This window comes from Malania oleifera, chromosome 3, assembly GCF_029873635.1.
Source record: "Malania oleifera isolate guangnan ecotype guangnan chromosome 3, ASM2987363v1, whole genome shotgun sequence".
Classification (NCBI taxonomy): Eukaryota; Viridiplantae; Streptophyta; class Magnoliopsida; order Santalales; family Ximeniaceae; genus Malania; species Malania oleifera.
This window is the reverse complement of record NC_080419.1, coordinates 95,242,972-95,315,060: the sequence shown is the minus strand read 5'-3', so window position 1 is coordinate 95,315,060 and position 72,089 is coordinate 95,242,972. Positions and strand designations below refer to the sequence as shown.

General features: G+C 36.7%; 1 protein-coding gene across 1 annotated transcript; it reads right to left on the bottom strand.

Moving 5' to 3' along the window:
* Positions 1–40,120: 40,120 nt before the first annotated feature.
* On the bottom strand, positions 40,121–63,389 carry LOC131151441 (UPF0481 protein At3g47200-like). The gene is made up of 3 exons (XM_058102686.1): positions 62,985–63,389; positions 62,180–62,825; positions 40,121–40,416 (listed from the first exon to the last, which is right to left on the bottom strand). The coding sequence occupies exons 1-3, from the start codon at positions 63,387–63,389 to the stop codon at positions 40,121–40,123; spliced, it is 1,347 nt and encodes a 448-aa protein (XP_057958669.1).
* Positions 63,390–72,089: the final 8,700 nt, after the last annotated feature.

Here is a 72,089-nt window from a genome sequence, read left to right as displayed (position 1 = left end):
CTTGAAAAAATTATCTGGAGGGTTAAACTCCCAGCAGGGTGGATAAAACTTGTGATGACCCAAAAATATATATATATATATATATATATATATATATATATATGATTAAAGTACAATAATAATAAAATAATAAAAATAGTCATTAAGTTAATATCAATACAAAAGTGTTTTTCTGTAGGATCCTTGATTCCATGTTTGATGCCTAAGAAAGACCTTGTCTTAGCGAGTGCTCAGAGACCATTGCGGCTCAGTCGCTCCCTGGAGGTCGGCCTGGTCAAAATGGAATTTCATAGGATAAACAGGATAGACACTATTTGTACACGTAAATAAGTATATATACATAAAATAGTGTTTTGACAGACATAATTTGTCGAAATATATAATAAGATAATAATAATATAGGTATCATATGTGGGGCCCACAAGACTATGTGGGGTCCACATGAGTCCCGGAGCCACAAGACACTGTTTATATACGTAAATAAGTACATAAAATAATGTTTTAACTGATATAATTTGTAGAAATATATGATAAAATAATAATAATATAGGTATCCTATGCGGGGCCCACAAGACTGTGTGGGGCCCACATGAGTCCCGAAGCCGTATGGAGGTTTTCACAAGTCTCAAAGCTATGTAGGATGCATAAAATCGTATAAGAGTTATTCGAGTTACGTAGGATCCATTCGGGTCTCGAAGTTGTGTGGGGCTCATAAGACCATGTGGGGCCCACATGAGTTTTTAAAATTTAAATTTAATTCTTGTTCAAAAATAAATAATAAAATAAATAAATACTAAAAGTAGTTTAAAATTAATAACAATGATGATAATAATGATAATAATGATTAGAAAAAAAAATAATAAAATAATAGAATAATTAATTAAGTTATTGATTAATTAATTAGGTAAGTAATTAATTAAAAAAAAAATTATTTAGTGAGAATGGTGGCAAGCACTCCCACATGGCCTCCATCCCTATCCCATACTCAACCCATACTTTGCCCATCCCTTGCCCATTCTTTAATTTTTAAAAAATTATAATTTCACCAATCTCCCCATACTTTTATAAATTCCATTTCTTCCCCAAAATTTTCCTATAAATAGGGAGCTCTCAACCTTCATTTTTCACAACAATTTTCTAAGGAAGAGAAGGATTAGTGAGTGAAAGAATTTGTGGTGGAGTGAGAATTTTGAGTAAGTTCTCACTCACCCACTCTTTCCGATCTCATATCTTAAAGATAGTTATTGTGTTCGTAGCACACGGTAAAAGAAGAAGGTAAGTAAATTTTGATTATGTTAGTTTCTTTTTATTTTAAATTCATACCCGAGTTTATTTTGTACGTAAATTTTAATTATGTCAATTAGTTCCAAAAAATTTTCATGAGTTTATTTTCACGCATATTTAATTATACCAGTTCTATCTTTAATATACTTGCATCTATTTTTGGGTTAAGAAATGTTCCAATCTCCTCGGGTAAATTTTCAGCATTTCTTTCTATTCAAAAATAAAATTATATATATTTTTAACACAAAAATTGTGTGGCATGAGTTTATTTCTACGTTACATTTTTTATGTAAATATGAGTAAAGATGAGATTTTCACGATATTATTTTAAATTGCATAAATGATAATAAGATGATTTTCAAACCCCTTATGGCAACGAAAGTTCAAAGTTACAGATGCTTGGTACCGCAGCTTAAAGTTTATACGGATCAGAGTGCACCCACACTGTTTACAGAGTGGTTATTTATGTTAGTGGATTTCTCCTGAGTGCACACCTGGTTCCGGACCAGGACTTAATAAGGAAAATCTCACTTAAAGTTTACGTACGTTGATTTAGTTTGGTCGGCCAGCCAGCTAAGTCCAGTCTTCGGACCGCACAACCCAGTCATGGGGGTAAACATGACTTACGGCAAAAAGGCCTAAGGGTAGTTTTTATAATATATGTTTATACATATTTAATTACGTATACAAGTTACTGATGATTTGAAGGAAAAGTATAAGTTTACGTGAAAAGGATCATTCTGGTGCTTAAATGACGATCTAAGGAAAACGTATAAGGAAAAGTATATGTATGTTTATCATTAAATGTTTTTACAGTTTTAAAGTTAAAAGTTTAATTTAGCAGTTATAATATATGATTATAAAAATTTACTGTTGAAATTGATGACAAAAGTTTTATGCAGGAATTTTTAAATTTATATTTATTCTAAAAGCAGTCTTGAAGTTATATTATTAAATATTGTTTTACGAAATTCTTTAAAAGCTCATTTTAGCCACACACTAATAATAATCTTATTTACCTACTGAGCGTCGTCTCACCCCAATCATATTTTATTTCAGATAATTCTGAAGGACATGTCGGAAATCAGGCTTAGCAAGCATGCGGGTGGGGATTAGAAAAAATAAAGATTTATTAGAAATATAGTATGATTTCAGATATTTACGTTTGTGTAATTTTCTTCTTTTGAAATAAGTGATTGTAACATGAATAATTAGCGCTTTGGTTTGAATAAAATTGAGTTTATTTGCTTCCGCTGTAAATTAGTAGTAAAAAGTTAATATTCCAGGCCCCTCGGGGTCGGGGTGTTACAAAACTTAACTGTGATGGGAGCTGTAGGGGCAATCTGGGTACTTCAGGAGGTGGAAGAATTATTCGGGACTACAATGACATGGTGAAAGTGACCTTTTTAAGCTATTTGGACAATGGTACAAATAATAATGCGGAATTAAAAGCAATTTTGGAAAAATTTCATTTATGCAAACGACTTCATTATTTTAATATGATTATTAAAAGTGACTCGCGAATTGTTGTTGATTGGCTTCCGAAAGGTAGATGTACCTTGTGGTATCTTTGAGATTTTTTGGAGGACCTCGTGGTGGAGTAAGAAGGAGAGAACTTCATGGTGATCAATCAATATAGGGAAGACAATAGTGCAGTTAATTTTTTCATTAGAAGAGAAATGGGAAACAATGTCATCTATGAAGAACAACATCTTTTACCACGTTCTCTTAAAGGTATCCTTCAGATGGATAGATTGGGTCTCACTTCCTTTCATCATTAGTTCAACCTCTTGATTTTTGTTTGGTGGGTTTAGATTTGTTTTATTTAGATTTGTTTCTTATTTAGCATTGTTTGAATTTTCTATTTTGGTTTAGTTGGTTGTTGGTGTTCTTTTTTGGAGGGCTTTAATTTCTTTATTTATAATCTCCCAATATTTGTCTTCTAACCATGGTATTCCTCCCCCAAAAGTAAGGGCATATCCAAGGCCGGCCTAACCATTAGGCGGCTGAGGTGTTCGCATAGGACCCAATTTTTTTTAAATATAATAATATATTTTTGGTGCTCTAAATTTTTTTTAATTAAATGATGTTTACATTATTTATTATGCTCTCTTCCCATACATTAAATTCCCAACTAACAAATAAATGAAATTGTATTTTAAAATGTAAAATAATGTAATTTAATTCTTTTTTTTTTTTCAAGCCTCATTTACTTCCCAACTAAAAACTTTATTATGTTTTTAACTATCTATTACTCTCGTCTCTTTCTCTTAGCTTCTCTAAAAAAATCTTTCCATCTCTTACACTCTCTCACTCTTATCTCTCGGTCTCTTTATGATTTTTGCTCCAGCTCTTGTGTTCATCATCTTTGGGCCTCTAATTCTCTGTAATTTTCATCAACCCTAATTTTGATTTCAATGTTTGTACATTATTTTTTTATTATTTTCACCCTGAATTTTTTTTTTTTTTCTATTTTTTCTTAAATTTTGGAAGCTTTGAGGCTAGAGCATTGTATTCGGCAAGAATCCGATATCTCTAAAGCCCTGCTTGCCGATCGATTTGTAATAATAATAATAATGAGGTTATAATAATAAAATGTTTAAAATGTTTTGGAGTATAATGCACTTACACTCTTACAAACAAGCATTCAAAATTTTTTTGAACTATTTCGATTCACTACTAGTAGTGCATTGAGAGCGATCACACATCCAGAGAAATGAAAAGTAAAAGCAAATCAACATAAACTCAACAATGATACAAGTAGAATATATAGTTGATAACTGAAATGCTGAAAATTTGGACCCTGATCTGATGACAAACCTGCGAAAGTGCTGCAGAACACAAATTCAGGGTGATGCCAAGGTTGCCAGCCGTGAGAGAGAGAGAGAGAGAGAGAGAGAGAGAGAGCAAGCCTACCCTGCAAGTGCTTATATATATATATATATATATATATATATATATTGCCTTTACAGCCCATAAAAGGGTCCCCTGTCGTTCCCTCTGTGGAGTGGAATATTAGGCAAGAACTAGTTTGCACTTTGCACTGATAAAATGGTCCCTTCCTCTCTCTTGGTTTAAAGCTTTTTAGACACTGAGTCTCATTGAATTCATAAGTTGAATTCAACATAAACTCAACAATGATAACAAGTAGAATATATAGTTGATAACTGAAATGCTGAAAATTTGGACACTGATCTGATGACAAACCTGCAGAAGTGCTGCAGAACACAAATTCAGGGTGATGCCAAGGTTGCCAGCGGTGAGAGAGGGAGAGAGAGAGCGAAAGCCTACCCTGCAAGTGCTATTTTATATATATATTGCCTGACAGCCCATAAAAGGGTCCCCTGTCGTTCCCTCTGTGGAGTGGAATATTAGGCAAGAACTAGTTTGCACTTTGCACTTTGCACTGATAAAATGGTCCCTTCCTTTCTCTTGATTTAAAGCTTTTTAGACACCGACTCTCCTTGAAACGGAGAGTCACTAAGTAATCACTAAATCATATATAACCCAATTTGATATTTTAACTTCGAGGGCATTTGATTTGTGATTAGAATTAGAGCAGGATCAAAAGTAGTTGTTTAATTAATTTATACCCCTTTTAAAAAATAAAGAATATATTTTTCTTAAAAACACAACTACTAGTTAATTTTTTCTGAAATTTTTAGTTAAAGTTTGAAAAAAATAAAAAAAAAATGTAAAGAAATTATTTTTAAACTGATATTCACATCAAAAATTAAACTTAATTTTATTCTATATTGCTAAACCCTAGGACATGAACGACTTAATTCCATCTTAATTTCTAGAATTGAAATTCATTTTCACAGGACAACAATTTTCTAAAATTGAAACCCAATTCAAATTCATTTTTAAGGTCAAGTTAAACTCGAAATTGACCCTCAACATGGCAAATGGAACCAAATTTTAAATTCATATATCAATTATAACCCAAATCCATCTCTGTTGTACATATAGATTGGATCGGATAATGAAGATATACAGCGAAAGTAAAAACAACAAGTGAATAAAATACACAACTAGAATCAACAATACGAAGATTTAACGTGGTTCGATAAAGCCTACATCCACAGAAGTAATGACACACAAATTTTTCACTAAGAAATCAACATGTACATAATACACTTCTCAAAATGATCAACTCTCTCTCATATATGCCTAGAATAACATATATAAAAGTTTCTCGGAGGTTTCCCCCCATTTGCCCAACCACCCAACATTCAAAATTCAAAAATTCGGAAAAACTACTCGTAGCCTAGACATCTCTTGTCGACGAACACAAACTTTCATCATCGAGACCAGGAAGAAACTTCGTTGACGAACATAGGGCTTCGTCGATGAATCCAATAATCTGAAATCATCTACTCTCGGTAATTACTCGTCGATTAACTTCAGAACCTTCGTTGATGAGCCTCTGCCATCTCCTCGTTGACGAACACAGGGCTTCATCAATGAGTCTGTGCTGCTGTGCTGTGCTGTCCAAGTATAAGAGTCACAAATAACAATCTCCACCTTGGCGATTATACGCCCCTTTGGAAAGTCCCCAAAATTGAAAAGTCCCTAAAAACATGAACTTGAAAACATTAGGTTTGGGCTTGTCTCCCTTCAATCACTTGCAGATATGAAGCAAGTCCAAGCAATGCTTGAACTTCTCTGAAGTAACTGATTTGGTTAGAATATCTACTGCATTATCAGATGTATGAACTTTCTCTAATACAAGTTCACTCGAAGAAATCAATGCCTGAACCCTGTGAAATCTCACATCAATATACTTGGTTCTAGCATGATATAATTGATTTTTTGCCAAGTAAATATCACTCTGACTATCATAATGTAGCACCACTCCATTTTGCTGTATTCCCAGCTCTCTGACTAAACAAGTAAGCCATAAGGCTTCCTTTGCAGTTTCGGTAGCTGCCATATATTCCACTTTAGTCGTGGATAATGCAACCAAAGACTGTACCATGGATCTCCAACATATCGGTCCTCCTACAAAGGTAAACGCATATCCCGTTGTAGACCTTTTGTCATCCATATCTCCAGCATAATTTGCATCAACAAACCCCATAACGGTAGGATAACTCTATTGCTTGCCGAACATGATGACTTTATCCGGATATACCTTGCCAGTATCTAAATATCCATTTAACGGCTTGTAAACACCCTATTTTTGCCCTAACCAAATAGAACAAGGGGTTCCCTTTTTTTTATTATTATTTTTAGTATTTTTATTAGTTTATTTATTCTTACTATTATTATTATTAATTTTCATTAGTCTTATTATTATTACTATTATTATTATTTTATTTATTATTATTATTATTTTTTTCATTAGTATTATTATTATTACTTTTATTTTTATTTTTACTTCTATTTATATTATTAATTATTATCATTATTATTATTATTATTTATTTTCATTACTATTAATATTATTTTTAACTTTTATTATTATTAGTATTTTTATCTTTATTAGTACTATTATTATTATTATTTATTTCTGTTATTATTATTATTACTATTATTATTATTATTATTATTATTATTATTTTGTTATCATTATTATTTTTAGTATCTTATATTATTATTACTATTATTATTATTCTATTACTATTATTATTATTATTGTTATTATTTATTTTTGTTATTATTTTACTTATTTCTATTACCTTATTATTATTATTATTATTATTATTATTATTATTATTATTATTATTATTATTATTATTTCCTTATTACCATAATAGTAGTTATACTCATAATATTATTTCCAAAAGAAAAAATACCATAAAATAAGAAAAATAAAATCCCAAAAGGAAAGTTTTTTAGGGTTTTGGAATTTTTTTTATATAATGGCAATAAGGGTTCACACAAGGGGGGGGGGGGGGGCAGCGCACAGACAGGCCGGAAACCAAAAAACAAAAAAAAAGACCTAACCTTTCTTCTCTCCCTCTCTCTCGCACACCCAGCCCCGGCCATCCATTCTCTTCGCAGCTCCCCTCACACAACCCAAACCCACAGACTCTCATCTCCCTCATTCCCCCTCTCCACTCCTATGCTCTGCTTCTTCCCATACAGAATAGCCACAGAGGAGACGACAACCTCCATCCACGGCCCCCTGCTGCCACTGTCACAACTCCAAGCCAATCTCCGGCAACCTGCTCCAAGCCAATCTCTAGCCTTCCAACTCCGGCCACCATCCTTCCCACGGCCCCTGCTGCAACCAACTCCAAGTCCATACGCAGACCAGCCGTGGCGTAGCTCTTCTCCGGCACAGATCCGAAGACCTCCTACCAGTTTCAGCACCGCAAGCTTCCCTTGCACCAGCTATCCTCACGACGCCGTCACCACCTGTCAGACGCAGCACAACTGGGAGCTTCAACCACAAACCAACCCGCAGCGCCGTCTACAGCACAGACCCGAGAGGTTCCTCCGAGCAAACACCAGCAGCTCCTTATTCCGGCAGCCGTCCCTCTGCCAGCCCCCACTCAGTGTATATATATTGTTTTATGTAATTATATACATATGTGTATGATTATTATGCATAGATATTTATGCTTTATTATTTTAATCTTATCATGTATATAGTTTATTATTCTAGTTCCTTATTGTTATTATGTATTTATGATATATAGTTTTGTCATTGTTACATATTTGTGGTATATTATATATTATGGTGGGTATATTATCATAGGGTTTTTGATTATTGTTATATATATTTAAGGGGTTCGTATATCGTGTTGTTGTGTAGATATTATTTAGGTTCTTGGTGTATTTAGGATATTTATCATGTTTATTTTTCATACGATATTTAGGGATTTTGTTTATTATTTAGGATTGTAATATTTATGCACATCTAGGATTCTTGATTATTTACATTATTTTCATAATACGACCATTTAGGGTTTTGGGTTATTGTTTTGTTTTAGGATTTTGACTATTTCACGTTATTAGGGTTTTAAGTAGTGTTTTATTTAATTTACTTTATATTGTTATTGCGTATATATTTATGTTCATTATTGTTTATTATTTATTTATTTCTTGTATGCGATTGTATTATTATTTTGTCGTGTTCATAATATTGTTGTGGAATTTTTAATGCTATAATATTTATTTGAATAAGTGATATTTATATTTAGCAACTTAGTATTTTAAGTAACATTATACATTTAATTTAGTAGTTTAGGTGACCGTGTACATTTAGTAATATAGCATTTTAGGTAATATTATATATGATTATTATTATGATATTTTTAGTATGTTAATATACAAGGTATTATTTATTATGGTAAGTTTGGTATTTTAGTTAATAATGTATATTTGGTGTTTTGGTATCATGCTATTATATTATATATTTAGTATATATAGCATTATGGTAATTTGTTATTTATTATAGTATTTGTAGATATTAATTATTATCATTATTATTATTCTGTATAATGGTATGTTTGAGTATTTTAGTTCATAACGTGCATGTAGTATTTTAATATTAACATTTTAGTTTGTGTTATGTACATTGACTAGTATGAATTGTGGTATTCTAATATTTTAGTTTATTGTTTTTTTTTTTTTATCTTTATTATAGGTTTAAATTATTATGTTTATTATCCAAAACCTCCTGGAGTATTATTGTTCATACTTAGAAAAATCTTATAAATTTCAAAAAAAATCCTAGGAGTGTATTTTATAAATCTATTTTCTTGATTTTCAATCCCTATGATTTTATTGCGGGGGTATGAGCCTTTGGGCATCACGTACCCTAAGCTTTGAGGGAATATATATATGTATATATTTATTTATTTATTTTTTACATGTATTTATAAATTCAAAAAAAGGAGTAATTTAAAGAATTATTAGATTAACTTAGGGATAATTTCAAATTAATTAGGTACCGTTCGTAAGAACGGGCGCGTAGGGGGTGCTCGTACCTTCCCCTCGCGTAACCGAACTCCCGGCCCCAACTCTGGTAATGTAGAACGATTCTACCCCTAACGGGGTAGTAATCAGGTGTTCTAACCGCACTAAAGGTTAGTGGCGACTCCGATATTCCATGTTTTTCCTTAAAAATAAAAATTATTTTTAATTTCGCCGCCCGGGGCACACGCGCTCCCGGGACGCCGCGACAGCTTGGCGACTCCGCTGGGGACACTTAGAGAGTTGAGCCATTAATTAATTAGAAATTATCCCAAGTTCAAATTTAATAAATCTTTTAATTACTCCTTATTTTGTGAATATTGTAATTTATAAATAACTTTGATTAATTGTAGATATTTTACTTCCATAATTTGTAAATAACCTTAATTAATTAAAAATATTTTGTTTCCTAATTTTTTTGAATATTCATTGTAGATATTTTGTTTCCAAATATTCTGAAAAAGCATATTAATTGTAAGATATTTTGAATAAGTGTATTAATTATAGATATTTTGTATACTAATCATAAATATTTTGTTTCCTTTTTTCTTTTGTTTCCAAATTTTTTGAATGAACATATTAATTGCATATATTGTGTTTCCTTATCTTTTGAATGAATATATATTGTAGATATATTATTTCCATATTGTTCATAACATGTGAATGAATGTGGGGATAGCGGGATTAGGTTAAAAAATTGAATTCACACACTTTCACGCTCTATACCCGAGCTTTCCTTACTAGGAGTAGATAGGAGTGTAATAGCGTCAGTCCCTTCGTGGCAGAGCTTGATGGGACCCGCGAACCACTCCACTCAGTGCGGGTTTTATCCGGACCCCTATGAGGGAGGATGAAATTCCAAACTGGGAACCTTTTGTCAATAGGGTTAAAGCTTACCCATACATACTTGTCTATAGTCTTCCCTAACTAGGATAAAGCCATGAAGAACCCTGTATATACATACCTACCCTGGGTTGGGACATCCTTATCCCCATACTGTCTATTGTATATATGTTGTGAGATACCTTGTATTATACCATGCATTCTGCATCCATTTTAGACTTACATACTACTTAGTCAGTATTCTAAAAAAGCCCAATAATGAGACCATGGCCCATCCTTTCAAAAAAAAAAAAAAAAAAACGAAGCACTTGGCCCAAACATTTTAAAAATATGGGTCGGCCCAACCCTTTTCAAATAACTCGGGCCCAATTCTTTAAAAACAAATCTTGGGCCTGACCTTTTCCTAAGCAAAAACTCAGCCCATGCCTAAGTTTCAAAAAGGGGCAAACCCAGATTTCAAAAGAGGACTTCAACCTCATTGCCTAAAAAATTGGGCCAACATTTTTTCAAGTAATCCAAACCCAATTCCTTTTCAACTAGGGCCTTAACCCATCATGAAATAGTTCGAAGCCCATATTTTAAAATACTTGAGGCCCAAGTGCACACTAAAGTCCACAAGTCCACATTGAATGAATCCAATGGGTTGACTAGCCTGGGTCAACCCCAACCTCAGAACATAATTTGACCCTTTATAGAATCTGAGGTACATGGACCATCATCAAGGAAATGAATGGGTAGGGGAGAAATTGAATTGAAATCGTGGCCCATCAATGGTCATGTTAATCTTGACTCGTCTCATTAGTGGGATTTTTCTAGAATTCTAGCTAAGTAGTAATTTAGGACATCATATTCATGCATTCATTTCATACATATTCATGCACGATAGGCTGCATGCATGTTTATATCTTTGTTTGTATATATAAGTGCACTAGTTGCATCCAAGCATAAACACCCATTGCATACCCTAATCATGCATCAAAACACTTTCACTCATGCAGTACATAATTGTGCATTCATGGTTCTAAAAAAGGAAATTTTTTGGTTTTCAGTTCCTACTTAAAGAGGTGGTTTGAGTAATATAAAGCAATAATTGAGACCACCACGCATCAGTACAATACCAGGCGAAGAGCGAGAGAAATGAGTGAACAATTGAAAAATAGAGTCCTGGGTCTAGAACAAGGACAAGAAGAGATGAATGACAAGATAAGTAAGGTTCTGGAGTTACTGATGAACAAGGGAAAGGCAGTGCATATTGATCCCGAAGTAGATGTGGACCCCGCTCATCCCCCAGGGTTCACCCCAGATCATGGACAAACATCAATTCCGCCACCTGGCGTCATGGGGGGTCCACCGCCAAATATGCCTCCTTTCATCCCTACTATGCCAGCACAGGGGTTCCTAGTAGTAGGAACTCCTCCATTAGTACCTTCTGATATGGGGATCAGCAAATCTGAGGCTGAGCGTCGCTGTGACGTATTAGAAGAGCGCTTAAAAGCAATGGAAGGTTCTAATACTTTCGATTCAGTTAATCCAAATGACCTTTGCTTGGTGCCTAAAGTCACCCTGCCGCCAAAGTTCAAAATGCCAAACTTTGAAAAGTTTGACGGGACCCGGTGCCCTCGAACACATTTAGTAATGTACTGCCAAGCAATGGCCGCGTACTCAGACGATGAAAAACTAATGATGCATTGCTTTCAAAGCAGTTTGACTGGGTCTGCTATCCGTTGGTACATTCAGCAAGATAAGGCTCGGGTCCGCACTTGGAAGGACTTGGCCAATGCCTTTGTTACTCACTACCGCCATGTGACAGAAATGGCACCTGATTGGATGATGCTACAAGAAATGGAGAAGAAATCCACCGAAACATTCAGAGAATATGCTTACAGGTGGAAAGATATGTCAATCCAAGTGGACCCCCCAGTGAGTGACCGAGAGGCTATCTCCTTGTTCGTAAATTCATTAAAAGACCCCTATCGCACGCACCTTCGGGGAGCAACTCCCCACGATTTTATGGATATTGTGGCTGCGGGAGGAAGAATTGAAGGCGATATCAAGGCAGGCCTAGTCAAGGATAATGGCTCGGAAACTGGTTTAGGCAAAAGGTGGACTAAAAGGAAGAAGGAGGAAGAGGCACAAATGATACAGGGGCAGTTTAATTGGAAGAATCAGTACACCAGAGGTGGGAACCAATGGCCCCAGAGAAACTTTGGTTTTGAGCCCATGGTAAATCAAACGGCGCATACAGGCACAAGGCCCCAGATTGTTCACTCTGGTCCACCGAATCAGCAAGCACAAGATAGGAATGTGACTAGAAACTTCCGAAGGGTGGACCCCATTCCCATGACATATGCCGAATTATTTCCTCAGCTGCGGGAAAGGGGGATGGTATCTGCAATCCCTGGGACGCCCGTTGCGAACCCTTCTCCACAGTGGTATGATCCTGGGGTTCGTTGTGAGTACCATGCTAACTCTCCTGACCATACTATTGACCGCTGTTGGGCTTTCAAGCATAAGGTGCAATCGTTAAGAGACGCAGGATGGTTAGCTTTTGATGACAAGCAACCAGGAGTCTAGGGGAATCCTTTGCCCAAACACGAGGAAGGAAGTAGTTGACATATCAAGGAGCTTCCCAAAATCAATGGTTTCAGTCATTATCCCCGAGGCTAAAATGATGGAGTACCGAACTTTTGACTATCTAATCCTTTTTCAGTTAATGTTCTTTTGTTTTCCATTGTTATTTACTTTTTGTAATCCGTGGACGCCTGTGTCTCGGAATATTTTCTATATTCAATAAAATGAATTATGCATTTCATTATCTCACTTGCATCATAAGTCTAGTTGCCAAATTTTGTTTGCTTATGTTTCATGCCGGAATAGGGAAAGTAATATTGCCAGTGTTCATGAGCTAGAAAGAGATGTTAAAGGATGAAACAACCATTGAATTCAGACGTTATGAAGAAGTTTTTTAACTTTCCAAGGAATTCAACGAAGTGGCTGCGCTGTTATGATAATTTCCTATCAATTAATCACTCATGTTTTGATCAAATGATGGATGGCCCTCTTTGGCCGACCAGTTATCCCTAAAAAGAACCCAAACAATGATTTACCATTTGTTAACCAAATTGAGCCTGAATGTTAAACCAGCTTTTTTTTAAAAGTCAGATCATCAAAAATCCAACTTGGGTTTGGGTCCCTTAGCGTTTGACAAATCATTTGAGACAATAGTCATTACCAAAAGGATGGCAGGCCATTGTTCTGCTACCCAAAAGAAAGTCAAAGAAGAAATCCCTTGCAAACCTTTTTTGAGCCTGAAAGATTCATTTCTTGATTAACCCGTCAAAGGATCACACCCTACACTGGGGCAGTTTTCAAAGATTGGTCCCAATTGAAGTTCAAATGAAAATGAAGACAAGATTCCTTTATAAAGGAAAAAGTGAAAGTTGCAGTAAAAGGAGGAAAATAAGATTAAAAGGGAAAGAAAAAAAAAAAAAAAGAGCAGGAGGAAGAAGAAAGAAAATAAGGGACTTACTATATATGTGATCTTTGACCAAATTACCCTTGATGAAATTGGTGATTTTTGAGCCTTATGTAATTCCTTTTTTCTTTAACCCATATCCTTAGCCTACATTACGATCCAAATGAAAGTCCTGACCAGATTGGTATACATTGTTGTCTCTAATGATTTGTCAGACTCAATACTGAGTCTGAACTACGTAATGACCTGATCCTGAAAAGGTATGTAGGCAGCTTGTTTAAATAACAAGTTCGGTCAACATCTTGTAAAATGCCTCAACTCGAACTGGGGGCATAAAACATTACTTGGAGTGGTATTTTTGAGCCTTAGTTTCCCTTTTATTATGAAATCCTACATCCTTAAGCCTACGTTTCGTCCCGAGTCTTAAAAACCATATTGAGATCAAAGCATGAGTTAATGAAACAGGGGCAGTTGAAGAGAATGACAGTCATCTAAGCTGGGAAATCAACATTACATGACTTTTAAATACTGGCATGAATTTTTCCTATGATAGCATTGAAAAATGGTAAAACATTTATTTAGTGCAGACGGCCTTTTGATTTAGCAAATTAATGTCATAGTTGCATAATCATTCCTCGTTCCTTAAAAAAAAAAAAAAAAAAGGAACCCTTCTTATTCTTTAGAGCATTAAAAGAGGATGGATAGTCAAAGAGTTTCAGAATCACCAGAAATTTCTATAAAGAAGATCCTTATGGAGAAAGAGCAGCAAAAGTTATGTCAAGTTCAAAAGGAATCCAACAATAGAGTCAAGATCGGTGGCAGATGAATTTAATTGGGGCAAATTCCGAGTTGAGTCTCAGTAGGTCCCATTCAAGCACTTTCTTATAGGATTGGAATAGGAAATTAGAGTCAAGATCAGTTGTAGGTCCATTCAATTGGAGCAAATTTTGTGATTTTTGAGCTGAGTCGATCACTTTCATGACTGGATGAATAAAGTAGATTAAGCCAAGATCAGTTACAAATCCATTCAAATATGGCGAGTTTCATGTGGAGACCAAAGATGAGGACATTGATCACGAGTGCATTGGGAGAAAAGATTCATGCATTGTCATGCATTACCCCACATTTCATGCGTTATCATTTATTGCACGCATTACCTAAATTTCATGTATTACCATTCATCTTATGCATTGACATGCATTTTACGTATTACCATACATTTTATGCATTGCTTTGCATTTCATGCATTACCATACATCTTATGCCTCGCCACCCATTTCATGCATTACCCTATATTTTATACATTACCACACATCTCATGCATTGTCATGCATTTCATGTATTACCATGCATCCTATACATTGTCATGCATTTCACACGTTACCATACATCTTATGCATCACCATTGTGCATTTCACGCAGCAGCTCCAGCGCCGTCTATAGCACAGACCCGAGAGGTTCCTCCGAGCAAACACCAGCAGCTCCTTATTCCGGCAGCCGTCCCTCTGCCAGCCCCCACTCAGTGTATATATATTGTTTTATGTAATTATATACATATGTGTATGATTATTATGCATAGATATTTATGCTTTATTATTTTAATCTTATCATGTATATAGTTTATTATTTTAGTTCCTTATTGTTATTATGTATTTATGATATATAGTTTTGTTATTGTTACATATTTGTGGTATATTATATATTATGGTGGGTATATTATCATAGGGTTTTTGATTATTGTTATATATATTTAAGGGGTTCGTATATCGTGTTGTTGTGTAGATATTATTTAGGTTCTTGGTGTATTTAGGATATTTATCATGTTTATTTTTCATACGATATTTAGGGATTTTGTTTATTATTTAGGATTGTAATATTTATGCACATCTAGGATTCTTGATTATTTACATTATTTTCATAATACGACCATTTAGGGTTTTGGGTTATTGTTTTGTTTTAGGATTTTGACTATTTCACGTTATTAGGGTTTTAAGTAGTGTTTTATTTAATTTACTTTGTATTGTTATTGCGTATATATTTATGTTCATTATTGTTTATTATTTATTTATTTCTTGTATGCGATTGTATTATTATTTTGTCGTGTTCATAATATTGTTGTGGAATTTTTAATGCTATAATATTTATTTGAATAAGTGATATTTATATTTAGCAACTTAGTATTTTAAGTAACATTATACATTTAATTTAGTAGTTTAGGTGACCGTGTACATTTAGTAATATAGCATTTTAGGTAATATTATATATGATTATTATTATGATATTTTTAGTATGTTAATATACAAGGTACTATTTATTATGGTAAGTTTGGTATTTTAGTTAATAATGTATATTTGGTGTTTTGGTATCATGCTATTATATTATATATTTAGTATATATAGCATTATGGTAATTTGTTATTTATTATAGTATTTGTAGATATTAATTATTATTATTATTATTATTCTGTATAAAGGTATGTTTGAGTATTTTAGTTCATAACGTGCATGTAGTATTTTAATATTAACATTTTAGTTTGTGTTATGTACATTGACTAGTATGAATTGTGGTATTCTAATATTTTAGTTTATTTTTTTTTTTTATCTTTATTATAGGTTTAAATTATTATGTTTATTATCCAAAACCTCCTGAAGTATTATTGTTCATACTTAGAAAAATCTTATAAAATTCCAAAAAAATCCTAGGAGTGTATTTTATAAATCTATTTTCTTGATTTTCAATCCCTATGATTTTATTGCGGGGGTATGAGCCTTTGGGCATCACGTACCCTAAGCTCTGAGGGAATATATATATGTATATATTTATTTATTTATTTTTTACATGTATTTATAAATTCAAAAAAAGGAGTAATTTAAAGAATTATTAGATTAACTTAGGGATAATTTCAAATTAATTAGGTACCGTTCGTAAGAACGGGCGCGTAGGGGGTGCTCGTACCTTCCCCTCGCGTAACTGAACTCCCGGCCCCAACTCTGGTAATGTAGACCGATTCTACCCCTAACGGGGGTAGTAATCAGGTGTTCTAACCGCACTAAAGGTTAGTGGCGACTCCGATATTCCATGTTTTTCCTTAAAAATAAAAATCATTTTTAATTTTGCCACCCGGGGCACCCGCGCTCCCGGGACGTCGCAACACGGCTTCCTAATGCTAGCTTCCTGGATTAGAGAGAAACTTGCTCACCACGCTTACCGCATGCGCCAAATCTGGCCTTATACATACCATGGCATACATTAAACTCCCCAAAGCACTAGCATAGGGGACCTTTGACATGTCCCAAATTTCCTCATTCGAACTTGGGTAATTTGTAGAAGACAACTTAAGGTGATTCGCTAAAGGTGTACTCACTGGTCTTGCATCAATCATGCTAAACTTTTCCAACACCTTCTGCACATAACCATCCTGAGATAACCGTAATCTCCCTACAGTCCTGTCACGGAGAATCTCTATTCCAAGTATTTTCATGGCTGAACCTAAGATCCTTCATGTCAAATTCTTTATGCAACAGATCCTTTAACTAATTCACCTTAGTCAAATCCTTTGCAAGTATCAACATGTCATCGACGTATAATAAAAAAAAAATAAGAGAACCATCCTCAAGTTTATTCACATAAACGCAGCAATCATACTCACACCATCTATAGCCAATCTTGATCATATAGGAATCAAACCATTTATACCATTGCCTTGGAGACTGTTTCAGCCCATAAAGAGACTTCTTCAATATGTAAACAAAATTTTCTTTTCCTGATTCAACAAAACCCTCCAACTGTACCACTTAGATTTGTTCCCCCAAGTCACCATGAAGAAACACCGTCTTCACATCCATTTGTTCCAAATGAAGATCATAATGAGCTACCAACCCCAACACAATTCTAATAGAAGTATGTCATACCACTAGAGAAAATATCTCATCATAATCTATTCCCTTCTTCTATGAGTATCCTTTTGCCACCAACCATGCCTTGAATTTTTCTCCTTCCTTTTCTGAAATTGCCTTCTTCTTTCTATACACCCATTTGCATCCTATCAGTATCTTTCCATCTGGAAGTTCCACCAAGTCCCAAGTTTGGTTTTTATGCAAAGATTCCATCTCCTCAATCATCGCCTCTATCCACCTATCTTTCTCTTGGCCGTGCACTGCCTCTTGAAAGGTAGTTGGATCGTTGCAACAAGTAAGGAAAGCATAAGATACTAATTCATCAAAACCATACCTTGATGGAGGCCTAATAGTGCGTCTGGATCTCTGTATAGGAATATCGTCGACTTTCTAGTTTTTCGAGCTAGGGCTCCCTGCAACCACGGGACCATGATCATTTTCATTGCCCTAAGCTTCCAACTCCACCTACACAACATGTTCATCATTGCCCAAGCTTTCTGGCTCCTGTTTCCGATCATCAAACTCTTGAGTACACTTCACCATAGCCTTCTCATCAAAGACTACATCTCTACTAATCACCACCTTGTTTGCCGTCAGGTCCCACAACTTATACCCCTTCACACCCTCTTGATACCCAAAGAAGATGCAACAACGAGACTTCAGATCAAGCTTTGACCTCTCCTCACTAGACACGAGGGCATAAGCTTGACACCCGAATACCTTCAATCCAGAGTAGTCTACTGCATTTCCCGTCAAAACCTCTTCCACCACTTTATCCACTAGTGATGCCCTTGGTGATTGCCAGTTCGATGATCCAAAGCCACCACGCTACTCCTGGGAAGTTTCTATTCATATTTACTAGAGTAGATCGGTGGTTAGGCCAACTTGGGCACCATCCTAAAATTTGGGTAAGTTAGTTATTTTAATATTTATTAAGGTATTTGGTACTTCTGGGCTGAGGAAAGGTATTAGATGAGTTTATACTAAAGTTTTGTTAGGGGAAATGTAATTTTAGGGTATTGAGCTGGGAACACCATAGGTAGAGGATATGTTAACTTGTGGGCTTTTCAATAAGTCAGGTAAGGGGATAAACTAAGTCAATATTTTTCATGAAATTATTTACCATATTACAACATTTATTTTTCAGAAATTATGTATGTATGTATTAGCACAGCGTTTGGGAATACTGCAGTTGAACAGGAAAATGGATTTAATGTTATTTCTCAGGAAATATGAATTTAGATCAGGTTTTATGTTTAAAACATTATTCATATTTGTGTGGCATGAGTATAATTTTCATGAAATTATATTATATCATAGTATTTTGAATTTTCCAGAATAAGCGTGTTTCTCTTAGTTTCAAAAGAAGCATGAAAACAGTACAGGAAGTGTGTTTAAAGTATGGTACTGAAACAGTACAGGGATTTCAAAACTATGTATGTTAAAATATGTTAGTGTAAGGATCGTGGTTTTACATGTTATACTATGTCGGCGTAAGGGTCGTGGTTTTACATGTTATACTATGCCGGCATAGGGGTCGTGGTTTACATGTTATACTATGCCGGTGTAAAGGCCGTGATTTTACCTGATATACTATGTCGACTTAAGTGCCTTGGTTTACATGATATGATTTTCAAAAGTTCATAAAAATATTATTATGATAGATATTATTATGAAACAACTATGTATCATTATATGAAACTTACTATATGTTATTAGAGCCCGGATGACTTGGTTTAGGCTTTCATAAAGCACGGTATTGTAACTATATGTTCACAATCATGTATATATTAGTGCTACCACATGTCGTAAGGGACTATGGGAGAACGACAGTCGATGTGGTTTTATGGTAGTACAGGCATCCCTCTGGTAGTTCGGACTAGGAGGGGCAGACCCATCATACTTATAGACTTATATTGATCTAGCATGGTCAGCCAGCCATTGTTAGGTTCCGCCTTTGGGCTACACAACCTAGTCATATGGGGGTAAGACATGACACCAGCCAGCTATCCTTCCGGGGTGTTATTTCATGTACAGTTATATAAGATGATTTCATGTATAGAAACTCAATATGTTATAGCATGTTATGATAAATTATGTTTATTTGGTTATAATACAAACAATTTTTACCAAATATGATTTATGTACTATTACATGTATAACATGAAAATACTCATAATGCCACACACTGATGTTAGTTTATTTCCCTTACTAAGAGGTGTCTCACCCATGCTATATAAACTTTTTAGGAAGCCTAGATAGAAGACCGAATAGAGCTCCGCATCATTAAAAGTCGACCGTCCTACCTTGTCAGAAGGGTAAGTCATTATGCTAGGGTCCGTTGGATCTTTGGGTCATGACCCTAGGGCATTTTTTGGTCTTTTTGGGATGTGTACATGTTATTTCAGGTTTAGTAATACTCTAGTATTTTAATTCTTGGATGGTATGTATGTAATTTATGTTTTCCATTGCTTAGGTATCAGAGATGTATGACAGGTATATCCCTAGTACTCATGGGTCCAAGGTGAACATAATTATATCAGTTTAGCAGGTTATGGGGATCATTACATATGTTATTATTTTTAAAAAATAAATTTATGGTAAAATAGGCAGGTCGTTACAAAGATTATACCTTGCTGAGTGTTTGCTTGCACAAAATCATATCACAGAGATTACAATTTCCTATACTGTTGATGTATAGTTGATTGATTACATTTGGTACATATCTGCTTGATTGAGAAGCATAATCACTGTACCCAATTTATTATTGAGAAATACTATTATATTCCAAGCGTGACCTGAGGGGGTGTTAATCCAACCCAGAAGGATTGTGTAGGTTGAGGTCGGCACCGCTAATTGACCTTATTATATTAGGTGCCACTCCATCCGTTAAGTGAGCCCATATAGTGTAATCCTTGTACTTATAAGCCAAGGCGAGGACGTAGGTGGCATTGGCCGAACCCCGATATCATTTCTGGTGTCGTCTCTTATTTACTACATTATTGTGCATGCTTGGTTAATTCACTTGTGCAATTTAATTTCTGCTGAATATTTATATTGATTTATTTTACATGCACTACATTGACCTTAGGCTTGTGTAATACTGCTTTTAGTGAATTGACCTAGGGGATAAAATTTTAAAATACCAATTCGCCCTACCTTTTGGGATTACGATAAAGCTAACAGCCTTAAAACTTAACTTAAACAAGTTGTTAAGTAACATTGATTTGTTATCATTGAAACAAGATTAAGCCTTATTAGGCCATAAAAGGTCTTGGTTAATATATTTCCCACTTGAAGATTTCTAGACACATGAGGAAGATAGATTTTTGTAGGCTTTGTTGTTTCAATGTAACAGTAGGAACTCTCCTATGTTATTTGTAGCAATAAGCCTGCAAAGATAAAAGAAACCTATTTTAACCAAGTCCAAACAACTGCTTAAAGCTTTCAGATTAACCAAATGCAGTTTGCTTTCGCCGACTAGGGATGAGAAAATTTAAACTGGGCAAAATGGGAATGTGGCACAATTCTCTAGGAAGTTAGTTGATAGAATCGATGAAAAATGGTTACTCCATTGGGGATGATCAATCAAGTGTAAGATCCCAAGTATTCAGGTGTAGGGTCCTAAGTCTTTGAAAAATGGTTACTCCATTAGGAATGATCAATCGGGTGTAAGATCCCGAGTATTCAGGTGTAGGGTCCTGAGTTTTGAAAAATGGTTACTCCATTGGGAATGATCAATCAAGTGTAAAATCCTGAGTATTCAGGTGTAGGGTCCCGAGTCTTTGAAAAATGGTTACTCCATTGGGAATAATCAATCGGGTGTAGGGTCCCAAGATCCTTTGAATGTTTGACTACTCAAGTGTAAGATCCTGAATCTCTGAAAAATAGTTACTTCCCTGGGGATGATCAATCGGGTGTAAAGTCCCAAGATCCTTTGAATGTTTGCCTACTCAGGTGTAAAATCCTGAGAGTCTATTGATTGCTCGAGTGTAGGATCTCGAGGACTCCTTAGATGTAGGATTCTGAGAGTCTGTTGATTGCTCGAGTGTAGGATCTCGAGGACTTTTCAAATGTAGGATTCTGAGAGTCTACTAATTTCTAGAGTGTAGGATCTTGAGGACTCCTCAGATGTAGGATTTCGAAAGTCTGTTGATTGCTCGAGTGTAGGATCTTGAGGACTTCTCAGATGTAGGATTCTGAGAGTCTACTAATTGCTAGAGTGTAGGATCTCGAGGACTCCTTAGATGTAGGATTTCGAGAGTCTGTTGATTGCTCAAGTGTAGGATATCGAGGACTTCTTATATGTAGGATTTCAAGAGTCTGCTGATTGCTTGAGTGTAGGATCTCAAGGACTTCTCAGATGTAGGATTCTGAGAGTTTTCTGATTGCTTGAGTGTACGATTTCGAGGACTTCTCAAATGTAGGATTTTGAGAGTCTGCTGATTGCTCAAGTATAGGATCTCAAGGAATCCTCAGATGTAGGATTCTGAGAGTCTATTGATTGCTCACGTGTTGGATCTCAAGGGCTCCTCAGATGTAGGATTCCGAGAGTTTGCTGATTGCTTGAGTGTAGGATCTCGAGGACTTCTTAGATGTAGGATTCTGAGAGTTTGCTAATTGTTCAAGTGTATGACCTCAAGGACTTCTCAGATGTAGGATTCCGAGAGTCTGCTGATTACTCGAGTGTAGGATCTCAAGGACTGCTCAGATGTAGGATTCTGAGAGTCTGCTAATTGCTTAAGTGTAGGATCTCGAGGACTCCTCAGATATAGGATTCTAAGAGTCTGCTAATTGCTCGAGTGTAGGATCTCGAGGACTTCTTAGATGTAGGATTCCAAGAGTTTACTGATTGCTCGAGTGTAGGATCTCGAGGACTCGTCAGATATAGGATTCCAAGAGTCTAATGACTACTCAATGGGAATTCTAGACCAATGTTAATGATGGTTTAAGTGTAGAATCTCGGGAGCCTAATGAATTGTCAAATTGGAGAAAAATACTTGAATATAGGATCTCGAGAGCTAGATGAATTATCAAATTGAAGATGAATGTTCGGGTATAAGATCTCAAGAGCCTGATGAATTTTTGAATTGAAGATGAATGCTTGGGTATAGGATTTCGAGAGCTTGATGAATTGTCGAATTAAAGATGAATGCTCTGGTATAGGATCCCGAGAGTCAGATGAATTGTCGAATTGAAGATGAATGCTTGGGTGCAGGATCCCGAGAGCCAAATGACTTAATTTGGTCTTAAAGGCTGATGTCCCAGTTTTAAAGTGGATGCTAAAATTTGGACTAGGGTTAATTGTCCCAGTTTCAGAGTAGATGACTTCACTAAGACCTGGTCAGTTGCCCTAGTCTCAACATAAATGGATCGATTTGCACTCGGGTCAATTGCTCCAATTTTTATCGAAACATGGATTGTTTAGACAAGGATGAAAAGAGATATACAAAACCTATTGGACAGGACAAGTGTGGATGAATGATGCTATGAGGTGTATGCATGCTTCTACTTATGATGCTAGAATGCAAGGACGTATACATGCTGTATGATATGAATGCGTGTTGTGTGACACAGGGATATGTAATGCACGTAGCATGATATGTATGTGTATTGCATGACAATGTTGCATGTTGCATGATATACATGTATGTTGTTACTTATGATGCTAGATCATGGGGATATGTATGCATTTTTCTTTTTTTTCTTTTTTCTTTCCTTTTTTTTTTTAATGTAATACATGAAGTATGTAATGATGCATGAAAATCCTTTCTCCAAGGTGTCTATAATAAAAAAAAAAAAAAACTTCGATCTTGGCCATATTTTCGAAATCCAATCTGACAAGGATGCCCCTAAATTAGTTCCCTTGAAACTTGGCATGACATCTACCCCAGTAAATTCATTTCTGACTAATCTTGTCCATCTTGCATTTTCTCAACAAGGACCTTCTTTGGATTGCATCCTTAATGTTTTAAAATCAATTTGAAATCTATATAAATAAATATGCAATCAGATAACTCAATCTCATTAAATATGTGAATGGAATGCGCAAACTTTCTTATTTTTGCTTAACTTTCTGTGCTTATTTAACAGGAAACAATTTTACCAATACTTTGACACTGATGTAACTTTCCTGCTCGCTTAGAGAATCAATCAATAGGCAAACCTTCCCTTTCTTTTTGTTTTTTTATTCTTTTTTTTTTTTTAATATCAGTCTTATAACCATAACTCCTCCACTGTATCACCTTTTAAAGATTCTTTCTTGTGTTGTGTTCCATAAATTATGTCCAGTTTCCTATCTTGGATTAGAACTAGTGTCTCATTAAGTAGTCTTATCAATATTCCAACCTTAGGGTGGACTTTAAGACACGGGACGAAATGTAGGCTAAGAATTCAGGTTTCAACAAGAACAAGGAAACTAAGGCTCAAGCATCCCTTCCCTGAATGATATCTTCTACCCCAGTTTGTGGAAAAGCATTTGCAAAGTATTGACCGAACTTGTCATTTGAACAAGCTGCCTACGTAACTTATCAGGATCAGGTCATTATGTAGTTCAGACTCAACATTAAGTCTTACAAATTATTTAAGACAACAATGTATACCAATCTGGTTAGTACTTTCATTTGGATCGTAATGTAGGCTGGGGATATGAGTTAAAGAAAGAAAGATTTAAATAAAGCTCAAAATTTATTAATCTCATCACAGGTATTTGCTAGTCAAAGATCACATATGAATCATGTCCCTTATTTTTCTTTCTTCTTCCTTTTCTTCTTCTTTCTTTTTTTTTTCTTTCATTTTTTCATCATCTTCTTCTTTTACCACAACTTTTGTTTTTCCTTTTATGAAGGAATCTTAACTTCATTTTCATTTGAATTCCATTTGGGACTGATATTTTTTTAAAACTGTCCCCATGTGGGGTGTGATCCTTTGACGGGTTAATTAAGAATTGAATTGTTCAGGCTCAAAAAGGGCTTGCAAGGGATTTCTTCTTTTACTTTCTTTTTGGTAGCAGAAAAATGGTTTGCCGTCATTTTGGTAGTGACCATTTCCTCAAATGACTTGTCAAACACTAGGAGACCCAAACCTAGGTTAAATTTCTAGTGTACTGATTTTTAAAAAAAAGCTGGTTTAACATTCAGGCTCAAAATGGGTTAACAAATGATAAATCAATATTTGGTTATTTTTAGGAATACTGGTCGACCAAAAATGGTCACCCCTCATTTGATTAGAATATAATCATTATACCTTTAAGATACCAATCATAACTTAGATAAAAAAAACAAGCAACTTTATTCATCGATTTCATCAAGCAAATGTAGGACAAAGTTTGATAAGTCATTTATTTACGACTCTTCATCATTTTGAAATCCACATCCCAACCAGGCTCTTGACAACATCTTGAAGTGGGGGTCTTCTAGCTTGGAGGCTTTTCCTTCAATTTTTTTCCCTATTGAGTAGACTCCCAAAACCAACTAATGGCTCTATACTAGCAAAACCATTTCCTATGTCACTTACACAAAATGCAAGTAAAAAGATAAAATTTGGCATAAAGTGATGATCCAAGGAGGATGAGATGAGATGAGACTGAAATGCATTTTTATCTTATTCAAATTCAAAATAATTTAAACAAAAAGGATGCCTGGATGTATTCCTTTCATTATTACGCTTAGGTAATGTAGACACCCCAATTTTAACCAGGCCTTTGTGAGGAGACCTCATGTCAAACCTTCCCACGCTGCTTGTGGAACCCCACACATCTTTTTAGGTCCCACACTACTTGTGAACCCCACATGTCTTCAATGGACCCAACAAGGATTGTGGGCCCCACATCTCCTGGTACGCTAGTTCGGATTCTTACATCCAATGCACGTTACCCCTCCTGGTACGCTAGCTCAGATTCTTACATCGGTGCACGTTACCCCTCCTGGTACGCTAGCTCGGATTCCTACATCCAGTGCACATTACTCCTCCTGGTACGCTAACTCGGATTCCTACATCCGATGCACGCTATCCCTTTTGGTACGCTAGTTCGAATTCCTACATCCGGTGCACGTTACCCCCTCTGGTACGCTAGCTCAGATTCCTAGATACGATGCACGTTAACTCCTTTGGCATGCTTGTGCCAACTAGTTCGGGTTCCTATAACCCTCAAATGGCTCGTGGGCCCCGCATATCTTCATTCGGCCCCACATGGTTTGTGGGCCCCACATCTCTTGGTACGCTAGCTCGGATTCCTACATCCAGTACACGTTACCCTCCTGGTACACTAGCTCAAATTCCTACATTCGGTGCACGTTTCCCCCCTAGTACGCTAGCTTGAATTCCTACATCCGATGCACGCTATTACTTTTGTTACGCTAGTTCGAATTCCTACATCCGGTGCACGTTATCACTCTGGGTACGCTAGCTCGGATACCTACATACGATGCACGTTACCTACTTGGCATACTTGTGCCTGCTGGCTCAGGTTCCTACAACCATCAAATGGCTTGTGGACCCCACATGGCTTATGAGCCCCACATATCTCCATTGGGCCCCACATTGTTTGTGGGCCCCACATCTCTTGGTACGCTAGTTCGAATTCCTACACCCGGTGCACGTTACCCCCTTTGGTACACTAGTTCGGATCCCTACATCCAGTGCATGCTAGCTCGGGTTCCTATAACCCTCAAACGGCTCGTGGACCCCACATTGCGTGTGGGACCCACATATCTCCATTGGGCTCCACACATCTTCTAGGACCCTCATATTATTATTATTATTATTATTATTATTATTATTATTATTATTATTATTATTATTATTTATCTAATTTGTCAAATGCAAGCATGCTTTTCTTCCCCCATCATCACTCACCACATGTCATGTTTCCTCCTTTTATCATTCTTCCCATGCTATATTCCCATCATCATTTTTCATCCCATGCTTTGTTCCCCCCATCATCACTCACCACATGTTATGTTTCCTCCCTTTATCATTCTTCCCATGCTATATTCCCTTCATCATTCTTCATCCCATACTTTGTTCCCCCATCATCACTCACCACATGTCATGTTTCCTCCCTTTATCATTCTTCCCATGCTATATTCCCTTCATCATTCTTCATCTCATGCTTTGTTCCCCCTATCATCACTCGCCACATGTCATGTTTCCCCCTTTATCATTCTTCCCATGCTATATTCCCTTCATCATTCTTCATCTCATGCTTTGTTCCCCCTATCATCACTCGCCACATGTCATGTTTCCCCCTTTATCATTCTTCCCATGCTATATTCCCTTCATCATTCTTTAACCCATACTTTGTTCCACCCATCATCACTCACCAAATGCTTTATTCATCTATTTATCATTCATCTCATGCTATATTCCCTTCATTATTCTTCACCCTATGCTTTGTTCCCCCCATAATTACTCTCCTATGTCTTCTTTCCCATGCTTGCCCCAAGCTAAGTCTATTAATAGCCTTCTCATTCCAAGCACAAGGGGGAGTTCTTGGTGGTGGTAAGGAGAAGATTTCGAATATTGAAGTCTTCTATTATAAGTTTGTGAAGTTATTTTTTCTGTGTGCTAAGGAGAAGATTTCGAATATTGAAGTCTTCCACTGACTGAGGTTATGTTTCATTCTCTTAGAAGATCAAGTGGTTGACTGATCCCATTTCCTACCGGTGCCGAGTCACCCCATCTGAAGAAGGCACACTGTAATGCCTTAAGTGGGAGCTCAAGAACAACTCTCGGGAAGACGCTGTAGACTGGCCCCAGTAGACTTACTGACAGGAAAAGAAGACCGGATGAGAGGAAAATGAAAGGTAAACAAGTAATGGATTCTCCCTTCCTGGGTTACAGTCTAAAGTATAATAAATGGAGTATGAAGTTGTGAATCAAAAGCTCAAACCCAAAGTTAGGTTCAATATCGAACCTAAACCCCGTTTATCTCTTTGCGAATTGTTTGAACCCTTGAATTAGTTTGGAGCCGATTTATTGTTTTATTTAGTATGTTTTTTTTTCTCTTTTCTTTGAATGACTAATGATTCAAAAAACCCATAAAAATCATAAAATGCCAAAAAAAAAATCCCAAAAATTTTTTTAGGAAAAATTCCAAAAATATTTTCAAACTTTGACTTTTATGAGTTTTTTTTTTTTTTAATTTTATTTGTGCTATTTTGAAGTTCGGGAAAAATATTGAAAAATCATAAAAGTCACAAAAAAGTTTTCACACCTGGAAACAAAAACATTTTCAAGGTCCAAGAAATCATTTTCACCCCAAATGAGCCTAAAACCCCCCAAGGTTTCAAAAATGTCAATTTTCCTTAAAAAAAATCCTATAAATTTCAAAAAATATGGGAGTTATTTTTGGTAAAAAACCTATTTTCTCTATTTTTTGATCCCAATGATTGCAAGGAAGCGCGTTGAGTTTTTCGAAGCATGATATGCCCCGGTTACGAGGGAATACCTATATGTTATTTTTTCTTTTTGGTATTTGTTTTACAATTTTAAAAGGGGAGTAATTTTAAAGGCTAATTAAATTAATGTTTGGGATAATTTTTAATTAATCTAGTACCAGTCATAAGAATGGGCGTGTAGGGGGTGCAAAGACCTTCCCCTTAAATAACCGTACTACCGAGCCCATCTCTAGTAATGCAAACCAATTTTACCCTTAATTAGGTAGTAATCAAGTGTTCTGGTGACACTAAAAGGTTAGTGGCGACTCCATTACACTATTTTTCACGAAAATTTAAAATTCACTTTTCATTCGCTTTGTTCCACGTGGGAATGTTGCAACGGCTTGTCGACTCCGCTGGGAACTCATTGAGAGTTGAGCTAGTGATTAATCGTTGATTATCCCAATTTCAAATATAATGAACCTTTTGAATACCCTTTTTTTCTTTTTGTGCAAATTGTTCATATGTGAGTAATTGTGCATATTAATAACTGTAAGTTTTTTACCTACCTTTTATGTTCAAATAAGAGGTAATTGATACTTATAAATATTTGCCATGTTGAGTATATGATTGGTTGGTAAACATGTGATTACTTGTACAGATTTCTAACATGTGATGTGTTGCATGTATTCAATTATGAATAACGAATGGATGAATGTGGGGTAGAGGGTGTAGGATAAAATGGACAAACTCACACACCTTCACAGCTCTGTACCCAGGCTTTCGCTTTTAGGATTAGATAGGGGTGTAATAGCATTTATCCCTTCGTAACTTAAGCTTGATGGGACTCGCGAACCACTTCGCTCAGTGCGAGCTCTGTCTGGACCTCTGTGAGGGAGGATGAAATTTCAATCTGGGAACCTTTTGTCTATAGGGATAGAGCTCAGCCACACGTACTTATCCAAAATCCCCCACCTAGGACAGAGTCTCGAAGAGCCTTGTATATATCCACCCTGGGTTTGGGATAAGAACCCCATCCTTCTCCAAGAGATCTTATGACTATACACATTGCATGGTAGTATTACTAACATATTGCATACATATAGGCATCCCACCTGCTTTACCAAGGTTCCGAGAAAAACCAGGGTCGTCCATGGAGGATGCAATAATTTACCAGGAAACTGTGTGTGGTACGGTTATATTCTGAAGATCAATAGAGACAATGGGGAGATAGCCTGAAAAGAGAGTCAGTGGTGAAGTGACCAGCCCAAGTCTGCATATATACCCGGTCAAACCCACTGGATGAACTAAAGACTATTTGGAAAGGGTGGACACCGCAGCGCTGTTTGGAGTTCTCACAGTTATATGGCCACATCGGTTTTCTGTTGCATATATCGGTGAATTTTCAGATGGTGAAAGCATTAGTTGACTTCTGGAATCCCTCGTACACATGTTTCACAATCAATGGGATAGACATGGTTCCTACAATCGAAGAGTACACGTCACTCCTACATTTGATGAAACAACGGTCACCTTATCAAATTTATACGCCTGATTCTTAAGCTTCTCTAGCAAAAGAATTGTATAATGTTGCTGGAATCAAGATTCAGCGAGCTGCAGGGGAAGGTGAGAAAATCACTTGGAAGTACCTGAAGGCATTGTTGGAAGAAGAAGAAGGTAAGGAGGCTCAGATGCATCTGCCAGCCATTTCTTTTGTAGCACAAGTGAAGAATGGAGTTAATCCAGTCCCAGGCATTTTGGCAGAAACTTTTTGATCCCTCAACAAATGTAGGGGTAAGGGTCAAGAACGATTGAAGTGTTGTGTTCCTTTACTTTATGTTTGGTTTTCCAGTCACCTGCCAAGTAACCGAGGGGGGTACCGTGACACCTTTTCAGCTCTCAAAATTCCCTTAGCAGAGTTTAAAGGGGTTCAGCAGATCGTCCAATGGAGCAAGGCCATATGGAATGAAAAATTACACAAATTAAGAGATTCGGGACTAATTTGGCAAGCGCCATGGATGAAGCATTCCGGCATGATATATCGGTGTGTAAACCTCCCATGAGTCCCATTACTAGGTCCATGAGGAGGAGTGGCATATGCTCTTCTGATCGCCAGGAGGCAAATGGGGGCATCTCAATTTGTGCCAGCAACCCATGGGTTGGCAAAATGAGACTTCTCTTATACAGCAACAGATGGCCAAAATCAGATCAAGAAGTTCACAGTGGCCTGGAAACACATGCACTTGGTAGACCCAGGTGAGGAAGCAATTACAATTTAGGAGAGCCACGAGATATGGCAGGTCAACCGGGTGAACCCCCAATTCAAAGGAACTTTTGGAGCCCTTGCTACTCATGGTCAGTCATCAAAGGATCCACAGTTACAGATGGAGCCACACTCAAAGAAGGAGACGATATCAGAAAGTCAATGGATGGAGTGAGGGAAGGAAGAGTTGGTGGCCTTTTACCGTAAGAAAGTCAAACGATAGAGAACTCAGCTCGTGTTGTTAGAAAAAGAAGTAGTGACCTTGATAAAAGAGAGACGGACGCTTCTAGCTACACTCGAAAAAAAATCCAAGACATTGAAAGGCGTAAAGGCTTAAATTGAAAAGAGAACCCTCCACATTCAAGAATTAGACGACCAATGGGATAAGCAGAGGAGGACCTTTAGCCAGGCACTGGATAAGGCCAAACCATTCATAGAACAGGCCAGATACTGGGAAGACAAATACCAAGCATTAAAGCAGAGAGTGGATAGATCGGCACCCAGAGTGTCAGAGCTAGCCCAAAAAGGATTACACTGCATCAACAAGAGCAAACGGGACAATCAGAATCCTCCGTCTGTGTAGTACATTCGAAAGATCCATGTATTTCATGAAAGTTGTAATGAAATGATGATGATTTTTTTCAAAACCTTGGTCGAAGCACATAGGTTGCATAATTGTATTTGCTCATTCATGCACTAAATACATATTTGCATAAACATTCATGGCATATCATACATTTGTACTAAAAGACGTGGGTTTCATATTCAGAGGGAAAAGAGGCGTGATTAAGAATTGGAAAAATTGAGGAACCTACACACCTTTACAACACTTGCAGAAAAGCAAAAGCTATGGCAAAACAATTGGAAAGCCACGTCCTGGGCATCAAGCAGGGATAGGAGGAACTGAGCAACCAAATGAAAAGAATACTAGACTTGCTATTGAGCAAGGGAAAGACAGTTCAAGAGCAGGACCATAAAGTAGATACGGATCCTATCAACCCTCTAGGCTTCACACCAATCCATGGAAAATCATCTGGATCGCCACCGGTTATTTTAGAGGGACCACCTCCGAGTGCAGCCACCTTTGTCCCGACAGCACCAATTCCGAGAAATGGGATGCCCCGACAATGACGGCAGTTATAGGAACATACAAAACCACAACTGAATAATGCTGTGACGATTTTGAAGAGCTATTGAAAGCCATTGAAGGGACCCACACGTCAAATTCTCTCAACCCTGTGGATCTATTCTTAGTGCCTAAGGTGGTGCTCCCACCAAAGTTTAAAGTGCCTGAATTTGAGAAGTTTGACGGAACTTAATGCCCTCAAATCCACCTACGATTGTACTGCCAAGTGATGGCTGCATACTCCGATGATGAAAAGTTGATGATACACTGTTTCCAGAGCATTTTGATGGGGATATCGGCCAGGTGGTATATCCACCAAGACAAAACACAGGTCCGAACGTAGGGAGACCTAGCTACCGCCTTTGCATCCCAGTATCGACATGTGATGGAAATGGCCCCAAACTGGATGACCCCGCTTGAAATGAAGAAGAAGCATGCTGAGACATTTTGAGAATACGCCAATAGATGGCGAGACCAAGCAGTCCAAGTCGACCCCACGATGGGTGACCGAGAAACAATTTCCCTTTTTGTTAACACTTTGAAGGAACCCTACCGAGGGCATTTGAGGGGGGCAACTCCCCACGACTTTATGGACTTAGTAATCGCAGGGGGGAGGATCAAGGTCGACATTAAAGCAAGTCATGTCAAAGAAAGTAGCATGGAAAGTGGTCCAAGTAGGAAGTGGACCGGCAAAAAGAAGGATGAAGAGACTCAGATGGTTCAGGGACCATCTAATAGAAAAAAACAAAGGGTTGTAGCCCATGGTCCAACCGAAACTTTGCAGTCGAACTTGCAGTGAACCAAGCAGCATATGTAAGCACCAGGCCCCATTTTGTGGCCCCCACGCATGTGCCAACCCAGCTGAACATACCAGCCCGCTTGATCGAATAGACACACATGAGAAATACACCCAAGAGTTTTCGGATAGTGGACCCAATTCCCATGTCGTATGCAGACTTATTCCCTCAGCTTCTAAAACAAAGGGCGATATCTACCATCCCCGGGATTCCTCTCACCAATCCTCCCCCGCATTGGTATAATTCTGAGGTTCGATGCGCGTACCATGCCAATTCTCCAGGGCACCCTATTGATCAGTGTTGGGCCTTCAAACACAAGGTGCAAGATCTGAGGGATGTTGGTTGGTTGTCATTCGATGGGAAACCAACTGGTATTCAATAAAATCCCTCGTCTGACCATGGAAGGGACAATGTTGGAATGATCGAAGAAGAAGCCGAGGAAAAATCAAAAAGAAGATGGGAACAAATGACGCTAGACTGGGTGTATGGTGAACTGACATTGGTAGGCCTAGCAGGACTAAAGGCTATTTGCCCTGAAGACGCCCTATGCGCATGCCAAAATACTATGAAAGGATCAATACAACAATGTGGGACTTTCCGAATTTTTCTGAGTAACTTTATTGATAGCAAACGAGTGGAAGTCAGTCACATTCAAAAAATGAATGGAGTTTTAGTTATAGGGGAATCTGACCATCCCCAATTCACCAACAGACCATTTATCCCCATCATGGGAAAAACCCCACAAGTCACAGAGGCCTTGGTTCGGGTAGTGATCGCGGCCCCTTGCCCTTTCACATACCGCAGTGACTTGGCAGTACCGTGGAGGTACAATTGTGAAGTACGTACCGAAGGAGAAAATAGCAGTGCTGCTGAAGTAAGAGGGATAACCAGAAGTGGAAGGGTTTATACGTAGGAGGTCTTGGAGAAAGTGTAGCCTAGACAAGAATAGAACATAAACTTGAAGAAGCCAGTTCAATCTCAGGAAGCCGAAAAATTCTTGAAAATAATTAAACACAATGAATACAACATCATTAACCAACTGAAGAAGATGCCAGCCCATATCTCTATCTTGTCGCTGTTGTTAAGCTCGAAAGCCCATCGGGAAGCTCTATTAAAGGCCCTTAATCAGGCTTATATTCCCCAAGACATCAACATCGATAATTTTAACCATGTGATTGGAGGTCTTACGACTACCAACTACATTACATTCGCTGATGAGGAGATCCCTATGGAAGGATAGGGGCATAATCAGGCGTTGCACGTTTCTGCTAAATGCCGAGATCACATGATTGCACGAGTGTTGATTGATAATGGGTCATCTTTGAATTTCATGCCCATGACGACCCTACAAAAACTGCCTGTTGACCCATCCTACATAAGGCAAAATAATTTGACTGTGCAGGCTTTCGATAGCACCTGTAGGGAATCGATGGGATCTATTGAAATTCCTATGCAAATTGGACCGGTCACCTTTGACATTACATTCCAAGTCATGGCCATAACCCCGTCTTATAGCTGCTTATTGGGGAGGCCGTGAAATCATAACACTGGGGCAGTTCGGTGTTCTTTGCACCAACGGGTCAAATTTGTAGTGGATTGGAAATTAGTTTGCGTATACAGAGAAACGGACTTGATGGTAACCAAACCCATTTCCACCCCTTATGTGGAAGTCGCTGAAGAAGCCCTGGAGGATTCATTTCGAGCCTTTGAAATAATCAATGCAACAATTGTGGTCGAAGGGTTCCCAATCCCACAACCAAGAGTTTCCTTAACAACTCGCATGATTGCGACAGAACTGATCAGACATGTGTATCATCCGGGTCAAGGGTTGGGAAGATGTTTACAGGGGATTTCGAAGTCACTAGTGATTCTAGAAATGAAAGACAGATACGGTATGGGATATAGGCCTATGTTTGCAGAGAGGAAAAAGAAGAAAATAGAAAAAGAAGCTTAGAGAAGGGAAAGACTCACTGGTGAGACCAACGCTCGGGGGAGGTCAGGCGTCCCTCATATCAATTAGACATTCATAAAAAGCATTCAGGATGATCTTGAGTCTGAAATGAGACAGCTAAGCATATTTGTTCTAGATTCAGAGGTTTCATCAGCCACCACGGACAAATGGGTCTACCATCTTCAACCAGGAGAGGAACTACACAATTAGAGTTCTTTTGATTGTCCCATTTTCTTCATGTAATGATTTATTTTATTTCTGATTTTTCATTTTAAATTATAGTCATGGGTAGTTTCTTCTTAGTTAATAAAAATTATGCACTTCTTAACATTCGTTTGCATCCCTTGTTCAGCTATCAAAATTTGTTTGCTATGACTTCATGCAGGAATAGGAGAGATAATGACACCAATACCCTTGATAAAGAAATTGACATTAATTTTGAAAATATAATTCATGAAACCAAAATTGAAGAAGATGAGGTGAATTTATCCCCTGAAATGGAAAATATGTTGAAGTCAGATGAAAGCCAACACTGACCAGTAGCGACTCCACCACTATAATCAACTTGGGAACTAAAGAGGAGCCTAAACAAGTAAAGATTGGAGCACTACTGAGGGGTGAGAAAAGGAGCAAAATAACTAAACTGTTAAAAGAATACCAGGATGTGTTCGCTTGGTCATATCAGAACATGCCCGATCTAGACACGAATTTGGTAGCCCACAAGATTCCCCTCTACCCAATTTCGAAGCCGATCAAGCAAAAGTTAAGGAGAATGCGGTCGAAGATGTTGCTTAAAATAAAAGAAGAGGTGAAAAAACAATTTGAGGCTGGGTTTCTAGAGGTAGCCCAATATCCTGAATGGATGGCCAACGTCATTCCAATAATGAAAAAGAATGGCAAAGTACGAGTTTGCGTGGACTACCGGGACCTAAATAAAACTAGCCCCAAAGACAATTTCCTACTCCCACACATTAATGTGTTGGTGGACAACACCGCGGGGCATGCTTTATTTTCCTTCATGGATGGTTTTTTAGGGTATAATCAAATCAAGATGGCCCCGGAGGATAAGGAAAAAACCAATTTTATCATATTATGGGGGACTTTTTGTTATAAGGTCATGTCATTTGGTCTAAAGAATGTTAGGGCTACCTACCAAAGAGCAATGGTGACTCTATTCCATGACTTAATGCACAAAGAAATTGAGGTGTATGTGGATGATATGATCATCAAGTCATGGAATGACGATGACCACGTGATGAACTTGGAGAGGTTATTCAAAAGGCTCCGAAAAATGCCAATTAAAACTGAACCTAGAAAAGTGCACCTTTGGCGCTACTTCTGGAAAATTGTTGGGGTTTATTGTAAGCAAGAAAGGAATCAAAGTCGACCTTGATAAAATCATATCCGTTCAGGAAATGCCTAGTCCCAAAACTGAAAAGGAGTTGTGGAGTTTCTTGGGTAAGCTCAATTATATAGCTCGATTCATACCCCAGCTAACTGCTACCGGTGAACCCATCCTTAAGTTGTTAAGGAAAAATAACCCGAATAGGTGGAATGAGGAATGCCAAGAAGCTTTTGAGAAAATAAAGGAATACCTCCTGAACCCCCCGGTGCTAGTACCCCCGATGCCGAGAAGGCGCTTATTTTATGCATGGCAATATCAAAAAATTCCATAGGTTGTGTATTGGGCCAGCATGATGAGTTAGGAAGAAAAGAAAGGGCCATTTATTACCTTAGCAAAAAGTTCACAGAATATGAAATTAAGTACTCGGACTTGTAGAAAACATGTTGTGCTCTGGTTTGGGTAGTCAGTAGGCTAAGACAATACACATTGTATTACTTGACCTGGCTAATTTCCAAAATGGACCCGATCAAGTTCGTCTTTGAAAAGCCTGCGGTAACAGGACGGGTTGAATGGTGTCAAATGTTGTTGACTAAAAATATGATATCACCTATGTGACCCGGAAAGCTATTAAAGGAAGCGTCATTGTGGAGAATTTGGAAAATAGAGCTGTGGAAGATTACCAGCCTATGGAGTTTGACTTCCCAAATAAGGATATCGATTCGATAAGCTAAGAAGAAGAAGATTACGAAAGATGGACGATGTTATTTGATGGGGCGGTCAATGTGTGGGGACATAGAGTAGGAGCCGTACTCATATCACCAGAAAGGAGGCATTATCCGGTCATAGCCAAGCTGACTTTTCCGTGCACCAATAATATAGCAGAATACGAAGCGTGTATATTGGGTTTATAGGCCACCATGGATCAAGATATTAAAGAATTAGTCATGAAGGGAGACTCAACATTGGTCCTTCATCAAGTGATAGGAGAATAGGAAACCCAGGATTCCAAATTGGTGCCATATCAAGAATACATTCAAGAGATGATCAAAGGATTTGATAGCATCAGTTTCTCACACCTACCAAGGGAAAACAATTTAATTGCTGATGTCCTGGCAACCCTAGAGGCTTTGATCAAAGTAGAACCTAGAGTGGAGATTGATCTGATTCAAATCAGGATACAACCAGAACCCGCTCACTGTGCAATGGTAGAAGAAGCTGACGGAAGGCCCTGGTTCCATGACATTCGGACATACATCCAGCAAAATGAGTACCCTGAAGGAGCAACCAGCAATGACCGAAAGATGATCAGGAGGTTGGCTATGGGATTCTTCTTGGACGGTGAGGTTTTGTACAAAAGGAACCATGATATGACCCTTCTATGTTGTGTAGAAGCGCGAGAAACACGACATATCATGCATGAGGTCCACGAGGGAGTCTGTGGTACTCATGCCGGGGGGCACTCATTGGTGTGGAAAATCCTCAGGAGTGGATATTACTGGATGACAATGGAAAGGGATTGCATTGAATATGCTCGGAAGTGCCATAAATTTCAAATTTATAGAGATTGGATTCAAGTTCCACCAGCCCCGCTCCATACCCTATCCGCACCTTGGCCCTTCTCAGCCTGGGGCATGGATGTGTTTGGGCCGATTACTCCGAAAGCTAGCAATGGGAACCGTTTCATCTTTGTGGCAATTGATTATTTCACAAAATGGGTAGAGGCGGCATGATACTCTAGTGTCACATAGAACATAGTCAGTCACTTCATAAAGAGGGAGTTAATTTGCCGGTATGGAGTTCTTGAAAGGATAATCTTGGATAATTCCAAGAACCTGAATAACGAAGTAATAACAAAGTTGTGTAATCAGTTCAAGGTTAGGCACCATAATTCGACTCCTTACAGACCACAAATGAATGGGGCAGTGGAAGCAGCCAACAAGAACGTCAAGAGTATCTTGGAAAAGATGCAAAGATTGGCATGAAAAGCTCCATTTTGCCCTAATGGCGTACAGAACCACAGTTCGAACCTCCACAGGTGCCATTCCTTTCTCACTAGTGTACGAGATGGAGGCTGTGGTCCCGTAGAGGTTGAAATTCTGTCCGTACGGGTTTTGAAGAAAGCAAAGTTGACCGAAGCAGAATGGATACAATCTCGGTATGATCAGTCGAACTTGATTGAGGAAAAAAGGATGTCCGCAATAGCTCATGGGCAGTTGTACTAGAAAAGGATGATGAGGGCATTCAACAAGAAGATGCGACCTCGGAAATTCCAAGAAGGGGATTTAGTATTGAGAAAGATTTTGCCAATCCATATGGATCCCCACGGTAAATGAACGCCTAACTACGAAGTGCCTTACGTGGTAAAAAGGGCATTCTCAGGAGGCGCCTTGTTACTAGAAGACATGGATGGAGCCGAGCTCTTACACCCTGTTAATTCTGATGCTGTAAAGAAATATTATGCTTAGAGGCCTTGTACACTCTCGAAAGAAAGCAATAAATTGATCATGTTGTTTTTCCATGCTCCCTTTATTTGTTAATGTTTTGATTAGATGATAGATGACCATTTTTGGTCGACCAATTACCCCTTAAAAAACCTAAATTTCATTTATCACTTGGGAAACCCTTTTGAACTTAAAAGTCAAGTCATTTTCTTCAAAAGTCATTTCCCAAATTTAAACTAGGTTTGAATTTTCAAAGGTCAGGAAAATCATGCGAGGCAATAACGCAGTGCCAAAATGACGGCAGACCATTTTTCTGCTACCCAAAAGTTAGAGAAAGAAAACACCCCTTGATACCCCCTATTGTGCCTAAAAATATTTAATCTTTCATTTAAATCCGCTAAAGGATCACATCCCACACTGAGTCAGTTTTGGAAAGATCGATCCCGAACGAAGCCTAAATGAATAAATGGAGGCACGATTTCTCGGCAACGGCACCAAAAAAAAAAAGAAAAGAGGAAAATGATGCAAAAAAACAAAGGGGAAAATCAAAGCAAATAAGAGGTAGGAGATATGCGTCATTTTTTATCTTTGGCCAATTCACCCTTTGGTAAAATTCATAAGTTTGAGCCTCATGCACCCTTTCTTCTTTAACCAATACCCACAACCTACATTACAACCCGAATGAAAAGACTTGACCAGATTGGCATATGTTGTTGCCTCAAATAATTTGTCAAACTCAATATTGAGTTTGAACTATGTAATGATCTAATCCTGTAAAGGTACGTAGGCAGCTAGTTCAAATTAACAAGCTCGATCAAAACTTAACAAAAACCTTAAAAGTAGGGGAAAACATGTTCATCTGGGGCTGGGACTTTGAGCTTTGGTTTTCCCATTCTTCTAAAAGCCATCATCCTTAAAGCAAAATGTTTCGTCCCAAGTCTTAAAGACCATCTAGAGATCGAAACATGAACAATGCCCAATCGAGCCATGGACAAACAAATGAACGAAGAGTATCATTCGGTCTTACAGTGTCAAAAGGAGGAGCGAGTTCTTTTCGGTGAAAAAGGGCAGTTCTTGAAAAGGGAAGAGTTGTTTCGGCTTTATGAATTGACGCCATCACCTTGACAAGGGGCATTAGTGTTGAGATTACCCTCTTCCCAAAATAATTTCTGAACATAGAAAAACAATTATTTTGCGCAGTCTGATACACTGAGTCAGTAAATTAATGTCATAAATGCATAATCAAAAATCCTTTTGTTTTTCAAATCCCTAAAAATGGATAGTCAAAAAAAAAAAAAAAACTAAAGAGTTCTCGATACTGGGGCAGATTTTGGATTGAGTTTTGTCTAAACCGATTCTGATACCTTCATATCAAAACACAAGATGACGATATAGCCAAGATCAATGGTAGGTAAACATTGGGGTAGATTTTGAGCACTTTTGGAATTTGAAACATGTCTAGAATCCTCGGTTACTTGGAATTTGAAAACATGGCCAAGAGTAGGCACAAACCAATGTAATTCAGGAAAATGACGAGATGAATTTTTAATGAATCAATTCAGGGACCCTCATATTGGATTAGTATTTGACAATGGCCAAGGATAAAGATAGGGTTGTCTATTACAAGCACATTGGAGGAAGGAAAGTTCATGCATTAGCATGCATTCCTTGCATTGGATAAGAAATAAAATACAAAGGACATCTCATATAATGTGCATACATCTTTGCACTCATGCATTATTATGCACAAGTACACATAGTAACATATCATTGCATTCTGGCACCTTAGGTAGCAACATGCATACATATAGCAATGGAGTACCATTCATTTATACTTGCTTGGTTAAATAAACTTTTGAATAATCCTTTTGCATCCTTGATTAAGCCATTCTTGTCTTGACATATTTGAAATCGTTGCAGTTGACTATAAGAATCAATTGAGGCATTGGTTGTTAAGTCTCAAAGCAGGTAATCTAAAGACAGGAAAAAAAAAATCCCAAATTTTATTAATTACCCTCACTTATGGCGGAGGAATACCGTAGTTACAGTTATAGTTTTGGGAGATTACAATAACTAAACCAAAACTCTCCTAAAACCAAAAAAAGGGGGGGGGGTGTACATTTATGAGCCACGTATGGCAACATAAACACATGACATCACCGCTTTTCATGCCACTCTACTTCCCTTTTCAGGCTGAGGAATGAGAAGTCAGGCCTTTTCCATACACTATGGTTTTGAGCCATTTATGCCCCCGCTGGATGTCCTCTCGACTTTTCTCTAACTCGGCTATTTTAGGCCCAAGGTCGTTGGAGTAAACAACCACCATTCTTCTCAAATCCTCGACCTCCAATTTTAGCATCTTATTTTCTTGCCTTAAGTCCCTCGTTTTCGCTATCCCTTTTGGTATTTCGTCTGTAAGACGTAGGTTTCATTCCCGAGGAGGGTCACATTTTCGTTTTGTTTCTGCAAACAACGGGTTAGGTGAGATGTCAAGGACATTGCCTGGGCACTATGATAGAATGTCTGGTTGACTATGTCGGCATCGGATATCGTGACCAGTACTGCCTCATTCCTCAGCATTTCTTTTTGGAATTGAGGAGAAAGCTGTAAGGAGCTGAGAACACTAGAACAGGATGGCACCTCTGGTGCCATATTCAAATCAAGAACCTTCTTGGAAGATGAAGCCCCTGCCATGAGAAACAGTTCAGAGTTTTGAGAGATTTAAGATAGTTAAGGTGCAGTTTCCGTAACAGAGGGTGGCAAAAAATGGGTTGCAGTCACACGTGGAGTTTACCTGTAGTGTTTAAGTATGAGAGGAAGTCTATTTAAATAGAATAAAAAGGATTGTCATGCTGTATATGTCTTAAAGTGTGTGTCTAACAGGAGGAGGAGAGAGTCAATTTACATCGAGAAGCCCCCAAGGACTGTGAGCAAGGATAAGTTGTGGGAGTCGTGAAGTCCCCTCAGCTGTTAGTGGGGCATTATGTTCACGAGACGGCGAAAAAAAAAATCCTGAGATAAATTTTGAAAGACATTGAGCAGTCGTAATATCTAAACCCGAGAAAAAAAGAAAAAAAAAAGGGGGGGGGCTGCTTTAAAAGAACCCGAGTCAATTGTCTTGCAAAAAGCCCAACCATTTAAGTAAACTCGGACCTTATTTTATTTATTTTTTTTAAAAGGGAAAGTGGGCCGGCCCGTTTTAAAAAATGACCTGGGCTCTATTTTTTCTGAGTTGGGCCGACCGGGCCTTTTTAAAACTCAATCCAAGTCCAACCATTTAAATAAACCCGAGCCTTATTATTTTTTAAAAAAGGGAAAGTGGGCTGACCCATTTTAAAAATGACCTAGGCCCTATTTTTTTTTAAAATTGGGTCGACCTGTTTTAAAACTCAATCCAAGCCCAACCATTTAAATAAACCCGGGCCTTGTTTTTTTTAAAAAAAAAAGTGAAAGTGGGCCGGCCCGTTTTAACCTAGGCCCTATTTTTTCTGAATTGCGTCGGCCCGTTTTAAAACTCAATCCAAGCCCAACCATTTAAATAAATCCGGGCCTTATTATTATTTTTTTTTAAAAGGGAAAGTGGGCTAGCCCATTTTAAAAATGACCCCGGCCCTATTTTTTCTGAAGTGGGCCGACCCGTTTTAAAACTCAATCAAAGCCCATTTTTTGAAAACAAACTCAGGCCCAATTCACTCAAGCCCATCCCAAAGCCCACATGTGACCTAGATACATGATAAAGCCATGTGGCTTGCTCGTGATCCCCTAAATTCACTCAACTCACTCAAGTCGAATACGAGTTGACTCACCCTCAACCTCACCAACCAACCTGAAACCCTAACGTTCGAAACCCTAACCCTAACCTTTAAACCAGAAACCTTAAATACCTCAAGCCCTAATTTGTCATGCAAATAACAACCAGCAATCAAGCATACACAAAATTATATATATATATATATATATATAGATAAACAAAAAAAAAAGAGCTTATCTTCTTTGGAAGTGCAAAAGAACTCCTCGTGCATCTATGCTAATCTTCCCTATCAAGGCACTCCTAGTGATCATCGTTCGTTTGGGCTTCGCCAGATCTCTCTAGATCTAGTCGCGAAGAAAGAACATGAGGTCAGTCGGAGTTGGGTCACCTCTAAAGAATTATGTGATGTTTAGGATTTTAAGTTTGCAAGGATCTAAAATTTCTAAAGAAAGGTCTAGACTCCTGAAATAAGATGAAAGATAGGGACAGTTGAGAGTTAGGGACCAAATGCTGAAATGGTGAAGAAAGGTAGAGAGAGAAAGAGTTTGGAGGTAGGCGAGAGTGGGAAAGCAATTACAGAGGGGCTAGGGTTTTAGGTTTGCAGCAAATAAAAGCAGGGAAGGGGAAAGAAGAGAATAACAGAGAGGGTGAGAGAAGAGAGACTGAAAGAGAAGAATAGGGAGGGTGAGAGAAGAGAGAAGAGAGAAGAGAGAAGAGAGAATAGAGAAGAGAGAAAGAGGGCATTCGAGAGAATGAAACATTGAGAAATGAATAGAACGAAAAAATTAGGTTTAAGTATCTAAAGTCCCAGAGCCACAAGATTCAACCACGTGGCATTCCGTCATCTGTTCGATCAAAGAAACCATGTGGCTTCCTTGCATCCGTCCATTTCTATTCCCCATCGACAACCCAGATCTCACCGTGTTAGTACTCTGGAAAGCCGTCCGATCCTCGTGGATCAGTAACGGTCAATATCTCCTCGTTTAAAAGGCCATCATGAGTGTCTGCACGTTTCTCCACTCGCCAAGTGACACGTGGCAAGTGCGTGGCCCGCACCATTAATGCGCATAGAAGCCCGCGAGCCCTCTCCACAAGCCGTTGGATTGTCCCTCCATTTGACGGATCAGATCATGCCATGACAAAAGATCTACATGGGTCAAGTCCCGATCGTTCGATCCCTATAGCGCACCAACGGTTCGAATCACTCCATACCAGCATGTCAGCATCAGGAGTTTATGCCCCCTCCTCAACCGTCCGATGTGTGTTTTCTGGAGATGGTGAGGATCTCTCTACGTTAGCAATCTGAGCCTACCTCACCTCCACCGTTGAGTCCTAATTTTCCAAGAACGGCTTGGATTGAGCCATGTCATCAATCCACACCCGCACACGCCTACCAATTGGTCCACCGACACGTGACTCATTTTCCCCAACACACAAAGAGTCTACATGGCCACCCTGATCACCATTGGTTTTGTGTTCTCCGAGGATGGTCAGGATTGTGCCATGCCTAGATCTGGGTCACATTTGACCAGACACTCAGTCACTGACACATGGCACCCCCTCCTCAATCACACGATCCGCTTTTCCAAGAACGGTTTGGATTGAGCCACGTCATCAATCCACACCTGCACACACCCACCTATCAGTCCACGGACATGTGGCTTATTTTCCTTAACACACAAAGAGTATGCGTGGCCACCCTGATCACCATTGGTTTTGTGTTCTTCGAGGATGATTAAGATTGTGCCATGCCTAGATCCGGGTCACATTTGACCAGTCACTCAGTCACTGACACATGACACCCCCTCCTTAGCCGCATGATCGGTGTTTTCCAAGGACAGCTTGGATTGAGCCACGTCATCTATCCACACTCACATATAACCACCAATTAGGCCACCGACACGTCGCTTATTTTCCTCGACACACAAAGAGTCTGCGTGGCCACCTTGATCACCATTGGTTTTGTGTTCTCTGAGGATGGTCAAGATTGTGCTATGCCTAGATTCGGTTCACATTTGACCAGCCACTCGGCCATTGACACGTGGCACGCCCTCCTACACATGGTCATATGCTACGTAGTCTCTTGTGAGCCATTCGATCTATATTTCCTAGGATAGACCAGATTATGCCATGTCTTCGATCTGAGTCACCCTCCATCTCCCCTTTTTTCTGGTCAGCACATAACCTTACTTATAAGACGACACATGGTTAGTTGTACGGCCTAGCTAAAATAGGTGCCTTTTATATTTATTTTCCTGTAGCTATAGATAACATAGGAGAGTTCCTACTATTACCCCAAAGTAACAAGACCTATAAAGAGGAGCAGCTGTAGACTCCCCAATTTTAACCAAGCCTTTCCTAGGAGACCTCATGTCAAACCTTTCCACCCTGCTTATGGAACCCCACACATCTTTTTAGGTCCCACGCTGCTTGTGGACCCCACATGGTTTGTGGGCCCCACATCTCTAGGTACCCTAGCTTGGATTCCTACATCTGGTGTCGTTACCCCTCATGGTACGCTAGTTCGGATTCCTACATCTGATGCACTTTACCCCTCCTGGCACCCCGGTTCGGATTCTTACATCAGGTGCACATTACCCCTTCTAGTAAGCTAGCTCAGATTCCTACATCCGATGCACGTTATCACTTTTGGTACACTAGTTCGAATTCCTACATCCGGTGCACGTTACCCCCTTTGGTACGCTAGCTCAGATTCCTATATACGATGCACGTTACTTCCTTTGGCATGCTTGTGCCTGCTAGTTCGGGTTCCTATAACCCTCAAATAGCTAATGAACCCCACATGGCTAGTGGGCCCCACATATCTCCATTAGGCCCCATAGGGTTTGTGGGTCTCACATCTCCTGGCACGCTACCTCAGATTCCTACATCCGGTGCACATTACCCCTCTTGGTACGCTAGCTCAGAGTCCTACATCTGGTGCACATTACTCTTCTTGGTATGCTAGCTTGGATTCCTACATCTGGTGCACGTTACCCCTTCTGGTACGCTAGCTCGGATTCCTACATCCGGTGCACGTTATCACTTTTGGTACGCTAGTTCGGATTCCTACATTTTGTGCACGTTATCACTCTGGTATGCTAACTCGGATTCCTACATCTGATGCACGTTATCTCCTTTGGCATGCTTGTGCCTGCTGGCTCGGGTTCCTATAACCCTCAAATGGCTTGTGGACCCTATATGACTTGTGGGCCTCACATACGTCCATTGGGCCCCACCTGGTTTGTGGATCCCACATCTCTTGGTACGTTAGCTTGGATTCCTAGATCCGGTGCACATTACCCCCTTTAGTACGCTAGCTCAGAACCCTACATTCGGTGCATGCTAGCTCAGGTTCCTATAACCCTCAAACGGCTCGTGAACCCCACATGGCGCGTGGGCCCCACACATCTTCGTTGGGCTCTGCGCTTCTTCTAGGACCCTCATATTATTATTATTATTATTATTATTATTATTATTATTATTATTATTATTATTATTATTATTATTATTATTATTATTTATCTAATTTGTCAAATGCAAGCAAGCTTTTGTTCCCCCATCATCACTCACCACATGTCATGTTTTCTCTCATTATCATTCTTCCCATGCTATATTCCCTTCATCATTCTTCATCCCATACTTTTTTCCCCCATCGTCACTCACCACATGTTATGTTTCCTCCCTTTATCATTTTTCCCGTGCTATATTCCCTTCATCATTCTTCATCCTATACTTTGTTCCCCCTATCATCACTCACCACATGTCATGTTTCCTCCCTTTATCATTTTTTCCATGCTATATTCCCTTCATCATTCTTCACCCCATACTTTGTTCCCCCCATCAACACTCCCCACATGTTTTGTTTATTTCTTTATCATTCATCCCATGCTATATTTCGTTCATCATTTTTCACCCCATGTTTTGTTCCCCCCATAATTACTCCCCTATGTCTTCTTTCCCATGCTTGCCCCAAGCTAAGTCTATAAATAGCCTTCTTATTCCAAGCACAAGGGGTAGTTCTTGGTGGTGGTAAGGAGAAGATTTCGAATATTGAAGTCTTCTATTATAAGTTTGTGAAGCTAGTTTTTCTAAGTGGTAAGGAGAAGATTTTGAATATTGAAGTCTTTCACTGACTGAGGTTGCGTTTCATTCTCTTAGAAGATCAAGCGGTCAACTGATCCTGTTTCCTACTAGTGCCGAGTCACCCCATCTGAAGAAGGCACTCCGTAATGCCTCGAGTCGGAGCTCAAGAACAACTCTTAGGAAGATGCTGTAGACTGGCCCCAGTAGACTCACCAACAGGAAAAGAAGACCAGAGGAGAGGAAAACGAAAGGTAAAACTAATGGATTTTCCCTTCTTGGGTTACAGTCTAAAGTATAATAAACGGGGTGTGAAGTTGTGAATTAAAGACTCAAACCCAAAGTTAGGTTTAATCTCGAACCTAAACCCCGTTTATCTCTCTGCGAATTGTTTGAACCCTTGAATCGGTATGGAGTCGATTTATTGTTTTATGTAGTATGTTTTTTTCCCTTTTCTTTGAATGACTAATGATTCAAAAAACCCATAAAAATCATAAAATGCCAAAAAAAAAAAAGTACAAAAGTTTTTTTAAGAAAAATGCCAAAAATATTTTCAAACTTTGACTTCTATGAGTTTTGTTTTAATTTTATTTGTGCTATTTTGAAATTCAAGAAAAATATTGAAAAATTATAAAAGTCACAAAAATGTTTTCACACTTGGAAAAAATCACAAAAACATTTTCAAGGTCCATGAAATCATTTCCACCCCGAATGAGCCCAAAACCCCCTAAGGTTTCAAAAATGTCAATTTTCCTTACTTAAAAAAAATCCTATAAATTTCAAAATACTTGGGAGTTATTTTTGGTAAAAAATCTATTTTCTCTATTTTCCAATCCCAATGATTGCAAGGAAGGGCATTGAGTTTTTCGAAGCATGATATGCCCCGGTTATGAGGGAATGCCTATATGTTATTTTTTTTTTTTTTGGTATTTGTTTTACAATTTTAAAAGGGGGGTGATTTTAAAGGCTAATTAAATTATTTTTTGGGATAATTTTCAATTAATCTAGTACTAGTCATAAGAATGGGCGTGTAGAGGGTGCGAAGACCTTCCCCTTGTGTAACCGTACTCTCGATCCCGTCTCTGGTAATGCAGACCGATTCTACCCTTAATTGGGTAGTAATCAAGTGTTTTGGTGACACTAAAAGGTTAGTAGCGACTCCATTACACTATTTTTCACGAAAATTTAAAATTCACTTTTCATTCACTTTGTTCCGCTTGGGAACGTTGCGACAGGTAGTTAAAGATATGATTGACTTTCCATCATCACTTCTGTATCATGTGAGCTTATTTCTGTGGTTGAATATTAACCAATCTTCCAACTCGATGACATTTATTACATTCCTACTGTTACCACACAAGGGGTTCCCATGATCCTAATCTTTCTCTATAGAGAGATTGTCTTGCTCCACTCAATGCTGGCATCCCGGATCTCAATTCTACCACCTTGGCCCATGGTTTTATAGACAATTGGAGTGTGATTATAGACCCATTGAAGATGACTATGTATGCATGGATATGAAATTATGCATGAATACAATGCAACCTAAATAACCACTTTCGCCGGAATTCTGGAAAATCCATATCAACTAATGAAAGGTTTCAAAAATTAAACCTACCCCTAATGGATATGTATTTTCCTTTGATGACCCAAAAAAAATTTGACCTTATCCTCCAGGGTATTCAATTCCTTCCCCAATCATCCCTTTCCTTGGTGATGGATTCAGGCTTGGGTTTGCTAAAAAAGGAGCTGGGCTTGGATTTGTCTGAAAAGAATTGGGTTTGGGTTGTTTTAAAGATGGGTTCAAGCCCATGTTTGTTTAGAAAGAGTTGGGCTTGGATTGTTTAAAAATATTGGCCTAAATTTTGAGGTGATAAGGCTGAAGCCCACTTTTGAAATCTAGGTTTGGCTTTTTTGAAAATTAGATATGGGCTGGGTTGTTTGCTTAGAAAAAAGTTGGGCCCGAATTTGTTTTAAAAAGACCCGAGTTATTTGAAAAAGATTGGACCAACCCATTTTTTAAAATGCTTAGGCCAAGTGCTTTATTTTTTTTGGAAGAATGGGTCATGGTCACACTGTCGAGTTTTTCTAGAATATTGGCTAAGTGGTATGCATGTTTAAAATGAATGCGAAATGCATGACATGTATAGCGCAAAAACACATATATACAAAAGACTTAATTACATCATGTGAAGAAGGATGTAGCTTCTGTCCCAACCCTAGGTAGATGACTTGCTAGGGTTTATCAAGGCTCCATCCTATAGAGGGAAACTTAGGGGTGATCACGTGTGGTTAGGCTCAAATCCTATTGAGAAAAGGTTCCCAATCTGACCTCCATTCTCGCCCAAAATGGGTTTGGACAAAGTTCAAATAGAGCGAAGTGGTTCGTGGGTCCCCGCAAGCTCTACCACGTGGGGACAAATAGTATTACACTCCTTTCTAATCTTAGCAAGTAAAGCCTGGGTAGAAGGCTTGTGAAAGTGTGTGAATTTATAAGCTTAGTTTAATCCTTCTATCCCCACATTCATCCACGTGCTATTTCAAATATATTTGGAAACACATATCTACAATTAAATCAACTATACCCAAGTATCTATTCAAACCTACATACAATCAAATCTTCAACCTACATACAATCAAATCTTCAAAGTTATACAATCAGATATAGAAACAAATTGATCTTCACATGCTTATTCAAATAAGGATGGAACTAATTATTCACAATCAATGAAAGATATTTACTTGCTTATTTAAACAAATATTCATAATTAATGAAATATATTCACATGCTTTATTCAAACAAACAAGCAAACAAATATTCTCATTAAATCAGGGATATTTTCAACTATGGGAACTAAATATTCACATTAAATCTAGAATATATATTTACAAATATAGTGGCAAATATTCACATCAAATCAAGGATATTCAAAAATATGGAAATTAAATATTCACATTAAATCCAATATATTTAAAAATATAGTAACAAATATTCACGTCAAATCAAGGATATTCATAAATGTGGGAACTAAATATTCACATTCAATCCAAAATATTCACAAATACGGTAACAAATATTCACATTAAATCAAGGATATTCACATATATAAAAACTAAACATTCACATTATTTCAAGGATACTTACAAATATTGACATTAACTCAAGGATATTTACAAATATTCACATTAACTCAAGGATATTTACAAAGATGGAAACATATACCCACACTAAGTCAAACATATTATAATTTTCACAAACCAATTATTCAAATATGAGAGTATATTATTTACAAGATAAAGTGGAATAATTAAAAGACTTAATAAATTTAAATTTAGGATAATTCCTAATTAATCACTGGCTCGACTCTTTAATGTCCCCAGCGGAGTTGTCAAACTGTCGCGATGTCCCAGAGCACGGGTGCCCCGGGGTGGTGAAACAAAAATTGTGGTTTAAATTTTTGGGAAAAAAAAAAAAATGAATGAAGTCATCACTAACCTTTTAGTGTAGTTAGAAAACTTGATAATTACCCAATTAAAGGTAGAATCAGTCTGCGTTACTAAAGTCGGGATCGGGAGTTCGGTTACGCGAGGGGAAGGTATGAGCACCTCCTACGCGCCCGTTCTTACGAACGTTACCTAATTAATTATGAAATTATCTTGCCAATTAAATTTAAGAACTTTTTAAAATTACTCCCTTTTAGTAAATTTTTGAAATACACATATAAAGCAATAAATCACATAAAAATATATATAATATATATTCCCTCAGAACTGGGGTACGTGAAACCTGAAGGCTAGTACCCTTTTTTGAAATCATAGGGAAGAAAATCGAGAAAATACTTTACAAAATATACTCCCAAATTTTGAAAATCTTATAGGATTTTTCTAAGTATGAAAATACTAGTTTGGGAGGTATTTGAAACTCAAAGGATGTCAAAAAAATGATTTACAAGTCTTAAAAAAAAATATTTTTCTTGATTTTTTTTTTCTATTTTTATGATTTTTAAAAATATTTTCCACATTTTTTTGAATTTTGAAATTAAAAAAAAAAGATAATTAAAGAAAACAGTGAAAGTCAAGTAAAAAATATTTTTAAAATTTTCTCCTAATTTTCTATTTTTTATGATTTTTCTGTAGTTTACCGAAATTTCAAATAGCTAGTAATGAAAATAATATAATACTAATACTATAAATCACAACCCGAAAATATTATATATCATAATAGTCAAAATATCAATGATAAAGCCCGGGTATTAACAATCCATCCAACCCTAATGATATACCCTAGTATGAAAATAATTAAACCCAAGAAATTATATACAATATATAAACATGAAAAGAAAAGAAAAAGAAAAAAAATTATGGAAATAATTCAAGTCATGAATCTAATATGAAATATACACAATCTCAAGAGAAATCAATATGCCATAAGATGGGAGCCTTAAAACTAAATATGGAAATTAATTTAATTCTACCTAGTAATATTAAATAATATAGAAGCCTAAAAGTTAATATACATCATATGGAATCCCTTAAGATCACTATGAAGTGATCAAAACCCTAATAAATGTGAACATGACATAATCCAAACCCTAAAAATACTTAAACTGTAATAAAGTGAACTAATTAAACCATATTAAATATAAACATTAAATAATCAAGACCCTAAGTATGTACAATATCACAACAATAATAATACAAGAACAATATATAAAAAAAACTAAATAGAGACTAAAAGACTAAATAATACAAATGCCACCTAAATAATATAACAATAACTCTAAAACTTTAAATAATACAACTACAATAAAGATGAAATACAAAAAGGAACAAGCAAAATGCAATACACACCCAAGCACTCACCTGCCCAGACAACACATACCTGATAAAAGACATGTGAACATAATACCTGTAAAAATTTCAGTTTCATTGGACGAGTAATCACCATCCGATCATCTACATCATGTGGACTGTGCAGGCACTGATGAACCTGCTACTACTGCGGTGAGTTGGTTATCCAAGAAATACAAATAAAGTTGTAAAACTCAAAATGTTAATCCGACCGGGAAAAATTAATAAAAAAGGTTATAAAAAATCTGATAAAATTTTAGCTCAATCAGATAAGGAATCATTGTCCAATTGGCTTCATCAAGTCGACTGTATAGCACCGGTGAACCTGCTGCTGCTGCGATTAGTTGGCTGTACAAGAAATAAAAATTGAAGCTTCAAAACTTTAAATAAAAATACAAATTTTTGAAATTACAATTAGTGAGTCAAGAAAAGTTTGGTAAATTTTCAATTGAATCGGATAAGGAATCATTGTTCAATTGGCTTCATTAAGTCGACCATGCAGCACCGGAGAACCTGCTGTTGCAGCTGTAAGTTGGCTACCCAAGAAATAAAAATAGAAGCTTAAAAACTTTAAATAAAAATCCAATCAGTGAAAATTAAAATTATTGATTCAGAAACAATCTAGTAAAATTTCAATTTGATCGGATAAGAAACCACTATTCGATTGACTACATTAAGTCAACTACACAGCACCAGAAAATTTGCTGCTGCTGCAGTAAGTTGGCTGTCCAATAAATAAAAATCAAAGCTTCAAAGTTTTAAATAAAAATTCAATTGGTGAAAATTAAAATTAGTGAGTCAGGAACAACTTGGTAAAATTTAAATTTGATTGGATGATAAACCATCGTTTGATTGGTTTCATCAAACTAATTGCGTAGGCGTCGATGATGCTGTATTCCCGCTCCTCCTCTTCCTCCTCCTCTTCCTCCTCCTCCTCCTCCTCCTCCTCCTCTTCTTCTTCTTCTTCTTCTTCTTCCTCTTCTTCTTCTTCTTCTTCTTCTTCTTCTTCTTCTTCCTCTTCCTCTTCCTCTTTTTATGGCCATGTCCCCTTGCTTTATTCAGCCCCTAGCCACTTTACAACACTTAAAAACCCTAAAAGAAACCCTAATTCATTTCGGAGAATGTAGCCCCTTCTTTCCTTTTGCATGGGCTACATGGCCAAAAAAAGCCTCTCTATTTTAATTTCATTCCTCCAATCAACTAAGGATAGGTCCAAAAAGAAAAAAAAAAAAAAAAGCACGAACTCGATTTCCTAGAAACAAAAGGACCTAGACTCAATTTTACTACTCAATTTTAAAATATCAGGCACTTAATTTTAAAATATTGGGACTTAACATAAAAATATCTAAAACTCTAATTAAAAATACCGGAACACAATTTTAAAATACTTGGACTCAATTTTGGAAAAGACTTAATTAGAAATAACTGGGACTCCAATTTTGAAATAAAATAGGACTCAATTTTGAAATAAACCGAGACTTAATCGGATCCTTCCATTCCTGAGAATACAAGGTCAATTTTTTAGCATGCCGAGTCTTCTTAGAATAGCCTGGGTAAAATTGAGGTGTCTACAAGCTTCAAGCGCCTCATGAATGAAGTGGCAATCAACCTCGGCTCGATATGTTTAGTGTGTTTGTTGACCTTATAGGTCACGCCCTAGTTTTGATAATGACAAATATGATTGTATTTAATGATGTATTTAATGAATATCTAGTCCATGTGCAGGTCCATATTAGTAGATCATTAATGCCATGTGAAAGATCAAAGCTTGAAGACAAATTCATACTCTTGATTGTAATATTTTTATAGTGAAATTTGTCTGTAATAGTAATTAGGGTATTCGGTTTGTAATAAGCACACACATCACATGTATGGTTTATTTTGTAAGTTCAAACCAAATCATAATGCAAAATGACCTTAGCATAACCTTAGGGTATACCCTTTGGTCAACCTTCGGTCGACCGACACCGAATTTTTTCGGTGTCTTAGATTAGGACACAAAATGACCATAGGACACTCACTCAAGGATACATATGTTTGAATATTTGACTTAGGTGATTGCATGCTTGAAAAAGGACAAAAATATGCAAATCTTGTACTTTCAGTCAACCGACCCACACAGGTCATTTTCTCTTGGTCGACAGAAATCGGTCTGAGTCAACATGTTAACCACGGTCCGGTCGACCGAACCCTTACAGTTCATTTGACCCCGGTCGACTGAACCACTTAGGAGTCAACATTTTGACCTCCCGGTCGACTGAGCCCTTATAGTTCATTTGACCCCGGTCAACCGAACCACCTGGGAGTCAACATTTTGACCTCCCGGTCAACCGACCACTTTTGTACTCTAACTACCTGGTCGACCGGAGGGTCCTCGGGAAATTTCTCAGCAGTTTGGTCAACCGAACCAGGTAGTTCGAAATGGCCCAGTTGACCGAACCTCGGAAATTTGAAAAATCGCCCACTTTCGGTCGACCGAGACCTCAGTTCAAAAACCTCCTTGTCGATCGAACCATTTGAGTCCTGGTCGACCGAAACTGATCTGGTCAACCGGACCTCTTGGGTTGCCATCATTTTTACCGCGGGTTAAATATTTTTAAACAGGGTTAAATTGATTTAAGTGTCATTAAATTTTTCCAACAATCCCTAATAGGTCCCCAACGGTCAAAATTTTTTGTATGTCTATATATACTCTTTCATTTGGAGAATTAAGCATTGATTAGAAAACATACTTAAAAATTCTCTCTCAAGCTAAAAACATCCTACTTCTCATACTCTTGCAAAATCCACTCAAACTTACCTTCTCTATCCTTCTGTATCATTTGTAAGTGCATTGAGTGATATTGTTTAGAGGTTTGCTCTCTTTGTTTAAAGTGCTTTGAATCGATTTTTCATACGAGAGCATAACCTAAGTATTCTTAGGAGGCTTTTCTAATAAGCCTATCCTAAGAAGACTTGTTAAACTTCCGAGTGTTGCATTCTCATTGCAATAACTTAGGAAGTTTGTATTTGCCTTTGGCTTGCAAAACTATTTTCAAACATATTCAAATATCTTGTGGTATTCATATTGATATTCTTGTGAAAAGATATTTGTGTGTGTTATATTAATCTTTGTGGCAATATCCATTCAAATCTATATCATTTGTTGAAATACAAAGATTACATATATCTTGTAATCCAAGCATATACATATTCGTGTGATTGAGACATTCTATTGATTGATATTCTTGAGGCTTGTTTGATATTCTGTGTGAACACGTTTGATTGAATATTTTGAAATACATAGATTATTATTGATACTTTCACGTACTCACTACACTGATAGAAAACTTCTTTGAGAGTTAAACTACCTAGACCACACTGAGCTTACATTATTAAATCATCTGTGGTATATGTAATATTGTGCGCATTTGTGGTACAAATTTACTTTACGTGAAAACACCCATACATTGTACCTTTTGATTGTATATTCAAGAGATTCCAGACGTGGCCTGAGGGGGCAGTAATCCAACCCGATAAGGATTGGTGTAAAGGTTGAGGTTAGCTCTGTGATAATTTGACCTGGTTGTATAGGTGCTGCTCCACCTGTTTAAGTGAGCAAGTTATTGTGATAATCCTTGTGCTGGTTAGCCAAGGCGGGGACGTAGGCAGTTGGCCGAACCTTGATAACATATCTGCGTGTCACCCTTTATTTACTGCTTTCTTGTGCTTGTGCGATTAATTAAACTGCTTCATTTAATTTCTGATATATTTATACTATTCGCATTAGATTGACCGTAGGGTTGTGAACATACTACTGTTAGGAGAAATATCTAGGAGATAAATTTTAAAAAATACCAATTCACCCCCACTCTTGGGATCACGGTAAAGCTAACAGTGTTCATAGAAGAAAGGTCACCCTCTTCTTTAACTGTCCTTAGCATTGGGCTCTAACTCAAAGAAATGTCCATAATGGTGCTTTAATCACTCAAAATTACTCACAAATAGTGTGTCTTTCAGAAATAAAGCCCATTGTGGGCCTCAAATCACCAAATGATTGAAATTGGGTTACACTAATAGCACAATAAGCCTAAATATCTCTCTTCTTTCTATTTTCCAATCTCTCATTGCTCTATTTATCTTGATTTTAGGAACTACTAATATTTCCAAGCTTCCTTCTATCCTCGACTATGTTGGAAATTAAACTGACTAGAGATGGTCAGCAGCCCACCGCTATTAAATTTTCTGGAGTCGGCAGGCAACCTGCTCCACCTACCAACCCACCTTCGATGAAGATAAATTCCAACCATTGTTGATTATACTATTCTATGATTTTCTATAAATAGATGTGTGTGTATATAATGTATTATGTGGTGTAGAGAGGGTGAATAACCAGTGAGCGAGAGTGATTTTAATTCTCCTCTGTAATTCAGTTTGAAATTAATTGAAAGTGTTTATTATGCAATTGATTTTCACTGAGTTTCAGTCACAACCAGTGACTGAGTGTCCCCTCCACCCATTAGTGGTATTAAGGCGTCCAGGTACGTGGGAATTCGCCAAATAGAGGCAAATAAAGGAGAAATTCAATTTTCTTCCTAGATTGGAGATTACTCAAAATCCCAAATTGAGCATACTATTGTGAAATTTAGGTCGAGACAATTCCAGAGGTGAAAATCGCGCCTCAAACGGAGTCTGGAAGGCCTTACACGCGCTCCCACGTGCCACCAACGAATCTTGCGTCAAAGAAAAGCGCCTCACGCCCCGACGATTTTATTGACCGGTGATGTCATCACCACACACGCCTACATGCGTCTTCTATGCTCGGCTGATGTGATTCAACCCGAAAATCGGACCTGCAACCCACTTCCATCTACCTAGCTTAGCAACCTGGTTCCAGACCCGCGTGTACGACCCGACCTAGCTATCTGACCCGTGTCCAGTCGCCAACACATGGCATGGTCAGAAGCCACCACGTGGCCCTAACGGTAACACTGACTTCGTTATCTTCGTTAAGTCAAACCATTAATAAAAAAAAAAAAAAATGGTCCATGTTAGCTTTGTCGTGATCCCAATAGGGGGGTGAATTGGTATTTTTAAAATTTGATCCGTAGGTAAATAATCTAACACCAGTATATTCACAACCCTATGGTCAATCTAATGCAAGTAATGAAAATGTATACTGGAAAGTAAATAGAGCAGTTTAATCAAACACACATGCACCAGAGAACAGTAAGGTAAAGGTGACACGCAAAAATGTTATCGAGGTTCGGCCAATTGCCTACATCCCCACCTTGGCTAACAAGCACAAGGATTACCACTATACTTGCTTACTTAAATGGGTGGAGCGACACCTATACAAACCAGGTCAATTAGCACAGGGCTGAACCCAACCTTTACAACTTGGTCAATTAATATAGGGCTGACCTCAACCTATACAATCCTTACCGGGCTGGATTACCGCCCCCTCAAGTCACACCTGGAAATACAATAGTATTCTCTCAAATAGATAATACAGAAATAGTGTTTTCATGTAAAGCAGATATGTACCCAAATACACACGTTCACATACACATCAATAACATGGATATAGTGTAAGTTCAGTGATGCTAGTTTTGTGCAATCCACACTCAATGTAATATAATCAGTAAGATGTTCAAAAGTGTTCAACACAAGCAATATCTTGGAATATAAACAAGGTATTTCAATAACACATCAATATTCCAAGTATACGAATCAGATAATCAAACTAGTTTAAGAAAGTTTCCTTCAAAGTAATATGCACATAACTAGTTTGAAAATGTTTGCTTGTTTGAAAAATCTTTACACAACAAAATCAAGCTACTAGACACTTGCAACAAATATGCAAATATTCTAAGCTTACTTGGTTTATCCCCACACAAGATTTGTAATATACAAATCTATGGGATAAACTTAAGCTAAACTCCCCAGAAAAATTATCTCAATCAAACAAACAACTGGGAGTTTCTAGCAAAGTATAACAATCACAATGACACAAGAAGAACTCTCACAAACTTAGAATATATCAAAGGAATGAAAGTTTGAGAGTATTTGGCCAAAAGATGTATTTTCAAAAGAGAGGATATTTTGGCTAATCACTTTGCTAAACTATTTTTAATCTTGTAAATGGACTCATATTTATAGTCAGGGGTAAAAATATAACTATTTGGGATATGATGGGAATAATTAAAAAAGTCGCAAAAGATTAAAATCCAGTTAGCCCAAAATAACCCTGTTTTACCATGGTTAAACTAATTTTATCTGGGTGAGGTTCGGGTGGCTAAACCTTGGTTTAGTCGCCCAATCAAACATAGTTCAAAAAGTTATTCAAATAAGTTTGGTTGCTCGGATAGAGGTTCGGCAGCTCGAATCAAAGTCAATAGCCAAGCTTCGTGACTTCGAGTGCCCGGCTCACAGTTCAGTTAACCGAACTAGGCACTTCAATCGTCCGACCCCTCTTTTGAATGTAATCATTCGGTCGCCCGAGTAGTTGAAAAGTGCTCTAACAAAGCTTTGGGTGCCCGAGGAAGATACGTTCAAAATATGTTTAGGTGCTCGAAAACCAAGTCAACATGTTGACTCGTTCAATCGCCCAAGATGCTTTACACGGTCTAAGTTTGGTCGCCCGAGAGCCTGGTCAAATTGCTGACTTTCCAGCTATTCAGCTGCCCGAGGAATTTTGAGCTCTTGGGGTTCGGTCGCCCGACCTCTCACATATTTTTTTAGTTTTTCCCAATTTTATTTCAATTATTTCCTCAGATAAAATATGTGATCATGGGGACAATGTGCACTAAGTGTAGGAACCTAGGGTCATTGCAAGTATGCCTAAAAACCTGGCGTCGGTCGGCCGAAGGGTGCCCTAAAGTTATTCGGTCCCTATAGTTATTCTATGGTCATTTTGAGCTTACCATATATCCGATATGCATGATGTGCAAGTAAGATAAATACATACCACATCTTAAGTTACTATTACATACCCATATTACAAACATTGATTTGACAATTACAAATTAAAAGTCTTCAGGGTCTTCTAGTTGCTTCAAGTGTCCTTCCTTGGGATATTCATTTAAGCCTGCACAAACACTTAAAAATCATCAAATACTAGTATTTGTCATTATTAAAATTGGGTGTGACCTATAAGGTCAATAGTCTATAACTTCTTTTTGGCTGGTTCAGTGATTTTTAAACCTATTCTTTGCAACTCCAAACCGGTTCCTAAGGTTCTTTGACCTTTTGAACACATTGGTGGCATCATATTTGCCAAAATCTATCCCCATTGCTCTATTTCTTTTTTATATATTAAATTCAATGGCGAACGGTGCTACCCAGGCAGTCATTCCAAAGTTGACCTGAGAGAATGTCAAAAACATCGTTGAAGATGGGTATATAGCAAGCCCATCGGAAGAAGTCGAAGCAGGTATGTTCGATGCTCAAGGAACGACCTTGCGAGCTGATTGAAAGAATGATTGCAAGGAGAAGTCCATAATCTACCAAGGCCTCAATGAGTCCACTTTTGAAATCATTGCCTCCACCAAGACATCCAAAGAAGTTTGGGACTCTCTCCATTGAACACATAAAGGTGCAGACAAAGTGAAGAAGATTCGTCTTCAAACATTGCGAGGTGATTTTAAATCTTTAAGAATGAAATCTACTGAATTTATTGTTGACTACTATACACGAGTTATGGTAGTATCAAATCAATTAAGAAGAAATGGAGAGACTCTCAATTATGAGAAAATTTATGAGAAAATTTTGCAATCTTTGGATCCAAAATTTGATTATATAGCTGTGACCATGGAAGAAACAAAAGATCTGGAAACCATGTCCATAGAAGTACTTGTGGGCTCACTTTAAGCCCATAAGTAGAAAGTCAACAGAAGGAGTGATGATAAAGTACTGGAGCAAGCCCTTCAAATGAAGTTGTCCCTCACTACAGATAGATACGACAAAGGGGGGACGTCACAGCAAGGAAGAGGACGAGACGATCGAGGATCTCATGGAAGAAATTTTATAAATTTTGAATCCAGGGAAGGTGGCAGAGGTGGAAGAGGTCCCACTAGAGGAGGACCCAATCAACAAAACTATGTTCCACAAGGCAGAGGACAAGGAAGAAGAGGGGGATACAATAACCGCCCAAACGTTGACAAAAGAAACATTCAGTGCTACAACTTTTATAAATACGAACATTATAACAATGAGTATTAGGGGAGACAACAAGAAAATGTTAGCAAGGAGGCTAACTTGCCGAAACTGAATATATAGATGGAGAGTCTTTGATGTTGATGCAACACAATTTAACTCCCTATGACCAAAGTGTTTAGTGCCTCGATTCTAGAGCTGGCAACCATATGACTAGCAGAAAGAACCTATTCTTTGAACTTGATGAGAAAGTTCAGGGGGAGGTCTCTTTTGGCGATAATTCTAAAATCTCAATCAGAGGGAGAGGGGATGTTTTGATCAAACAGAAGTCTGGAGATCATGCTTACATCTCCAATGTCTATTACGTGTTAGATATGAAGCCTAACATCTTGAGTCTCGGACATCTTGTCGAGAAAGGATACCAAATTAGCCTTAGTGATAAGTAGATGGTGATAATAGACGCTCGAAGAAAGCTGGTTATTCGAGTATAAATGATAAAGAATCAAATGTTTCCACTCGCCATTCAAAATGATATACCAAGGTGTTTAAGTGCTATCATCAAAGACAAAGACTAGCTATGGCATCCCAGGTATGGACATCTGAATTTTGAAAGTTTGAAAAAGTTGGGAAGCAAGAAGATGGTGAAAGGGTTACCCAACATCTACCACCCAAATATGATATGTAAAAGTTGTGTTCTGAGCAAGCAACATAGAAACAGCTTTGGAAAGCAAGTTGACTGGAGATCTACCATGCCGCTCTAGCTAGTACACACATACGTGTGTGGTCCATTGAGGCCGTTTTCAAATGGAAAGAATCGATACTTCTTCACCTTCATCGACGATTACAGCAAGAAGACTTTGGACTACTTCTTGAAAAGGAAGTCAAAGGTGTTCGACAAGTTTAAAGAGTTCAAAACTCTTGTGGAGAAATAGAGTGGCTATTGCATTAAGTCACTCTGATCAGACCAAGGAGAAGAGTACAAGGATGAAAATTTCCTATAATTCCTTAGGCAACAAGGGATTCAAAAATAGTTCACACCGACCTACACTCCCCAGTTGAATGGTGTAGTTGAAAGGAAAAATCGCACAATCTTTAACATATCCATGAGCATATTAAAGGATAAGAATGTACCCAAGAGTTTTTGGGCAGAAGCTGTGTCATGTGCAGTCTATCTACTCAACCGGTGTCCTACAAAGAGTCTTGATAAAAAGACACCACATGAACTCTACAATCCCATCAACAAGAAAGTCAATCACAGTCGGGATGTCAATTTTGAAAAAAATGAATCCTGGAAATGGGACCAGGCTGAATCTTCCAAAGATGCAGAATTAACGCTTGAAGGATAAGAACCCACATAGATAAGAGAAGTGGCTATCGAGTCACAAGTTCTCGAAGTGCATACACCTCCGTACAGTTACCATTCACCACAGAGGAATGGAGCTTCATCACCAATTGAGCATGAAATCTCAGACATGAGGCCTAGAGGTGCTTGTAGCCTAATTGATCTGTATGAAAATACATAACCAATGGAAGAGTATGTTGCTCTAAATTGTCTGTTGCTGACTACAGACTTGATTAGCTTTGAGAAGGCTAACGAAGAAAACAAATGGAGAAAAACAATGGATGAGAAGATTCAATCCATCGAGAAGAACAAGACTTGGGAGTTAATGAATCTCTTGAAGGGCCGCAAAACTATTGGTGTAAAATGGGTCTACAAGACTATGAAGAAGGCTCAAGGAGAAGTCTAAAGATACACAGTAACATTTGTCGCCAAGGGCTACAGCAAGAAAGAAGTGGAGTTTATATCTTGCAAAACATATAATCAGAATGCTGACATTTTTACGAAGCCATTCAGGTATGATATTTTTGTAAGACTGAAGACAATGCTTAGAATGACAAAACCAGGAGAGTCAAGTTTAAGGGGGAGTGTTGGAAATTAAACTTGACTGGAGATGGTCAGCAGCCCACCTTCGTTGAATTTTCTGGGGTCGGCAGACAACCTACTCCACCTACCAACCCACCTTCGTTGAAGATGAATTCCCACCATTGTTGATTATACTGTTATATGTTTTGTTATTAATAGATGTGTGTGTATATAATGTATTACATGGTGTAGAGAGGGTGAATAACCAGTGAGCGAGAGTGACTTTAATTCTCCTCTATAATTCAGTTTGAAACAAATTGAAAGTGTTTATTATGCAATTGAATCTCATTGTGTTTCAGTCACAACCAGTGACTGAGTGTCTCCTCCACCCACCAGACCATTTCTTCTACTAATTTTCTAAAGACATGAAATTGCTATATCTTAGTTCCCTTACTCTAAATGTGCTTTTTAAATAAGACATTTAGTTAACATCAACATAGTGAAAACATGATTAAAGTATGTTAATGAGTAAACATTCAATGATATCTATAACAAGATGCAACAATTCATCAGTCAAACATGCTTTACATAAGCTCAATACACTAACAATGTAAAACCATATCATACTCCTAGATTATCGACAATGTATCTGAAATAAGGGAGTACAAAGAAAGCATCTGAACTAAAATGGAGCTATGATATTATACAGAAAGTGTAAGAGGAGAACTAGTGTAATGACTCAAAATCTTAGCAACGGATACTACTTGATTCGTGGAGATATAAAGACCAGCACTATTTGTACAACAATTTTTTCTAAAGTTGTTTGTTTTTCATGATGAGTCCCCTCCTCCCCTACCCTTCCTTTCCAAATCTCTCCATAGTTTCAATGAAAAAAAAAAAACAAAAAAGGAAGTCTAGTTCATGATTGGCGTGGGGAGGTTTGAATTAAAGAGTGGGTTAATGCCATGTCAAATTGCATTTAATGCAAGATGGGAGATGATGTCTAGCCAAGTGCATGTGAGAGATTATGGGATTTTGCTTAGAATGTGCTTGGGCTAGTAGTCAACTTAAATATTGACACTTTCTTTTTTTGTAAAAAAGCATTGCATGAGGTATGTATTTCTACATCTCAAAATTATTATTAATCATTTGAAGTAATTTAGTTCAAACTAAGAATATAACACAACTGACTAATGATTAATTGTTCATGGCTTAAGCTATTTTCCTTCACACGAAACACTAAATGGACTCACATGCAAATATGGTGCATTTCTTCCTCTCGTATATTTTTTTTAAAGAAATATTTTGTCCTTTGAATTGGTCTTTATAATTATAAATATATATAAATATTTTTTCATTGCATTCTAGTTCTACTCCATTCAATTCCAATATAACAAAATATAGGATAGATCTCTTCAAAAGTTGATGGTGTCATGTACAACATTTAAATACATTTATTTATAGAAGAAAAACCCAACATATTTAACACAATCATACAAAATACAACTTTTCTAGAAAAAGCACAATTTCACACACAACAGCATAGTACAAAATAAAATGACCAAAATATTAATTTTTGAAACATACCATTAAGGAACCAAGGGTTATTTTTTTATTTTGACCAAACATTGGGTCTAGGACATTCTAAGATAAGGGTAGGTACTTTACATTCCATATTCTCCCAATCCCATCTCATAGGTTTGAACCTAAGACATTTAATATGAATATCTCAATTAGAGAGACCTTTAGGCAATTGTCTACTTACCAATGATAGAATAAATAGTTTGTATAAAAGTGAGTACTATAAGTACTATGGCAGCAATGGTTGAAGAAACTTTCCATGGAGTGCTGAAATAATCTCGTTTCAATGTAGCCTTCCATTTGTGCCACGGAACCTCCCAAAATTCTTTGATATCTTTTGCACAACCATAGTAATAATAGTTATATGATGCTAGTGTAGTTTCTGTTACAAGATTATTGAATAGAGTTGCCACTGTCGAGCTGTCACCAAAATAGGTCATAATAATCCCATTTTGAACGAGCACATCAACATCACTACTAGAGTCTATAAGGTTATCCATGAAGTAGATGTAATCAGTAATGTAAGTGTCATAATGATAGTGGCACTGCTCTAGGGCCACTAGATTTCTAAGTAAAATTTCCGTGCGTTGTTGAATCACTAGTGGTGGAATTTTCAATAGTCCCCGTGTATATTTTATGTCTAGTAAGTGATCAGGTGAGTCCCTTGCAAATCTCACTCCTTCCTCGCAGAGTTCTGTTGCTTTTGGAATTGCTACATACTTGTGATCAAACTTTTCCGAAAATGGTCTTGAGGATGATGGTAGATGGCAAATTCTCAGCAAATCAAGAAGATGTTTCACTTCAGATGTTGAGATCGTCTTTGGGTGATCCTACATTATCATTATGTCTTCAAAGAATAAAAGGCAAAGCTCTACTAAGGAAGGACCGTCATATTCACCGATGCGGAATGCTAGATTGAATATTATTTCGAGAATGAAGAATGGAAGTTGATTTTCAAGTAGCGTCAAATTAGGCCGCATGTCAACTACTGTCCATCTTTTAAAATATGTATGGTTTTCGCTATCTTCCGATGTTGAAGTTCCAAGAAAACTTGTCATGGCTTCAATAATGAAACTACCATCTATAAGCATCATTTTGACGAATTCATCACTAGTAAGCTTGGTGCTTTCAGAATAGCAATCGCGGGCACTTGCTTCCAATTTTTTTATTTCTTCAACACACGTCTCTAAAATCATATTGGTGCAAACAAGGAACTTGTCCAAGTACCTCAATTTGACCTCTTCCATGGCCAACAAACTTTCTTTGCCATGGTGAAGAGGGCCAATGGAGACAATTTGAGGTGTGTAAGCCTCTTCATTTACATAGCGAAGCCTTTTGGGAACTCTATAGATACAAGATTTTCTTGATAGGGGAGGCAATCCTTTTGACACCATCTCTTTTATCTCAATTGTCACATGGCACATATTTTTTTCTATTAGTAGTTTCATCAATGTCATCCATGCTCGTTTTTTCTAATTAAATAGATTTGCACGTAGTTTGCAAAATTTCTATGAACTCAGTATCTGCTTCATAAAAATTTAACATATAGGGGATGTTGTTAATGTTGGCTATACATTCAATAAGTAGTACTTGAGAAATTAGACATAACTTGACATGGTTATTGAAAATAGACTATAAAAAAAATTTAACGATAATAGGCATGAGTACATTGCAGTAGTCAGCCACTAAAATTTGATTGATATAATATAAAGATTTAATATTTTACCACAAAATATGTGTCCTCATCATAAAACCAATGTTAACGCAAAAAATTTATGAATTCGTAAGATCTGATCTTGCCGATTGATAATCATCTTAAATTGGATTGCTCCTTTAAAGCTCCTATTGGCAATAAATTATGAATAATATTCTCAATCTATTGGAGTCATGTTTCTATCTTGTTTCATATTTAATGTAATAACACAATATTTTGCATAAGTGGCCTTTTTATACTTACAAATTATGAAATTCCTGTATTGTATGAGGGATATATTATATATGTACAAATAATAATTAGCATTTTCTTAGGTAAGAAGAATCAAATTATTTGCAAAATATATAATATTATTGTTAACACAATAAGGCGCAAATTTTAACTGTTCACAATAATAATTCAAGCTATAAATGAAATTCTATAACTTATATAATTAGTCATTATATAATTAATTTTTGTTATTTAATGAGATTTTGGTAAGGTTATATAAAATTCCCTGAGTTAGAACTAGTTTATGAACAATATTAAATTATTTTTAAAAAAATATCCACAAAGCATTATTGTGCAATGGTATTGCATAACATTTTCTAGGAGTGGGTTGTTAGAAATTTTTTTGGAAATGTGGTTCTTCATAAGATATCAAGTAAAAGTAAATTCAACATTTATAATAAGTTCGTAAGTATCCCTCCAATGTCAAGAATCGAGATTGCAAGCAATACAAATATTAGGATTATGAAATATGGAACTAGAGCACCTTTAGACTTCTTTAATTTGGTACAACATAAATAATTGCCTTCTTGTAAACAAAAGTAAGAATTAATGAACTTTATTAGGTATTAATTAATTCTTCTAATTATCATTTGTTTCTTAATTTTTCATTCACTATTTCTCGAGCCAAACAAAAGGAATGGAGGAATAGAAAGGGTGTTTGATCAACATTTCTAGTGCAAATGAATACAATTTAGTAGTTGAAGAAAACAAAAAAAGGGAAGTACCAGAAAAGTTAACTAAGAGTTTACGTCGTTTTATGTATAATTAATGTCTTTAGTGCAATGTTGTCATGTAATCATATTACCACATTGGTCAATAATATGTGAGGGCATGAGCTTGTTATTATGAGTAAGAAGGCAAGAAAAGAGGAGGAAGTTCTATATGATGATAGGCGACGACATAAAAAATGGGCAGGTAGAGTGCAATGAGGCGAAGAGAAGGGAGAAAAAAGTGTTGAAAAACAAAGTGTTAAGAAAGGGAATCATATCGGATAAAAAAAATTAAAAATAGTATTTTGAGCATTATATTAGAAATTAGAACATAATACAGACTTAAATTTTAAATTAATTAATTCAAAAATTAACAAAGATATTAAAAAATTTATCACTTTTACCAAGTTTTTTTCCTTTAATTTTTTAGGGATAATAAATTAATTATATCACTATACAAGTTATATTACATTCCCATCAGGCTAAATGTCCAGGCCGGCTCTTCATTAAGGTCATTGAGGTGCTTGTCTAGGGTCTCAAAAATTTTGAAGCCCTCAAAATTTTTTTTTAATATAACAATGCTAACATTATTTATAGTTACTAGTTACTGTGTCAACATTCAGTACCCCCTGCATGCATTCACCATTTTCCATAGTTTCATGGAATTCATGTGTTTGGTAGGTGGAATGCACATGCAATGCAGCTAAAATTACTTGATATACCTAGAAAAAATAATTTTTAATAAAAAGAATTAAACAAAATATTAAGAGTCCTTAATTAAATCATTTGCCTAAAACTCTATATTTCCTGAAAATGTCCTCAGGAAAACATTCTCTGAACAACTGTATCTTAGAAATAGTAATCCAAGTGGAAGAACACTACGAATATTGAAAGAAATGAATTACAATGAGATTGGAGAAAGTCCATTAATCACTATTTAAACATTGGCAAATTTACCCCATATATATGCAAATTAATAAACTCACAAAAAAAAAAATGAAATGCTGAACAGAGTATCCGGCTGGGAGTATGATGTGATCACAAACCTGCAGAATAAATTCTGGGGGCGAAGCAAAGGGTGCCGGAGAGAGAGAGAGAGAGAGAGAGAGAGAGAGGGTGATCAAGAACACTGCCCGCTGATGAATAAATGGGTGCAGTATTTGAAGATCAAAAGCCTCCAACTCTCTAGCTAAGAAAAGTATGATTCTTTCTTCTATCTTCGTTCTTCTATCATTCTTTCTGATTCTTTCTTCTATCTTCGTTCTTCTATCATTCTTTCTTCAACTTTTTCTTTTTATTTTTCTTCAGGATGTGTTCAGCAGAAGGATTCTTTTTGGAGATAAAAAAAAAAAATTGATTGTTTTTTTTTTATATCAAATACTATAAAAATAAAATTTTGTAATAACGTGGTTAAAATTAATAAAAATTAAATATTAATGGCATATAAAATCAAAATCTTTTTATTGTTTTGTAATTTGTTTTATTTTTTTTTTATCATTTTTCTCGACAGTCAAACTTAAAATATTCATTTTTATATATTTTTTACCTTGCCTAATATTTTCAAGGTTCAAATAAATCCCTTAAGTCTGTTTATGAAAAGAATTATTTAAGAAAAAGAAAAGAAAGGAAACTTCGTTTCTATAGTATTAAATACTATTTAAAAATAAAAATTTATTATGATATGATTAAAGATTAAAAAAAATCAAACGTTAATGATGTTAAAAAAAATCAATTTTTATTCATTCTTTTGATATTTTTTTTTTATTTTTCTTTTTGTTTTCCTTGACACCTAAATAAGGTAAAGTGAATTTTTTTGTGTTTTCATTTTATTCTTGTAGGTTTGGCCAACTTTGATTGCCGTATTTGGAAGTCAAGAAATTCCTGCCTATATGCTACAAATTCTTTTAATTTGAATTCTATATTTAAGGTTACTTCTTGTTAGAAAAAAAAAAAGAAAAAGAAAAAGGGAGAGGTTGGGCTTTAAGCATGTGTTTAAAAACGTAAATAACTATTTGATATCGCAATTAAAAATTATAATATTTAAAATAATAAAGAAAAACAAAAAAGATAATAGAATGTTAAAATAAAAAATAAAGCATCATGCTTAGTTAATAATTTTTAAATTAAAATGACTAAAAACCTAGTTGAATAAATGCTCATTTTTGTTCTTAAGTCAAATAACAGTGAGAAGTATGATTCACATTTAAAAACCAACAATAAATTATTAAGTGTAATTAATTTACTCAATTATTATATCTCGAAATTCACTTTTCAATGCTCCAAGAATAATAGTATTGCATATGATAATTGGAAAAATAATAAAAAATATTTTTTTGAACAACTTTTGCTTTTCAAAATTTAGAAGTTTTATGAAAATTTTATTTTAATTATCTCTTTTAATTCACATTATCATTTTACTTTAATATTAATTAGAATTAGTTAAAAGATTCACACTACGTAATAAGGAGATATTGAAGAAGAATAATAACACCTAATACTCTTTAAAATGATTAAGAGAATGCAATACATTGAGCTTGACGTGACATTTCTGATATGTAATATAAAAGTTTAACAACAATCTTTATCAATAGCTTTATTAATTTTAATAAATTTCTATTTGAATGCAGACATTTCGAGAATTTTACCTGAATATATCAATTGAACTTTAATAAAGTTATAAGCATATCAAATTGTCAGACTTATTGAATACATCAATTCAACTTTAATGAAGTTATAAGCATCTCAAGTTGTTGGACTTATTGATGCATACGATACTTAGTGTGTACCTCATTTGAGTTGTTAATTAATTATAAGCAGGATCTTTTAGTTGAAGAACTTCATACCCTAAAACCTAAAACCTATTAAATCTTTAGCCTCTAAACTAAAGCCAACTTTTCATAAAAAAAACCCTTAAACACCCACTATTAAATTTGTGTTCCTCAACTATAGCTTAAGTGGTACTCTAATGGGTGACTTTCTTCTTGCCGCTTGCCGGCCCTAGCAGCAAAACCCGACGTCTTTCCCCAATAGCAACCACCCCACGTACAAGGCCACAACCACCAACCCCCACGCTTCGACCTCCCAGCCTGGTTGCTACATGTCTGACTTTTATTCTGCCTAGCACCGGTCACTCATGAATATAGAAGGTCAATTGCATCCATGGACTTGGTCTTTTTCTTGAATTTTGTATATTGTCGGCAAAATTTGAACTACAGTCCTACTGTCTGTCCCGACTTTCTTACAGACTTTCACGGCCTTGTTTATGATCTAATCCCTACTCCTTAGTTTTGTCTGCTCATAAATTAAATCTCGAAAAATATATAATTTAACCTTAATTTTAGTTGTTTGGAAGATTGACTTGTTGATTGCAGGGTTCTCATCGGTTTCAGAAGTATTGGCAGTCTTTAGATTGAGAAGAGTTCCCTTGTATTTTCTTTAATGTGAGAGGATATTTTCCCCTCGTCTTTATCTATAGTCTTGCCGAGAGATTCCACGTATCTTACTTCTTTTTTGCTTTTTTTTTTTTTAAATGATATTACCTTAAAAAAAAAATGTTTAAGATTAATACAGGCAGTGACGGGAGAAATTATAATTAGGGGCTAAAGTATATGCATAAAAATTTATTAAAATTATTTTCAATATGTTTATAATTCTAGTGAACTCATTCATCAATTTATTTTACTACATTTTCTACTTAGATGCAAGATTTTAAACTAAAAATGATTTCATTAATTAAAATTACAAGTAATATATCCTAACTACAGTAAACTAATAATCCAACTCGAGCAATGTTTAGTGTTGTCACCTTCTTTCATACCATATAGTTCATCAAATATTTAGTATCAAACTCTTGAACAATATTTTTTTTTTCAATGTATATAATTAACACACAAAATATTAACTTTCCATCTTATTACAAGCCTAGTTTAACAAATTCACACCCGAAGACGACACGCTTAGTTGTCATTTTTAAAATAATATAGTTTAAAATAAGTTAAATAAAGATTATCAATTTTTTTGTTTTCACCAAAAGGAGAAACTATATTAAAATTTAAAGATGAAATGATCAAATATGGTGATTGGATTATAGAGGATGGGATAGATTGATACAAATACTATTTGGAGTAGATTAATGATCTCTATTAAAAAGATAGCAAAAGAGATTTTAGGTAAATCAAGGGTAAGGCTCTCGAATAGTAAAGAAAGTTGATAGTGGGATAAAGATGTCCAAAAAGTCGTAAAGATAAAAATAATTTAGTATAAACCGTGGCAAAAATGTAGAAACATGGATAACTTTGAAAAGTATAAGGAGACGAGAAAAGATACAAGAAAGACTGCTAGTGAATTAAAATACAAATCATTTAATTGTTTATATGATAGATTATATACAAAAGAAGGGGAAAGAGATATATTTAAACTTGCTAAAGTTAGAGAAATGAAGAGTAAGGACTTAGGAAATGTAAAATGTCTAAAAAATGAGGATGACATCTTATCCCTTGAGCTATAGTCAATACGTTCATATATTAACCAATCAATAATGATATATACTATTCATCCCGTTTGGATACAAGTTCACGCAAGAGGGAGGTTAGAGAAGAAAATAAGAAGTGTTGGCCTATTTTGGTTTCATCCCGTTTTTATAATGACAAACCAAGGCATCTAATTGTACTACTTAGTTGTTAACTCTTTGAGTCTGATCCCTTTTTTATAATGACAAATCATGTTATTTCTTACTTGTGCACTGAGCTTATGAACTGGGTAAATTCTTAGCACGTACGATTGGTAAGGATGCAAGGATGTCATAAGGAACACAAGGATCATATCACATGATTGACACCTGATGAAGAGGAAAAGGGGACGAAGACAAATTGTCTTTTATGTAATTGTAATTCAATTTTTGGTCTGTAATAATTATGGTTCGTAATAATTGCATTGCATGCATGATGGAATGAATAAGCTCAAAAAGACCATAGATTGACCGTTAAGTTCCACATTCCTTCAAATTATATTGCCATAACTTATTCACACAAGGTTCAACATGTTTTAGGGCAAAATAATCATTTTCAAAGAGCCTTCGTCTATCGACCCCTGAAGGTATAAAGATCCTTGGTCGATCGACCTGTATCCCAGATTTTTTTAATGTATCGATCGACCGACCCTTGACCATTTAAAACACGATAGTTGACCAACCTCTCTAGTAGACCAAAGTCAACACCTTGACCATGGCTCGGCCGACTGACCCACTTCTGAACTTGGTTTTCACGGTCAACCAACCTGTGCATTATCTTCCTCAGCCAACCAAGTCATTCAGTTCAAAATAGTCATGGTCGACCAAACCTCCTTCAGGGTAGACCGTTCCTTTATCATGGTAGACCGAATCCACGAAGGATTCCAGATCACCTCCGGTTAGGTCGACCAACCCGATCCTTAGTCAACCGAGCCATGCCTGAAAATAATATTTGCATTGGATGGTCGATTGACCCGAGCTTAGTTCAATTGAACCTCTCGGGTTGGCAATTTCTTTACCGTGATAATGAGAGGTTATTTTTAAATTAAACAAGGTTAAACTTTTTCTAAAATACCTTTTATATCCCCAACGGTTATATTTTTTTGAAAAACTATATATACGCTTTCATTTGGTCAGATTAGTGATAATTAGCAATCTTGATTAGTAAAAAATTCTCTGAAATTATTTGTGCAAATCTTTTATACTCTTATTCATATATACAAGCTTACATTCATACTCTTACTCATTCTTATTGCTAAGTTCCTTTGGTAAGAGTGTTTTAAGATCATCTATTTCATTGTCAAAGGCTTACACTCTCATTGCAAATTCTAGTTTGATATTGATCTTACTGAGAGTAAGATAGAGTTTTCCCTTGTGATTTAATCCATAAGCCTCTTCTTGGAAGAATCTTTCGGGCTTGTGAATCTTTGCATACTAATTGCATGATTCAAGAGCTTGTACTGTGCTATTAGAAAAATATTTTTTAACAAGCTATAAATCTGAATATCTCTTGTACTTGATACTTAAAAATTAATTTTAAGATATTTTCTTATTCTCTTAAGATCTTTGAGGTTACAACTTGTGATTGTTATATATATATATATAGACTCAAAGATTCATTTATAACTCTCTCACATATTGATTGCTATATTTGCATTATCTTGAGAGTAGTCATATAAACTTCATTGAACTTATAATTCCTATCATACTGAAGTGCAATTGATGGTATTGGTACATATCTTTTTGTGTAAGAAGCATTTGTATTGTACATAAAATTCTTATTGACTATTGTATTCTAGGCGTGGCCTGAGTTGGGTCTTCTTTGCCCCTTTCAGGAGAGGTTGTAAATATTGGGGTCAGCCCTGCAAATTTGACTTGGGGTATTCTTTGCTTAGTAAGGAGAGACTTTGTAATTGGTGTCACTCCACCCGCAAGTGAGCATTAGTGTAATCCTCGAGCTTGCGAGCTAGAGGCAGGGATGTAGGCACAGCTACTGAACCTCGATAACACATCTGGTGTCATCTTTACTTTATCTACTTTACTGTCTTGTGCATGCTTGATTAAATTTATTTGAAGCATATTATTTCTAAATTCATCTATTTGTTTATTTCATACGAACATTAGATTGACTCTAGGGTTGTGAAATACTGTTTGCTGGAATATCTGACCTAGAAATTTAAAAATCTCCAATTCACCCCCCTCTTGGGATTATACTAAAAATAACATTTGGTCTCTAAGCCTAGTTGCTTAGACTTAAACGTTTTTTTACAAAAAGATCGCAATGACTCATGTTAGTGTAACACCACTTGTCGAGGGACACTCGTCCACGCGTCCTCCTATTTTCTGTGGTATGAACTATACCTTTTGGAAATAGAGGGTGCTAATTTACCTTCAAAATATTGATTGAAAGGTGTGGAGAGTGGTATCGAGAGGAAATTATGTCCCTGTTAAAACTGTAGAAGGTGCTTGTGTACCTAAAATAGAAGATGAATTCACTATTGATGACATGAAAGTTATTAATGTTAATGCAACTACCATGAATGTTTTATATTGTGCACTTGATGCTAATGAATTTAATAAGGCAATGACTTGTACCACTACAAAAGAAATATGGGATCAATTAGAGGTTATTTATGAGGGCACTAGATATGTTAAGGACAGTAGGATTGACATGTTAACTAGTGAGTACAAGGCATTTAGGATGAACTCTAGTGAATCCATTCAGAGCGTGTACACTTGTTTCACGCACATCACTAATCTCATTGCGTGCTCTAGGAAAAACATACCCCACATATGAGATGATCAAAAAGATACTCAGGGGTCTACCACTAGTTTGGGAAGCAAAGGCCACTACTATAGCCGAGGGTAGAGATTTAAAGGCAATGACTCTTGA

Coding starts and splice junctions, on each gene's coding strand:
- LOC131151441 (XM_058102686.1), bottom strand. CDS start 63,389: ATGGTGTCAAAAGGATTGCCTCCCCTATCAAGAAAATCTTGTATCTAT. Junction 62,826..62,984: donor CATATTTTAAAAGATGGACA/GTAGTTGACATG, acceptor ATGATAATGTAG/GATCACCCAAAGACGATCTC. Junction 40,417..62,179: donor AACTATTTATTCTATCATTG/GTAAGTAGACAA, acceptor TTCTCATGGCAG/GGGCTTCATCTTCCAAGAAG.